General features: G+C 36.1%; 1 long non-coding RNA gene across 1 annotated transcript; it reads left to right on the top strand.

Annotated features, from left to right (window-relative positions):
* The first annotated feature begins 26389 nt into the window (after positions 1-26389).
* Positions 26390-65483, top strand: LOC140605459 (uncharacterized). Its single transcript, XR_012008108.1, has 3 exons — positions 26390-27162; positions 51294-51423; positions 63324-65483. It is a non-coding gene; the product is annotated as an uncharacterized lncRNA (long non-coding RNA).
* Positions 65484-72089: the final 6606 nt, after the last annotated feature.

Raw genomic sequence — 72089 nt, 5'->3', positions numbered from 1 at the left:
ACCTTTTCCAGAATGTCATATAATTGGTATCATACAGGACATAGCCTTTTTGAAGTGGTTTCTTTCCCTTAGTACACCTATTCCCTCCATGTCTTTTCATGGCTTGATAGATTTTTTTTTTCTTTTTAGCATTACATCCTTTTAGCATATCAATTGATCTACCAGAAAAATGCTACCAAGGTGGCCCTGAAGAACACTTTCCAGTCTTAACATCAGAGATGCTTCAACGTTGCCAGGTATCAACCTGACCTGACATCGACTGATTATCAATTGATGAGCTAGGATGGAAGAGTGGATTAGAAGGAGGTCTTTGCAATCTGTTTGCCTGGTTTGGTATCATGGCATGGCATATCAAGCTGTGTGAACTTGAGCAAATTATTTAACTTCCTTTGCCTCAGTTTCTTCATCCGTAAAAGTGGAATTAATAGATACTTCAGCGTGTTATTGTGATTATCAAATGAAGTGTCAAAAAGCATACAGAATAGATCTTAGAAAGGATTAGATATCAGTGAACATTAACCATATTATATTTGGGACAAAGAGATACCTCATCAATATCCCTGAACTCCAATAATATAGATCTCAGAAGAGAAATTCTTAGGATTATTTCTATTATTATCCTATGGCTTCCCAAATTCTTATATCTGTCTGAGTAATATTCTTACAATTCTATTGGTATGAAGAAAGGTCAGGGATCAGATCAAAAAAATGGCTAAGAACTGGGGTTTTGAGCCACAATTCCTGGCAGAAATTCATCGTCATAACCCCCGTTTCCATATTGGCAACATAAAATGAAAAGCTATAGGTCACTAGTGAGCTAAATACAGACTGCGAGGGAAATATTTATATTTCACATATTATACAGATGATATTTGATTAAAAGAACTCCTAATTTGGATAATTCTTCAAGTACAACCATTGAAATGGGTAAAACTAACCAACATAGTAACTTAAAGTCAAGACACAGGGAGTTGGTGACTATCGAAGGAAAAATAAGTTTCACTGAAGAATGTTGTGGGATTCTGTTAATGTACTTGGTTCTCTGTTTTAGTTACAAGGAGTCTAAAGTTGAGATGACAAGAGTTCCTCCAAATGTCTACCTTAAACCATGGTGTTTCAGTGAATCACAAACTATGTTGGTCTATTTGAATTTTTGATGAAAAGTTCCAAAACAAGATGAAAAATCTCAAAATAAAGTTTTAGTATGATCTTCAGCTTTAATTTTTTAACATAGAAAAAAGGTCATGGTAAGGTTAAATCAAGAGCAACATTGTAAGGACTTTAGTTGAAACAGCAAACCCTTAAAGATAGGAAATTTGCCTTAACCTTTAAGGGAGAAATGATGCTAATAAAATGAGGTACAAAATACAGACTTAAAATGAGATCGACAATAATATTAGGAAAGCAGAAGGAAAAATTATAAAATGATGAAAATATAAGAATGCTTCTAAATTAGTAACAAAAGACCACTGAGACTTTTAATGGATTGCAGTTTTAAAAACGTACAAATTGACTACTACAAAATAAAACACATTTATTTAAATGTCATTTGGGTGTTCTTTTTGTTGTGAATGGCTGCTGGGTGGTATTCACGAATACTTGATCTCTCTCTAAGCTGTGTCTCTCATGGAAAATGTTTAATTTATTTTCAAATCAACTCCCTTCAGGATGGCTGTTTATCTCCTATTTCCTTTCCCCAAAAGATAACTTAGCTTGGGTGGCTATTTTTTTCGAAATTACACATCTCCTTAGGTATTGTTTGTTTATTTCTAAATGGTCTTTCTCTAGGGTAATGTATGGAACATTTGTTTTGTATATAATAAAGAATGACTATGTTTTATTAATGAATAATTCATGCTAGCATGTAAGAGCTAGACACATAAAGTGATTCTGAAATTTGTATATTTGAAAATATCTTTAATTTTTTTGTGAATTAATTAGAATCTAAAGCATGTACTTTTCAAACTTTGTCATATCTTACATTACCAAAACAAAGAAAGGAACACAATCTTAACTTTTAAGCTCCTGAAGTTGCCTCTTTTTTTTATCAAAGTTATTTTTATACTAGAGCAAACAGTACTCTAAAGAGATAATAGTTCTTTCTACAGAGACCATTTAAAATGCTGGTGGAATGGGATCCAACATAGTTTAACATTTGCACTACCCCTAAAAATATTCAAATAATTCCTATGAGACTATTTCATTTCATATAGAATTTGTCATAACAAATCTGCCATGAAAATCAGTTGAAGTAATCAAAAAAGTATGGACAACAATTTTAAAAGACATGAACATATAATCTACAATTAAGATGACGACTCAGTCAACCTCCTGCTCTCACTGCATAAGCTAACACTACTTTTCTTTCATAATAAGATAGAATGAAATGATCTGGACTCTACCACCCACCAGGGTTCTTTCTAAGATGGCTTCGGTATCTGGATGATTGACTTTAAAAGATGCGAGGCACTTGCTCAACTATCCCAGCATTCACTTAACTCAAAGTTATAACTGCTATTGACATTTCCTAGGTTCCTCTAATCAATTTGAAATCAACACTTCCAGTTATCTTATCATATTAAAGTCTAGCATTATCACTTTGTTTACATTTATGAGTCATCTCATCTTTTGGCTACTCTTCTACTGGCCCTCCCTGATTGAACTCCTATAACAACCTTCCAGAAAATTGTTATCTTTTCTACACATAGTCATCTTTAAATGAGCCACCTTCAGATACAGATCTCAAAAAATTCGTATTATAAGAATTGAAGAAAATATTTATTGAACACTTACACAATAGGAATTTTTCTAAATATTGTTTCATTCTATATTGAAGAGATTCTTTAACTAATGAGTTAACTGGAAATTCAAAGATATCATATAGCTTCCTTTATATAATGTGGCTAATTAAACAGAGGCACTAACACTGAAAATCTATCTTGAATCTGTGTATTCAATGCCACACATGCTGCTGCATATCAAAACATATACCCCTACTCATCATTTAAAATTACAAGGTTTACTGTTGATTATCACAAAGCTATGAAAGAAAGCAGAGGTTTTTATTTATTTTATTTATTTATTTTTTTACTGGTGTTTGAGGTGGCAGGGAGAGAGGAGGGAGGAGAGGAGGGAGGAGAGTTTAGGATCAGAAGCAGGGGAACTTTGCTATTTCCACCATGAGATAATCACAAGCTTGATAAACCTCAGTTGACCACTCTATACAGGTTCACCTAAATTTTCAACTGATTATGTGCAGTGCCACTTTTATTAAAATACTAACAGATTGGAAGACTTCCAGATTCTTATGTGGCATGTAAGGAGCTCAAAAGCTGTCACTCTGTTCTAAAAACAAGTAAAAAGCTGAAGAAACTAAAAAATCTACACTTTTTTCTTAGATCCATCAGAGAAGTGAGGTCACAGGGCAAATCACTGTCCCCCAAAGTGAATAGACAGGCAGGCAAATTCAGAGAAACACAGCTTACCTGAACAGATACCTCCATGGGAACCAAAACCAGTAGGAAAACCAAGAATATAACTAATTGGCCACAGTCTCATATAGACAAGTCTAAGGTTTCCCAACTCCATGGAATCTGATCACAGGGAATCCCCACACTTTCAGGACTTTGGTCTCTAGGAGCCCAACCTGGTTATCACAGTGAATGGAGAAAAATGCCCTCAGCCTCCTCCTGGGGTAGGGTGAAATTAATCATGTTGAAATACACCATATCATTATGTTCTTCTGAACCAGGCCTGCCTTTAAAATAAACTCTTTTATCAGAGCTTAAACTACTGAACTTTTTCCAGATCCTAACAGGCCTGGGGAAAGGGAGATACCTAACTCCAGCACAATCTAGTCATCCTATCTCACCTGGGTAGGAAGGTGACTTCAGAAACACTTGCAGATCATAGTACAGAGGCATAGGCTCTTTGAAAGATTAAAGGACCATCAAATATTCCCTTCCCTCTACAACTTATCACCACATTATGAAAAGAATTTTGAAAACAGTTCCTTTCACCCACTACATTATGTCTGGTCCTCCACACAAACTAGTAGGAAAGCAACAACAACAACACTGTTTTAAGAGACAGAGCATCAGAACCAGACTCGGATAAGGCAGAGATGTTGGAGTTATCATACTGGAAATTTAAAACAATTATGATTAATATCCTAAGGGATCTAATGGATGTAGTAGATAGCAGGCAAGAAGAGATAAGCCATATAAGTAGAGAAATGAAACTGACAGAAAATTAAAAAGAAATTCTAGAGATCAAGAGCACTGTCCCCCAAAATAATGCTTTTGATAGTAGACTGGACATGACTAAAAAAAATAATCTCTAAACTAGAGGATATTTCAGTAAAACTGCCAAAACTATAAAGAATGAAACAAACAAACAAACAAACCCAGAATTCCTAAGAAGTTTGGGACAACTACAAAAGGTCTAGCATATGTATAATAGGAATACCGGAAGGAGGAGAAAGAAAAGAAAGGAAGCAATACTTAACAGCAATAACAATTATGAATTTCCCTAAATTAATGACAAACACAAAGCCACAGATCCAAGAAAACTAGAAAAAAACAAGAAAGATAAATGCCAAAAAAAAACAAAAAAAAAAAAAACAAAAAACCTATCCCTGCATATCACATGCAATCTACAGAAAGACAAAGATTTAAAACAGATACAACAACAAACCCTACTCTTAAAAGCAGCCGGAGGGGGGGAAAGCATACCTTACCAAAGAAAAAGCAAAGTATTTCATCTGATTTTTCCTGAAAACCTTGCAAGCAAGAATAGAGTAGAATGAAATTCTTGAAGTGTTGAGAGAAGGAAAAAAAAAAAGACACCAAGCTAGAATTCTGTACACTGAAAAACATACTTCACAAGTAAAGGAGAAATAAAAGATTGTCTCAAACAAAACAAAACAAAAAAGAAAAAGAAAGAATGAATGAATGAAAAGAAAAAGAAAAGGAAAAGCACAGAGGATTGCAAAGGCAATGAAATTTACTCTATAATGGTGACTACATGTCATCATATGTGAGGTTACATGTCCAAACCTACAGAATGCATAACTCTAATAGAAAATACTGATGTAAACCATGGACTTTGGGTGATGATGATGTGTTAATGTAGTTTCACAATTGTAGCAAATGTGGTGTGGGATTTTCACAGTGAGGGAGGGCTGTTTATTTTTAGGAACAGGGGACGTACAAGAAACCTCTGTGTCTTTCTCTTAATTTTGCTGTAAACCCAAAAGTGCTATAAAAAATAAAGTCTATTTAAGCATTACACAAATCACTAACAGAACAAAACATAATACCAATAGAAACATATTTTGACATCTCTACCTCATAGTTAAACAGATTCTTTTAATTTCTTTGCAAGACTCTTTTCTCTCCAGATACTGACTATTAAATGTCTGATATGTAATAATGGAAACAATACTCTAAAATGAGCCAAAACAATTTTGTAAAAAGAAACAAAGTTGGAGAATTTACACTCCAGACAGACAAAAATAGTATGATATTGATGTGAAGAGAGATATATAAACAAATGAAACTAAAGAGAGAGCCTAGAAATAGATTCATGAACATGTATTGATTAATATTTGATCAAGAAACCTAGGTATTTTAGTGAAGGAAGGAAGCTCTTTTCAGAAAAATGTATTGGAACAATCAACAATCCCTAAAAAAAGTCAACCTCACTCCTTACCTCACACCATTTATGAAAAGTAATGAATTCACCTAACACATTGAACTAAAAGTATTACTTTTCTAGAAGAAAACATAGGAAAAATCTTACGACCTCAGGTTAAGACAATATTTCATAGAAAATATTGTTTTAAAAAATATATTCAAAAAGGAAAGATTGTTAAAAATGTGACACATCAAAATTTAAATTTTCCATTCAAAAGACCCAGTTTTGGGATGCCTGGGTGACTCCGTCAGTTCAGTGTCTGCCTTCTGCTCAGGTCATGATCTTGGGGTCCTGGGATTGAGCTACACTTCAGGCGCTCTGCTCAGTGAGGAGTCTGCTTCCCACTCCTGCTTTGCTCCTCCCCCTGACTCACACTTGTGCTCTCTCTCAAATAAAACCTTAAAAAAAGAAAAAAGATCCAGTTTTAAGTAATAATAAAAATACAAGCCACAGACTAACAAGAAAATATTTTCAAAATACAGATCTGATAAAGGATTTTATACAGAATACGTAAAGAACTTTGCTTCATAGTAAGGTCAATTTCACTGATTAGAAGTAAGAGACAGCTAAACCCTCACGTAGCCAGTACTAACATAAATATCCTCATTTTAAACTAGACAAATTATTTAAATAGAGAATTTACCAAAGGAAATATACAAAAATCCAATTAGCATGTGGAATGATGATCAACATCATTAGGGAAATGCCGACTGAAATCACAAGATACTATCACATTACCCAGTGGCTTAAAATCTACAGTGCTAAAGATTGGCAAAATGGCAAAGGAATTGGAGGATTTACTAGTAAAAATGCAAAATGGCAAAGTCACTTTGGAAGATATTTTGGTGGTTGCTTATGAAATTAAACATATAATTACTACATGGCCCAGCAATTCCACTACTACATATTTACTGAGACAATGTATTCACACACAAAGACTTGTACCAGAATATTGAAACAGCTTTCTTTGTAATAGCCAAAAACTAGAACTCAACCAAATGTTATCAACTGGTAAATAAACAAGCAAACTATGGTACACCCATACAATGGAATTTTATTTAGCAAGAAATAAATAGCATCATGGATGAATTTTAAAACATCATACTAAGTAAAAGAAGGTAGACACAAAAGAATTTTATGATTCTACTCAGATGAAATTCTAGAAAAGGCAATACTTTGGTAAGTAGCCAGAAAAAGATCAGGATTGAAGGGTGAGAGAAAGGGAATGACTACAAAGGAAATTTGGGGAGTAAAGAAGAAATTCCGTATCATAACTGTGGTGTTGGTTACTTGACAGTACACATTTGTTGAAATGTATCAAATTATACATGTAAATCTGGTGAATTTTATTTTCTGTAAATTATATCCCAATATCATTGACTAAAATTAAAACAAAAAGCTTTTTTTTTGAAAAATAGCATTCATTATAAATGGTATGATTCTAATGAATCATTTATTGTAATATTGTCTAGAAAAGGATGCATCAAGGTGAGGGATTGAGTGTCAGGCCGAGGAGCTAGGTGTAGGACTGAGTTCAGACAGAACTGCAAGGTCTGCAGGGATACAGGCAGACGGCAGGTGCACAGAGCCTCAGCCGGAAGCTAGGGGACACTCTGCTGCTGGAGGCTCAAGGTCATCACCATCTGTTCATCAGTCGTTATGACACCCATGCCAGGCTGTTCTCCAGGGATTATTTCCTATGTCCCTAGATTATGAACCATAAATCCAGGTTTCTCCATGTTCCCTCCATTGCTGAAGGCTTCCACTCGCCACGTACCTTTTACCTTTTCTTCCTCCTCAAATCAAGGCCTCCAGATCCACATGGGTAACTGAGATCTTTTCTTGGAGAAAGACATTGCTCCTGACACTAGTCCCCCACTCTCCCACCCGACCCCCCCCTCCTCCTTCTGCTGCCCTGCCTTTCCTTCTGCCTTTTTATTGAATTTCTTGCTTATGCGCCCATCTGGGGCCATCTTGTTCACTTCCTCTAAATACATCCATCTTTTCTACATTAACAACAGTGGACTATTGCACTTATTCTGCTTCTAGTATTTGTCTTTTGTTTCAAAAATAGTCTCTTTTAGGGGCTCCTGGGTGGCTCAGTTAAACACCCGACTCTTGATTTTGGCTCAGGTCATGATCTGAAGGTTGTGAGATGGAGCCCCACATCAAGCTCTGTGCTAGGCATGGAGCCTGCTTAAGATTCTCTCCCTCTCCCTGTCTCACGTGCCCCTCCCGACCCTGCTTTCACTCTCTAAAAAATAAAATAAAAATAAAAAATAAAAATTGTATCTTTTTTCTAACTTCAAGATTTCAGCAAAGCACGAATGAAAACATGAGAATTGCCTGTAAGTCCTGTATTAAGGACATTTTAGGGCAAATAATATGTGACTTTTTCTCAAAGGGACCAACCAAGAAACGTCTTTCAGCACAAACATACAGTATTAAATAGTACTGATTATGAACCGGGCCACACTTCTTCTGTTATCCTCTTACCCTCAGTAGGCTCTGGCCACCCTCCCTCGCTCCTGTTTTTCATCTTCTCCATTCTGTTCCCGGGTCCCCTTCCCACAGGACTGCTCCTAACTAGGCTCCCGCTCTTCCAGTCTGACCAAGTTTCAGGACAATAGCCTCTCTAGTAGGAGATACATATAATGAAGGATCCAAAGAAATGAATCTGAAAAATTGCTTTTCATGCACATGACAATAAAGATTTTGGGTTATGATTTCTGCCTGGCATTCTTCACATACATCCTGGGTTTTATCCAGTTTCAAAACTGACCCTGACTTAGAATCAAGCTGTCACCTTTAAAATAACTACAGCACCCACCCTTTGATCATTTATGGGTGAGGAATAGGGACTTCTGGGTAACAGAATCCTCTCTTTCCAAAAGGTTTACTATAACATGAACTTATTCTATGAACTGAAATATGGTTAACTACCTGATTTCATGTCGTGAAATAAAATCCAACAGATCTTTCACTACGCTAGGAGAATTTTGTAATCTCGAACCCCCTATTGTACCACTTTGTGATTTTTATGGTTTCTAGTGGTAGGTACTGTTTAGTGTTATCTTTCCTTGTTACCATAGATACTCTTGCTCAGAAAGCTATGTGAATTGCACCCAGTGTTACTGTTAAATAGAAGAGCCTGAATCTAATCCTAGCTTTCTTTTTAAATCACTTGAAACCTATCCTCTTGCCAATCAAGCACTCTGAGTATCAGTTATCATTGAGCCTCACGTGTACATTTACAAATTAATACAACTTAATGCCATACTTTTAATCCTACGTACTTCTGAATACAAGCTCCCCTTCAAGTCATTTATTTTGTATTTGATAAAGTTCATATTAATACTACAGAATAACTCCATGTGTCTCACAATTCCTTCATTCTTTCTTGCTTCCTTTTTAAAAAGATTTTAATTATTTATTCATGAGAGACCAACAGAGAGAGGCAGATACCCAGGCAGAGGGAGAAGCAGGCTTCTCGCAGGGAACCTAATGGGGGACCTGATTCCAGGACCTCAGGATCACTCTCTGAGCTGAAGGCAAATGTTCAACCACTGAGCCACCCAGGCATCCCATCTTTCTTGCTCCTTTTGGCATTTTTGTGTGTGTATTATGTAATGTTTGGAGCATTTCAAAACAGTGAGTCTTATTGGGAGGATACTTTAGAATTTTTTTTTCAGGTTGCTGGGGTGGCTCAGTGGTTGAGCATCTGCCTTTGGCTCAGGGTGTGATCCTGGGGTCTTGGAATCAAGTTCCACATCAGGATCCCTACTGGGAGCTTGCTTCTCCCTCTATGTCTCTGACTCTCTCTCTGCGTATCTCATGAATAAATAAAATCTTAAAAAAAAAGAAAAAAAATTTTTTTCAAAACACAGAATAAAAATATACTTCTTTAGGGATGCCCAGTGGCTCAGCAGTTGGGCACCTGCCTTTGGCCCAGGGCGTGATCTTGGAGACCCGGGATCGAGTCCCACATCAGGCTCCCTGCATGGAGCCTGCTTCTCCCTCTACCTGTGTCTCTGCCTCTCTCTCTCTCTCTCTCCTTGTGTCTTTCATGAATAAATAAATAAAATCTTTAAAAAAGGCACTGTAGAATAAGTACCTCTAAAAGATGTGATTTAGCCCTACATTGTAGACTTGGAAGTATGGATATTGAAAAACTGCTTTGCAAGACTAAAGCATGAATTCAATCATGACTTTGGCAGTTCATATCCAAAAGAAAGTATTTGAAAAGGGAATTAGTGATCTCCTGCCTCTTGCTAATAGTGGAGTGTCCACTTCAAATATCTAAGTTGACTTTCTTCTCAGTCTGTAGCCCAAGCAGAAAATCATAGTACTGTACTTAGTATGTATGAGTAAACTATGCTTTCCACCCACTACATAGCTCCACTGGATCAATTTTAAAGTTATTACTTAACTCATCTGAGTATTTCCAGGTTCTGTTAAATTATTTCAGTAACTGAAATTTGGTATTTCTTAAGTTTGTACAAGCCATCTTCCTCTTAAATCAGCTGCCCAGAGCTATTTAGTGCAATATTAATTCAGGTCATTTTGAAAATGTAATATAAAATTACATTTATCTCAACTTGTGGGGATGCTGTCCTGGGTCCTTTTCCCAGAAAAGAGAATCTGACACAGTAGTGGAGTCACACAGTGGATTATTAGGCAATGCTTTCAGGGACAACATTTGTAAGGAGGTGATGGAAGCAAGACCATACAGAAGAAGTTGAACAGCAGTGTATTTGTGACAGAGGCCTCATCTGACATCCTGACAGGCTGCGACAACCTTTTAGAGATGTCTTCAACAGAAGCCAGGGTGCTGTGCCCCTGTATTGCTACCAAGGTAGACACCATAACCCTATGGGCAAAGAAGCTCCCTTCAGCCAGGGAAAATTAATAGGAGGGATCCACTGTTAGCCCTCAGAAGTCAAACTCACAGCAACTGGAACATCAGTACTTTGATCCCACAGAGAACATCTCCATAATGTCCTGCAGCTTTCCTTACATATCCTAACAGGATGCTTAACTAAATTTATTCCCTTTTCATGTGCCCGTATGGTGTCTGGGATTCCAATTTTAGATCAATTTCCCTGAATAAGACTGTGGGTCTCAATCTGTTTTCTGCACAATCACTTGTCTCAGAGATAGTTCTGGAGTGCTTATCTCAAGGGCAAGAAGCCACTACCTGTTAGTACTTCATTTTTCTGGATTGGATGATGTGCTGATATCCTTTCAAATTATTTGGCCAGAACAACTAGACCTTTGTCTTAACAATGTTTATTTGAGTATGGTTTCTTTTGAAAAATAAAAACAAACTTCTACTCCAGAAAAAATGCCAAAAGTATTGGACTAAGATAAAGCCATTAAAAAAAAAAAACAAAACATGGAAGTGCATTTATGATTCAAGAAAGTTCTGTGAAAGAAACTGTCTTACTCTTCCATAGGCAGCTTGGTATCTAAACAAATCCCAGACAGATTTCCAGAGCTATTTGTGTACCACCCTAATTTCAGTTGGCCTCCATTTCCCCAAGCTTTGATCATCTCTTCAATTCATTGAGATCACTATGTTCTAATTATGTTTACCCTCTGTGACCAGGAAAATAGTTCCAGTCTCCAAGTAGGGGTGGTCCTATGGCATATTTGTTACCCATTTTTTTTCAGAGATCTTAGTTCTACACTACCTTTTAATTTCTGAAAACAATTGTTTCATATATTTGGTTATTTGCTCCATATATCTTTTTTTTTTTTTTTAAGTTGCAGGAGGGCAGGCCTTGAGGCAGTTAATACTATATGAGCATGAGTGACAGCTCTAAAATCTTTTTTTGAATCAAGTCCAAAATTTACAACAAATCCCAAAATACATGTATTTAAAACAACATAGATCAGTTATGTTAATAATGTACAAATATTTAAATAAATAAAAAAATAAAATCAGTAAGAAATAATATGAAGCATAGCTCATACATAAAAAATAGATCTAAATTAGGAAATCTATTAACATATTTCAGTATTAATAACAACAAAATGAAAATTGTGTGATTATACCCATAGATACTGAGATACATATTATGCATAGATACATATTATATTATTCAATAGCTTGGTTTTTGATTTTTTAAAAGTTGCTTCAAGTAGACATATTTTCCTTAAGACAGTTTTTAAAAATCTATTTAGCCAACAAGTTTTTATTCATATTCACCACCTACTATAACTACTTTTATTTAAGGTTTTCAAGGCATTACAATGATAAAAGGTAGAAAGAAAACTTAAATTTCATTACTTTCATTACTTTAATAGAAAATTCAAGATATTTGACTGAAAAAGACATATTTAGAAATTTTTACAGCAGCTAGATTCAATATTAACATAAATACATCAATACCCCTCTTATGTATAAAAATAACTTATTTAACCAAGGACTGGCTCATTGAAAAAATACAATTTTAAAAACTTTAGCTAGATTCACCAAGAAAAAACAGGACTCGAAATCAGAAATGAAAAAGGAGATATTACAGCTGATACCACAGAAATACAAATGATCATAAGCGATTACTACAATTGTATGTCAATAAATTGGACAACCTATAAAAATGGATAAAGTCCTAGAAACAGTCTTTCAAGACTGAATCATGAAGAAATAGGAAATATGAACGAAGTAATTATTTAATAGATTAAATCAGTAATCCAAAACCTCCTGAAGTCCAGAACCAGAGAGCTTCAATGCTGAATTCTACCAAACTTTCTAACAGTTCATACCAATCTTTCTCAAACTCAAAAGAGGAAAAAACTCTTTAAACTCTCTTTATGAAACAAGCACTACCCTGATACCAAAACCAGACAAGAATACCACAAGAAAAGAGAATTATAGGCCAAAAACCCTAATGAACATACATGTAAAAATCCTCCAGGTATTAGCAAACTGAATTCAATCATACATTAAGAAGATCATACACTATGTACCAGTGGTATTTATTTCAGGGGTGCAGCAATGGTTCAACATCTACAAATCAATCAATGTGATACACCATATTAATAAAGGATAAAAATCATATAATCATCATGAGATACAGAATAAGCTTCTGCCAAAATTCAACATCTGTTTATGACACAAATTCTCAGAAAGTGGATATAAGGGAAGATAACTACCTCATAATAAAGGCCATATATGACAAGCCCCAACAAACATCATACTCAACTGTGAAAAGCTGAAGGCTTTTTCTCTAAGAACAGGAAAAAAAACAAGGATGTCTACTCTTATCACTCCTATTCAACATAGTCCCGGAAGTCCTAGCACAAAGTAATCACGCAAGAAAAAGAAATAAAAGGCATTGAATCAAAAAGGAAAAAGGAAAATGGTCTCTGTTTGCAAATAATAATATATTACATGCAGAAAATCTTACACTTCCCCCCAAAATAAATAAATTCAGTAACATTGCAAGATACAAAATCAATATACAGAAATGCTATAGACTAAAAATGAACTATCAGAAAGAAAATCTCATTTACAATGACATCAAAAAGAATAAAATACATAGGAATAAATTTAACAAAAGAGGTGAAAGACCTGTATACTGAAAATGGTAAGACACTGATGAAAGAAAATAAAGAAGACACAAGTAAATGGAAAGACCTGTGCTCATGGATTGGAAGAACTAATATTTTTAAAATATTCATATTACCTAAGCAATCTACAGATTTAGTGCAAAACCTATCAAAATCCCATGGTAGTTTTAACAGAAATACACCAATCCTAAAATTTGTACGGAACCACAAAATACCACAAATTGCCAAAGTAATCTTGGAAAGAAAAACAAAGCTTGAGGGATCATACTCCCTGATTCCAAACTATATTACAAGGCTTTAATAATCAAAACAGTAGGAATTGGCATAAAAACATATGTATAAATCAATGGAATAAAGAGCCCAGAAATAAATCCATGCATATGCAGTTGATTAATTTATGACAATGGAGCCAAGAATAGACAAAGGGGAAAGGATAGTCTCTTTAATAAACAGTATTGGTAAAATAGAATATTCATATGCAAAATAATGAAAGTGGACCCCAATGTTACACCAAAACCAAAAATTAATTGAAATGGATTAAAGAACTGAATGCAATAAATGCAACCATAAAACTAAAAGAAAACATAGAAGGTAAAGGGCTAAGCTCCTTGTCACTACTTATGGCAGTCATTTTTTGTATTTGACACCAAAAATAAAGGCAAAACAAACAAACAAACAAACAAACAAACAAACAAAGTGAGAGACTGTATCAAACTAAAAAGCTTCCACACAGCAAACTATAAAAAAATGAAAAGGCAACCTATGCATAGAAAGAAAATATTTACAAATCATTTAACTAATAAAGGGTTAATTCCCAAAATAAGTAAAGAATTCACATAACTCAGTAGGAAAAAACAAATAATATAATTTAAAAAGGAGGGAGGATCTAAACACACTTTTCTGAATAAGACATAGATGGCCAATGGGCACATGAAAAGATGCTCAACATCAGTAACCATTGGGGGAAAGCGAATCAAAACTACAAAGAAATACCACCTCATTCCTGTTAGGATGGCTATTATCAAAAAGATGAGAAATAGCCAGTGTTGGAAAGGATGTGTAGAAAAGAAAACCCTTCTGTAGTGTTGGTGCAGCCAGTAAGGAAAACAGTACAGAGGTTCCTCCAAAAATTAAAAATATAATTACCATATGATCCAGCAATTCCTCGAGTATTTATTCAAAGAAGACAAAAACACTAATTTGAAACGATACATGAACTCCTATGTTTACTACACTATTATTCACTATGTCAAAGACATGGAAACAACTTCAGTGTAGATGGACCTTAAGGGCATTATTCTAAGTGAAATAAGACAGAAAAAAATAAATATTGTATGATCTCACTAAAATGTTTTTTAGGGTTTTTGTTGTGTGTGTGTTTTCTGTTTGTTTTTTTAGATTTCACAAAAAAAACGAGGTAGTGGACATAGAGAACAGATTAAAAATTCCTTGAGGTGAGGAGTAGGGGGTTGGCAAATTTGGTTAAGGGGATCAAAGGGTAGAAATTTTCAATTACAAAATGAATAATTCAAAGGAATAGGATATATAGCATGGTGACCATAATTATTAATATTGCATATTTGAAAGTAGCTAGGAGAGTGGGTCTTGAAGGTTCTTCTCAGAATTAATATTTTAACTATAAATGGAAACTGATGTTAACTATTGCTTTGCAATATATGCAAATATCAATTCAATGCTGTATATCCTAAATAATTGTTATTATGCCAATTCTACCTCAATTTTAAAAAAATGAAAATTTTTTAGAAGAAGTTGAAAAAGTTCATGAGTCCATGTGAGATATAGTGGTTTCTCAATGAAAGATTAGGATCATGAGTAAGGGGAGAGGCATAGACATATTTATTTGTTTATTATTCAATCAAGTCATGTGAAGATACTTTTTAGTATACGTGTGTCATCGATTCCTATTCAGACCCAAGTACAATTTCTTTTTGGTTTTTTATTGATAAATCCTAGCTAATTTCATGTCTAATAAATTACAATGCTATTATTACTCATAATGCCATGACTCTTCAGAACCTGATTGTATTGAAAAAATATAGACTATCTTTATTCTGGGGGAAAAAAAACACACAAAAAACTCATGAATGATATAATGGGGAAAAAAGACTAAATTTATAAAAATAGATAAATTTTAAAGCCAGCTAGAATATACATAAAACGTTTTTGTTATTTCTGAGAGACATAAGATGACTTAAAATAAGGGCAAGAAAAGTCAGTATCATAAAATATTCAATTCTCCCAAAGTGAGTTTATGTGCCAGCCATGCTTGGACATGATTCATGAGATACCGTTTTCAACAATCTTTACTGTTTGTTTCCACTCTGACTTTGAATATATTTTCTGGGACCAGTTCTTTCCTTGCTTTTGGATGAAATTAGAAGTTTTGTTAGTTTCCTTGTTACTTCTGGTAACAAATTATCCTTGGGTTAGTAATCAGTAAATTCTATCTAGCACAACAACTGTATTAGTTTGCTAGGGCTGCCATAACAAAATACCCCTCTCCCCTCTAAGTGGCTTAAGTAGCAAATTTTCTCACAGTTCTGGAATCTAGAAGTCTAAATATAGGTGTCAGCAGTATTATTTCTTCTGGAGTCTTTCTCCTTGGCTTGCTGATGGCCATCTTCCCTGGTCCTCACATGGTTTTCTCCCCATGCTTGTCCATGTACTAATATCTTACAAGAACACTAGTCGTATTGAATAAGGGCCCACCATTGTGACCTCAGGTAGCCTTAAATGCTTCTTCAAAGGCCTCATCTTCAACTATGGTGGTATTGTGAGGTGCTGGGGGTTAGGAGTTCCACATATGAATTTAGGGGTGGGGGACACAAATCAAATCATAGCAATAACCAAACTTTAAACTGTTCAGCATTATAGGTATTATCCCTTCTTGGAGCTTTAGCTTATTGACTGCTAAGCATTTGGAAGATAGGGTTTCACTGACTTGTTTGGTTGCCACTCTTTTTTATGTCTTGTGGTTGGGCTCATTTCCAGTCTGGCTAACCACGATTTTTTACTTCTCCAGGATCAAAGCAGATGAAAGGAATGAGAAGAAAAAGAATTTTTATTTGACCAATTGGCACCATCCTCTTTGCACCAGGCAGATGTTTGTCTCTAGCTTTTTCTTAGAGTCTTCCTGTGAGCTCTTTGAGGAATTCATTGTTATCTCTCACTTGTAGTTCTCTTGGTGAAAAGCACACACTCTTTGGCGAGTCACTGGAGATTGTCTCCTGGCCCCTGCTTTTTTTTTCCCCCCTGGCCCCTGCTTTATCTCAATACAAATTTTCTATTTAGAGGAAAAAACTAAGCATCTCTTTGTGTATTTATGAAGATTTAATCTCAAATACATGCTAGGATTAAAAAAAGTAAGGCGCACAAGTATATTTTGTATGCTACTATTTTTGAAAGGCAGAGAATCTTGCTGCCTACATAGCAAAACACTACATGGTTAAATCTGGGGAGGTTAACTGGGAGGCTATAAAACAGGATCTTTTGTAATTCAACTATTTGTACCATTTTCTTTTATACATGTACCTGTATTACCTATTCAAAAATAAATTATTTTGGTAGATAAATAAAATTTTGCATTTTATTTGTTAAAATGGTATCATTTAGCATGTGCATATAGATGTTTTCTTTAGTTTCAACAAAATAAAATGAAGACATGGAGCAATTTTCTTCAAGAAATAAAGCTACCATTTAATGAGTACTTAATGTTTGTCAGGTGTTTAAATTTGTTATTTATACTCTTAGAAGATATAAATCATTATTTGAATTAAGTTAATGAAATTCAAAAAGTTGTATAATTTTTACAAGGTCACAAATAGCATAGGAAAACAGAGGTGGGAATATTTTAATCCAAATATATCTCTAAAGTGTGTAGTTATCAAATTAGATACATCTGCCATCAAGAAAGCAATGAGCAGAATAAAGTATACAATGCAAGGTCTTTCAGCAACAGGAATTGCTTTTTTCTTTGGAAAGGATTCAGAAGCTCTTAGTGCAGGGGATGATGGGGGAATTTAATCAGAAAGAGAATCACATTTTTTTAAAATCATCTGTGAATAAGTTAACTGTTTATATATTGTATATCAGATACCCAAAACACATCCTAAAAATGATCAAAATACATACTCCACATTTCCTATCATCAACCTCCCAACACATAGAAATACCTATATAATTTGTGTGGCTCTGTGTAAAATGCAAGTGGAGGGATGATTGTTAAAAATCTATAATTTCGATGGGACACCTCAGTGGCCCAATCAGTTAAGCATCTGACTTCCACTCAGGTCATGATCTTGGGGTCCTGGGATGGAGCCACACATCAGGCTCCCCGTTCAGTGGGGAGTCTGTTTGTCCATCTGCCCCTCCCCCTACTCATGCTGTTTCTCTCTCAAATAAATAAATAAAATCTTTAAAAAAATCAACTCTCAAGATGGTAACAGCGGAGCATGAAACCAAGCACAAGGACCTTCTGAGTGGACCCACGTGGAGCCCGCCCGACCTTTGCAACCCCCCCACCCCAGGGGGCTCCCAGCAAGAGGTTTTTGTTCTTCCTACGACTTCACTGGGTTCCATGTCTGCTCCCCTGCGTTTCCTGGAATCTGCCTTTTCTTCTCTCTTCCTAAGAAGTTTTGCGGATCCTGGCGCCTCTCCCATGCTATTTGCTTTCTCCTTTGAGTTGGTTAAAAAAAAAGAAAAAAAAAAAGGTGGGGCCTTGAGCAACCGTGGAGGTCACATACCCACAAAGCCTGCCCCACCTCCCCAGCTCCATCCCATCAGCCCCATATACACTTAGCATAGTCATCATTTCCTATTTGTCAACAGGAATCATGCGGTCATCGAATGCATGAGAGTATTTACAACACCACATTCTCTTGCTTTTCCTCCTACCCTTTTTCTTTATGATCTTTACTATGTCTCCTCTTTGTCTTAAACCCCATTTATGTTGCACCTTAGGGCTCTATCCTCACTTTCTTCTCTAAGTGTAGTCATTTGTTGATATTCTCATCCAGTTTCCTCATTTTAAATGCCATCTATAAGCTGATAACTCCAAAACTTCCATCTCTTGTTCAGAACTTTCTCCCAAACTATGGCCATGAATATCTACCTACTAGGTATTTTTTGGACAAATGTCCAAGAAGTGTCTTAAAGAAATAAAAAACTGAACTTTTTATTTCCTCCACTAAAAACAAAAACTACTCCATATACTGCTTTCCATCTCAGTAGATATCAACTCAAATCTTCCAAATTATGTAAGCCAAATGCAATCTTTGTATTTATCTAATAATCTGCATCCAGTCTAATAGGTAATCAGTTGCCTTAATCTTCATAAGATATTCAGAAACCAACTGTAGTCACCAAATCCACTATCAATACCTGGCCCATCCTCATTATTTCCAATCCTTGGATAACATACTGCTTTATTTCTTCCTTCATCCCTATAGTTATCACAGCTAAAGTCACCATTTTTATGTGACTTAGAGTGTGTGCTTCTCTGCTCTATACTGGGGGTGTCCTTATTGTACTGAGAACAATAGGCCAAGTCTTTACAATTACCTAATGACTGATAAGCCCATAAGTAGCCTGGCTCTCTGCTCCATTCTCACCTTCTCTCCTCTATTAATACTCTCTTCACAGCTCATTCCACTTCAACAATCCATGTAGTACCTCAAACATACTTATCAGGTTACCTACCCCAGGGCCTTTGTTCTAGCCCTCCACTCAGCACACTCATTGTCAAATATCCCACTCCAGTTTTATTCAACTCCTCCCTTGAATCCTACTTAACCTGATCACCCTACTTAATCCTGCTGTCAAGCACCTCAGCTTGTGAACATTTTATCTCCCTCACTACACTATTATTATAACTCCTTAACATCATCATTTATGATTTTTATTATCTCTCTCCCCATGCCAAGATATATATGTAAGATTCACAAGGCACATTTTGTTCACTGTTGTACCACAAGTATTGCAGATGTCTGGAGCAGTACCTAGAATCCAGCAGGTGCTACATAAACAATTACTGATTAAATAAATTAATAAAACATTTTCTAAAACAATGTTATTCACGTTGTTGCTTCTTCCAGTATTTTAATATTACATATAAAAAAACCTTTAATCTTGTCAGTGATAGAACAATGTTTTTACAACCTCTTTCACCTTGGCATCAAAAAGTCTGAATTCTTAGAGTTCTACTAGTAGGCTAGTTTATGCTTCTGAGTTGAACTTCTAGTTATGCATAATACGTGCTTTCTGGGAATACCAGAGGATGTTGAACAGCAGTTTATTTACTTACAAAATTTATTTTTATCAGAGAAAAAGAGCCTTTGTGATATTTCATGAAAGCGTTTAATTACCCAGTAAGTGGCCTAGTACAGGGCACCCTCCTGGCCACATCTACCCTAGCTGTGATTAACGGTTAATCAACAAGTGGTAAATGTATGGAATGCATTGCCTTTCATTACAGAATCACACTTGAAAATGTAAGAGGCAAATAAATTCTAATTTTATCAAATAACTTCACAAAGAAAATAAATTACTTATATATCCCAGTGTTGTATTTATCAAGCTGCATTCCAAGGAAAAACTAGTATTCTTCTCAGCATACAGCACTTCCTTAATAAATATTTTGTTATTAATAACAAATTGAAACGTTAATAAGCCCAGGAAAAATAATAAAAACAAGATTGTCCTATGTTCAAATAGACTCTATGAATAGATGGCCATGTTAAGAAGAGGAATACATGAATCTTCTTCCTTTAGAAGAAAACCAGTCTTGTTGTGGAGTGAAGAATGGTTCAGAGAGGGGCAAAAATGGACAAAGATAATCTGGGCAATATGGCAATGTTCCTTTGAAAAATTATAGTACCTTAAACTATTAAGATTCAGAAAAGGGAACAGAAGCAAGGTCTGCATTGGAATTATATTGGTCTTTTTTTTTTTTTTTCTTTTTTGGAATTATGTTGGTCTTAACTGGCAATATCATCAAGAGATTTTGCTGAACCACTTGAACCCCCCCCCCACACACACACAGATTGCTGATTAAATAAGAAAATAATATAGGACAACATATTTTTAGCAGGAACTATTATATAGTTGCACCATACACTGATAAGACAAAATCAGAACAATAACAAAATCAGTTGAGAATAAGGTTTAGAAGCAGACATTGATAATTGGTTCGTTTTTTGAAACTGAAGTATCTGTGAGTGGAAATTTAGAGAATCTGTAACTAAGAAAAGAGACCTTGGCCAGAGATAAAGTTTGGAATCCATCATAATTAAGAATATGGATGAGATGTTGGGGAACCATATTTAATAACAAAATGCACTCCTACCCAGAAAACCTCTCCACAAAAGTAGAAGTCCTCTGGACCCTTCTTGGGTCCTCTGGAAAAACATTCTTGGGATTGATTGATTGATTGATTATTTTTTAATCCTCTATCTTGTTTCTAGATCAATACTCTACCACTCCTGGAAAAACCCTTATGCTGCACCAGCTAAGTCACCTTATTCATGCCATTATGATCAGATCATTCCACCACATTGAATGAGATCATAATCACAGGTGAGAGCAGTATGCATGTGGATGAACTATCCCATACTGTAGCCTTTTCATTTTTTGACTTCACTTTCAGAAAACATTTTCTCTACCCCACTTAACTCCTCACTCCTCTGGTAACATCCTTGCATTAATTTTCTAGGACTACAGGAACAAAGTGCAGGGTTGAGATCCTGATTCCTACCTCCTGACCTTGAAACAAGTAGTGAACCATGACTGGTTTACTTCCATAGTCTCTAAGTTGAAAAGTCAAACCTACTGCTCTAGTCCTATCTGTTGCACTCTGTTGTATGATGGCCTTCACAATGCTAGTATTTGGTGCTGGACAACTATCACTATGGACCTGAATTGTGAGTCCCCCACTCCTGAAAAAAAAAAAAAAAATAATATTTTGAAGCCCTAACTCCCAAGGTAATGGTATCTGGAGATGGAACCTTTGAAAGGTAATTAGGGTTAGATTATCATTAGAGGAATAATTAGAATAGATTTGTCCAGGACTGTCTGTATGTCTGGGTTTAGGCCCAGAAATTCATATACACATGAAAATTGCTCACATAAGTTCCCTCTGAATATACATATGAACTTATATTTAGATACAGATACATACATGTGTCTGAGTGTGTGGTGTGTATCTTTTCTTTTCCAATAATTTGTCAGGTTTGAATTCAAATCTTGTCACTCAAAATATACTGTGTTTGAGCTAGAAGCCATGAGAAGTTCAGAACATTAACCCAAGCCAGAGCTACTGAGTCAGAATGTTTAATTTAGCAAGATCCAAAGGTGGGTCATACTAACATTAATGTTTGAGAAGCACTGTCCACAGATACCTGAGATATCTTGTGGCTGAGAGATAGTCAGAGATGGTAGACCATGTATCAGGAGAGCATGGCAATAGCAAATATATGAACATCAGGTGAAAGCCAGGAACTGAAAAGGACCAAGAAGGTACCAATAAGCAGATAAACCCAGGATCAGGCAATTTCAAATATCAACGAGATGTGCAATGCCAACCAAGTTCTTCCAAGCTGTGGGAAGCCAAGAGTCACACAAATGGGAAAACTCAGGAACTCTTGGAAAACTCAGAAACTCTTTTATAACGTAGGGAATATATGTATTGAAAAAAACATTAAGAAACACTCACAGATTGTCTATAATGCATTTTGGTTGAAGGTGTAGCCTGGAAGAGATAAAAAAAAAAACCTACACAAACAAGCTCTCATTCTGCTCCAATTTGGATTATGGGAATACAATATTCCAAGAAGAGTAAAAGGTTAAAGGGGTGGGGGGAGGCATAGCCTTCATGTTAAAAATCCTACATGGTTGGTTTGGAGAGCCTATTTAGCATTCTCTAGTTGAACCCGAGTTAAAAGCAAGGACAACAAATGAAGAAGCTGGCAATTAATGACCACGGGCTGATGGCTCTGGGCAGAGTACTGTAGCCATGGGGGCTTGTTTTCCCAGGGTACGTGCTGCAGAGGTTGTAGGTGAGCGTGTGTGTTCTGGCCATAGGCCCTGTGAATATTCAGTCTTTCAGGGCAGAGTGTGCTCCAAGTACAGTATATCTGTGGCTATATATCTGAGGATAACTGGTTAGAGTCAAGGATAAAATGGCAAAGTCGGGTGGTTCAGATTATAAAGGCCTTTAGGAGTACACTTAAGAATGGGAACTACTTATTTAAACTTCTTGTTTAAATTTGATTGTTTAGAACAATTTTTTTTTCTGTGCCAAATTAGCTGCCAAATCAGCCTCCTTGTCCGAGTTCAAATGATAATTGCCATCTTGCCAACACCTTTGTATTTAAATTTAATCTCTTACAGGTTTAAAAGCATTACCTAAAGCATACACATCCCCATTTCATGCTCAAAGCATGTGTTTCATCCAAAAAATTATGTCAATATTCTGAATTTTAAAAGTGTCAGAGGTTGTGTTATAAAAAGATGGGAAATGAGGATGGGACTATCATCAGGGAGTTTTACATCCAACACTCGCCATGACCTACAGATCTAAAGAAGAATCAAAATACATTTTGCCTAATTTCCATTCAAAAAGAGCCCAGGAGCTTGCAGGAGCTCTTGATTGCATGAGAAATTTATTCCAAGGAAGAGAAGCTACAGGTGGCATCAGGGAACCGGGTTCTCAACTCTTTTGTTATTCATTGGAAGGAGCAATATGGAAAGAGGGATGCTCTGAAATGAGAACCCCTTGCTCTGAGCACTTTGTAAGTAAGCATCACTGCAGCTATGATAATAACGTAAGCTGCGAAGCAGGGATGTTTGCAAGAGCATATTGACATGCTAGGATTTTGGAAGGAGTTCTGGCCCAGCATGCAGCTTTCAGGAGGCCTAGATTGGATACCCCAGGCTTCCAACACAGAAAAGATCCTGCTGAGGAACACGGCAGATGAGAACTATCACATCGGGATGGCGCCAATGCTCAAAGCCAGAGCAAAGCAGCCAAAAATGTTAAATTTTAATAAAACTCCAGATGTAACACCCGTGTATCTGAGTGACTCTCATGGCGTTCTTTCATACTTTGAAACATTAGTTTATATATAGCTCAACACTTAGATATTGTGAATCTCATTTAAATACCAGTGGACTCTGGACAACATAATCCACAGTGTGCAAAGCAATGTAGAAAATCTTATTTTGGAGCTCTTCCTTAGTTTGTTGACTATATGTTAGCATTTCCACAGTGCATCAAGCAGAGGCCCACACAAGCTGCCTCCTCGACTCGCAGAGTTGAAGGAAGTGATTAGTGATTGAAATCATGTTCCTGAAAAAAGCCTCTTTCCCCCCAGGCTACCCCCTACCCCACGCCCCAGGGTTAGGTGAAAAAGCCTGAAGTGGGCAATTTCCACCCTGGGTGAATATGCATTTTTTTTTTCATAGCCTAAAGGCAACATAATATCTTTGCTATTTTAGACCATTTGAAACTCTTTATGTGGCACCAAAACATATTTAAGATTATCTGACTAAAGAACACATTTAGAGAAAGGATTTTAGAAGTAGAGTACAAAGAGGCTCTTGAAATTGTGCGACACTGGGTTCATTTCTGCTCACTGCCATCTTCTGAAGAAAGGGTACAAGCTCTCTTCATAGAGTCAAAGCAACTATGTAACCCAGTGGTTTGGAGGCACTAATCTAAAGGGTAAGTAATGGCTAGTGGCCTTTACAACAAAGCTTTAAGAGCACTGTGCTGGAGATCAAAAGACCTACTTCTAACCAAGACCCATCTACGACTATTCTAAAGATCCTTCTTGGCCAAATCTTTTCTGCCTTCATGACCTCAATTTTATCGTCATTAAAACACAGACGGTGGAAATGATCTCTAAGAGACATGCAATCAATTTTATTGCTTGACTCACTCCTTGGTCTACTGCACCCGTAGGACTTGATCTGTGTCCATCGCCCGCCGCCCCCCCCCCCACCAAGATATGCTCAAGTCCTCAGCCCTGTGTCTTAGAATGTGACTTTATTTGGAAACAGCATATTATCTACATTTTTTCAAGTTAAAATGAGGTCTTTAGATTAGGCTCAAATCCAGGATGCTTGATGTCATTATAAAAGGGGAAATTTGAGCAGAGAGATGTACACAGCGAACACAACGTGAAGAGGAAGGCAGAGACAGGAGTGACGTTATCTACAAGCCGAGGAATGTCCAATGTGGCCAGCAGAGCATTAGAAGCTAGGAATGGGATGGGTTCTCCCTCAGAATCCCCAGAAGGAAACAACCCTGCTGGCACCTTGATCTCTGACATCTCACCCAGGACCACGAAGGAGCATCTGTGATTTGAGCAGCCCAGTTGATTTGACGTTGTCCCGCAGCCCTAACAAGCTAATACATGCCTTAAACCAGATAAATAGCTCTGATATAACCCAGATTATAGTTCTGATAAGGACAAGCGGTGAGAACACTGAGTATCTCCCTCCCACCCCAGTCCACCTCATGTGTGTCGGCTTCCCTTACACCGTCTCAGGGCTTTCTATCTTCATTTCTGAGGATGCTTATTCTGGCCAGTGGTGGGCCACTCACGAGTGCTTTAACAGCCAAAGGTCCTCAGGGAAAATAACATGCTTTAACGTTTCAGTTGAAAACCTGATCAATTGAAGAGCTGTATTGACAACAGTTTAACAGAGCTCGGGTATAAATATCTTAGAAAGGGTAAATATCTTTAAGAATTCCCACTGCCAGTGTATACCATTGCCTGCCCCTTCTCTGTGTACAAGAGAAGCAGAGAATTCACCCCCACAAAGCAGGGTAAAAATGCCCTGATGAAAACAGAAAACAACATTCCCTTCTTCCAGCCTCTAAAGTGTCACTTGTGACCCGAAAGCAGGATGTGTGATTCTGGCCTCTTGGCTAAATTGATATTACTCAGTTATGAAAGTTTGCTTTAGCTTGACCCTCTCTGGTGGCGGGGCCCTACTAATCAAGCTTCTGGAGGACTGGCCTGCCATTCCACATGGTGATTGCTGGCCAGAGCTTTAGCTCTCGCACACATCCTTTATTGTTTCTTTTTTTCCTCAAGGACTCTATCTAGCAATCCCCTCACACTAATAATTTCACAGATTTCTTCTTGATTATTGGACATCCCATCCATCTGCCTCTCCCTGGTAATTTTCTGTGTGCTGTCCTTTTGCCATTTTCATAGGCTGCTCCATAAAACCATCTTCCTTATGTCCCACCCTGGTGCCTCCAGCACGGCTCATGCTTCCCTGGGCTGCGGTTCACCACGGGCAACACTGCCTGTCCAGCCCGTGCTCGGGGCTCGGGGCCCATGTGCAATGAGGACAGAGGCAGACCCAATCGATCTGCTGATTAAAAGAATACAGCTGGAAAAAAATCCCTTCCTTATCTCTATGATTGGAGGGATGGATATTTTTTTAAAAGACTTATTATGAACAACACTTTTAAGATGTAGGAGACAAATTTAAAGGATGAAGTCGACTTATGTCTGAGCAAGGACACTAATAACCAAACATATTCTCAATGTTCTGTGTCCTAAGAGATCATTTCTTTTGTCATATGATCGAATCAGGAAAACAACCAGCAGTGAGTCACTAGTATCCAAAAATTCATTTTTTTTTTTCCCATCTCTGGTAAAGTCTGTCAAAAGCAGGGAGAAATTAGGGTGTTTCAAACAGCATTATGCATAAGACAAAAATTGGCACAGCTTTTAAGTAAGAATAATGACAATGATAAGAGGACAGAGGAGTCTCTAGGTCATGGTGAGTGGAAAAGATTTAAGTTGCTGTTTCTCACTGATGAGAACAAGAGAGAAGAGTGTGGCTGACCCTTGTTTCCAGAAGAAACAACAATAAAACCAGTGCAGAGCTCTGTGAGCTTTCTTACCACTAAGAAAGTGTTATTTAGCACAGAGAATATTTTATATCTACTTTCCTTCTCTAAAGCCAGTTACATTTGTGATAGCTTTAAAGCCACCCCCTTGTGTTTTCTCAGTTTATGGGAAATAATAGCACATAGAACACTGTGCCTGGAAGAAAAAAGAAGCAACTATTCTTTGATTATTTTTAATAATAGAACCCTTATTTTGTGTTCATATGAAGGAGTGATAACAGTTCTGGGAGTTTGACCTTCCACCCAATTCAAAGGTTAAACATTGTTGATCTGAGCTACTGATGAAGACTGGATGATTATTCTCAATTCTTGACCTTATTCCAATACGAGAGTTACACAACCATACCCTTTACTGTGGGACTTTACAGTAGTAGGAGGAGATTGCTTCCCACCAAGCTGACCTTAATCTGCTCTGTGTGACTTGTCTTGCTAATGAGGGCAAAAGGCATCATGCATGCCAGGTATTATCAGGAGGCTTAAATGAGCCTGCCTGTGTGGTTTGGGCTGCCCTTCCTGGGGACTCCACCTGCCACCGTTAGAAAAGCAGATGCCCATCAACCAGTAGCTCCAAAATGCCATAAATGTGCGGAGGACCTTTGCCTGACCTGCAATGACTCTGAAGGAAAAGCCACATCATCTGACCTGTGGTCCTGTGAATGAGAAAGACCTCAGAGCAGAAGTCACTGAAATATTGGGGTTGTTTGTTTCCCACCATTACTGCGGCAGAAATCTGACTTCTTCATTCATCATGGCAACGTTATCCTCCTAGCCAGCGGTTGGTGTAAGCCTGAACACATAATGCTATTCTCCACCTGCTGGGAAGTGTGCAGGGAAATTGGCTTGGGGGAACCTTTCCCCATGAAGAAGATTAACATCAAGAAATGATGATTTCTTATCCCGTCTGTGTGGTCATCTAGCCACCATCTCACTACCGTGAACAGGTAATGCAGAGCCCCAAAGCTAGCACCCTGGGGATGATTTGGGCAGGGGGGTGGAGGGATGGAAAGAACCTGTGTCTTTAATAATACTGAAGCATTAGTGAAATGATCAGTTTTGTTAAGTCTGGGAATATCATGAAGTGAGGATCTGATGCTTGCTACCAAGAATATCTTAAATGAAGCGAGTATTAGGTACACATAATTTTGTGTTTAGTCCTACAGAGCTAAGGGAGTGACAAAAAAGCTTTCTGTAAAGGGTCAAATATTAAATATTTAAATATTTCAGGCTGTATGGGACGCATGTTTTCTGTTGCGGTTACTCAACTCCACCACTGTAGTCCATCAATAGTATATAATATATATAATCATAATAATAATATGGACCATTGTAGTCCACAAATATATAAATAATGTATAAATGGTGTGCATGTTTTACAATAAAACTTTATTCACCAAAACAGACGGTAGCAGCTGGATGTAGCCTATGGGATATAGTTTGCTGGCCACTATGAACTTAGAGATAATGTAAACTGCAATGATAATCTGTTACTTGGCACGTATTACAGAGAGATTTATTTGGATGAAGAATAGTAGGCTCAATGGGACGATATACACTCAGCTTTCCTCAGGGAAGAGTATACCCAATTATCCAAAACTGACATTAAAAAAACAACACTAGTTCAATTACTGGTTGTCTTTTTAGGGTAGTAGTTTTGTTAGAGAGGACATCTGCTTCTGGCGATATGGAGATGTAGAAACTCTCAGATCATTTAAAATACTGAACAACTAGATCTTACATTAATAAGCAACATTAATACTTCTTGTTATAGTCATGTTGGAAGGAAATAAAAAATACTCTAGGGAAAAACAAATAAAAAAATACCCCAAGCTACCAAAAATGAGTAAATGGATGAATGCATCAAAACATGCAAACAACACACTGAGACCAGAGCTGGTGCGATGAGGACAGAAGGAGACACAGAAGCCCTGTGATCAATGGTTATCCTGACCCAGTGACAAGGTGGGGAAGCTGAGCCTCATAACCCTGAGTGTTACTCTCAAGGTGGTCTACTTTGCTTCAAGCCTTGCTTCTCCTGAATCCAACTGGAAGCAGACAAAATTTCTTCCCTTTTAGGCTGAAAACAAAAATCATTACTTAAAAATCATCAACTTTGGGGCACCTGGGTGGCTCAGTCGGTTGAGCATCTGCCTTCAGCTCAGGTCATGATGCCTCGGTCTTCGGATACAGTTCCACATTAGGCTCCCTGCTCAGCAGGGTGTTTGCTTCTCTCTCTCCCTCAGCCCTTCTCTCCCCTTATTCTCTCTCTCTTTCTCTCTCTTTCAAATGAATAAATAAAATCTTTTGAAAAATAAAAAATAAAATCACCAACTTCCCAACACCAAAGTTTAAAGCAAGAAGGAAGTGAAACTTCATCTTTAAAATGATTTGTAAAAAATGACAGTCTGATCAGAAATTATTTTTCATGAATGATAATAAAATGAGCTTGTTTTCAGAATAAAGTCAAGATGCTTGACAGCAGATGGACCTTCTAAGGTATATGCCTCAAGAGGGAAAGACATCATTATACCAGGAGTGTATGATAAGATAAAAGAAACAGGAGCAAATGACATATTAACATTCTTACAAATTAAACATTGTATCTAATGCATTTAATGTATAAAGTCTAGAAACTAAAGAACTATACTATTAGATGAAAGTGTAGGTTAGAAGAGAAATAAAATAAGTAAACTTTTTAAAAGTTGGAGGGAGAAAAAAACAAAGAACAATGACATAGGTCAGTGTAGAGTATACATCCCCAAAACAGAAAATAAATATTAAAAATGGAAAGGAATCATGAAAACAAATTTTTAAAGCCTAAGATAATAGATCAAGAAAAAAATGTCACAAATAAATTAGACATAAAAACAGACCGAACTATAGCAGAAATTTAAAAGATAGAGAATATTATGAGCTGCTTTTTGTCAATAAATATGAAATTTTAATGAAAATAACCTTTCTAGAAAAATAAACTACTATTTAACCTCTCTAAAAATTATAGGTCAAATCTGACTTTCATTTTTGGTTAACTTGAGTTTACTCATAACTTTAAAGAAACTTAACTTTTTTTAAAGCCTATGGAAGTACAACTGACAAAACTATAATATATTAAAGGTCTACAACCTGATGGTTTGATGTACATATACATTATGAAATGATGTAGTCAGTTTGTATACAAAAAGGGAAATAAAGGGACACCTGGGTGGCTCAGCGGTTGAGCATCTGCCTTTGGCTCAGGGCATGATCTTGGAGTCCTGGGATCGAGTCCTACATCGGGCTCCCTGCATGGAGCCTGCTTCTCCCTCTGCTTGTGTCTCTGCCTTTCTCTCTCTGTGTCTCTCATGAATAAATAAATAAAATCTTTAAAAAATGGAAATAAAGTTTATCTAAAACCCTTAAAATACATAGATGGAGAACACCGCAACATTATTGGATAGGATATTTTACAGCTGTACTTATGTCAGTTTCTCTAAAACTGATTCACAGATTTAATGCAATTTCTTTAAAAAAAAAAAAAAAAACACTTCTTTTTGTGCAACTTTTAACACACTGATTTTAAAATGTGTATGAAAGAGTAAGGACAAGTGGTGAGATATGAATGAAGAAGGAAAACTGTGAGAGGAAACTTGCCTTACCCATTAGCAGCATTTACTGTTATTCACAGAGTAATAAATACTATGGGAACACATAGAGACACTCTGACCAATGGGAAAAATGGAGCTACGTAGACAGCCCCAGCCTTCCAGAACTGTGAAATAGGAGATGGCATCCAGGAACGTAGGAAAGGAAGCTATCTATGATGAGCACGGACACCGGTTGCCCACCATATGGACTCATGAAGTGGGGTCCTGTCCTGATGACCTATAATATGAATCTGACTCCATATTTGATGTTTCCCTGCTGACAGTTTTCACCCCGACCCTCCTATTCCTCTTGCCCCACATGTGGGTGGGATGTTCACACACACAGAGCCTGGGCAGGGAGAAAGTTCAGCGTGGCTCACACTCTAACCAACTTAAGACACCCCAAACCATTGCCTTTCTGGTCCTGTCAAGACACAGTTTGGGCCTGCTCAGGAACCACCCCGCTCATTATGCAAGTATAATAAGCCAAGCCGTATGAGAAAAATATTAAAATCAAACTTATGTAAAATTTTCAAAAGATATGAATAAACAGGCATAAAAGAGAAACCACAAAGGATATATGTTTTATATTTAAAATTATATATACCAATTAGGTAAATTTTTGCTCACTTTTATCAGTAATCAGAAAATACAAATTTGGGATCCCTGGGTGGCTCAGTGGTTTAGCGCCTGCCTTTGGCCCAGGGCATGATCCTGGAGGCCCGGGATCAAGCCCCACATCAGGCTCCCTGCACGGAGCCTGCTTCTCCCTCTGTCTGTGTCTCTGCCTCTCTCTGTGTTTCTCATGAAAAAAAAAAAAAAATCTTAAAAAAAAAGAAAATACAAATTAAAGTAACCTTGAGGTACAATTTTATATCTATTAAATATCCAAAATTAAGAAAACTGAAAATACTGGGGTTCCTGGGTGTCTTAGTTAAGTATCTGCTGTTTACTCAGGTCATGATCTCAGGGTCCTGGGATCCAGCCCTGCTTTGGACTCCCTGCTCAGCGGAGAGCCTGCTTCTCCCTTTGCCTCTGCCCCTGCCCCCTGCCCACGCACACTCTCTCTCTCTCTCTCAAATAAATAAATAAAAATTTTAATTAAAAAAAAAAACTGAAAAAAAACAAGTGTTGAAGGTACATAAATGAACCAGAAGTCCTAAATCCTCTTAAGAAAGGCCTAAGTAGATACAGCCACATTGGAAAGCAAAACGGAATTATCCTTAAAGTCAGATATTCATGCACACCAGAATAACAAATTTCCAACGCTAGGTTTATCCCCTAAGAAACATTAGTAATGTGTGAAATACAAGATCTACACAAAAATGTTTTGAGCAGAATCGTTCATAATGAAAAACAAAATCAACTGAGAACAAAAATATTATTCAACAGAAAAATGTATACACTATGGTCCATGCCCGGGGTTAAATTTTACAGTATTGAAAAGGAATGTCCCACAGCTACACACAACATAGGCGACTCTCCAAGATGTAATATGCAGTGAAAAAATTCTAATCTAGGAAATTATCCAGATAGAGTATGATTCAATTATTATATAGATTAAAAGTAAAACTAATAACATTTTATGTAGGAATACGTACATATGCAATAAAATTGTGTTTTTCATTGACACTACAAATTAAACACAAATTTCAGGACAGTGGTTATCTTTTGAGGGAGTCAGAGAATGAAGAACACAGAGGAAATGCAATAATTCTGGCTCTGAGGTTGAGCATTGATTTTTATCACTCATTTTTAGATTGTGTTCTATTACATATAAAACATTCTCATTAGCATGTATCAGATAACATTGAAAATAAAAAATGAGTGCAAAAAATAAGAAAACTAAAAGATTTTATTGGGAAGAATGGGTGGGGTGTAGATTTATTGGTTCTAACAAAAAAGATTAAAATTATGAGAGATTAGAAAATGAACCAATTCTCTAGTTTCAACATCTAGTAAATTTTTAAAATGTGGAACATCTTATGGTTTTGTACATTAACTTCTATCTTTGTTTTTAAAATATATGTATATATGTATTATTTAGAAGCTAAGACACAAATTATATATATATATATAAACTATACATAGAATTTTTTTGCTTTTATATACATATAAAAGCGAAGTGTAAGATAGTAAACTTAATTTCTGTTTTTGTCCTTTTCCCCCAATGCTACTCAAAACACCCAGCTTCTGTTCACTTCTCTAGGCAACATACACCCAGGTTGGGGCTTAATCTTCGGTCATTGACATGTCATATATAAACAGATTACTTCTATCTCACTTAAAGGCAAACAAAATAAGCTTGGAAGCATGTCGTGACAGGGAGCAAAATGAAAATTTTAAGTAGAGGTCACCTTATCCATGACTAATCCCCAAGGATGACAGACCATCTGAAGATGGTGTGCTGTGGCATCTTGTACACAATTTAATGAGTGGATTTTTTTTTTTTTTTTCCTCATTGGAAATGGAGTTTCTAGGCAGGTGTTCATCCTGAAGATACTATAGTCTTCACGGTTGTGTTGCTTTTCGTTATTGCTGGGTACCTGTTGTCCTGTGGGTGTTGTTGTCCTGTGGGTGTTATGTTCCTACAACTTCTTCCTTTCTTTTTGGCCTTCTGCTTCAGGATCACAATGGAGAAATTCTTTTAGAAGTCTCAATAAAGTCTATTTTTTTTTCTTACTCTGAATCACCAACCAAGGTATACTCAAAAGGAGAGACTTTCTTCTATTTGAGCTTCTGCCCACCAGAGGAAAAATATCCTAAATTGTTTTCCTCTTTCAGTTTTCATATTGTGGTTCTCTTTCTTTCGATTGAGTAATTAGACTTTTTTTTTCTTCAGTTGGCTCTACCATCAGCCACCGGTGTCTATTCTCTTCTCTCATTCCCACTGGGCCTATCACTTTCCTCCACAAGTCCATCGTCAAGAAACTGCTGGATTACCATACTTTTCCAGCACTCCAACTAAGTCCTTCACGCAGACCTGCTCTTATTTTCTGCTTCAGTGGCCTTTGTTCAGCATTAATTTAGGAGACTTCAGGGAGAAGTTACCTGTTTGTTCACTTTGCTGCTTGAGTTTACAATATTGTGAGCCACTGAGAAAACCCCACATTTTAGCCATAAAAAGCTGAAACTCAGAATTCTAGCAGCAACCTGATCATCAGCAGGCTAATCATCAACTTGAATTGCATGTCTATTTAAAGCTTACCTAGACCCCATATGGTTTTCTGGGAAAAGAAATGGTAACTAGCAGATTCACTTATTCCTATCTGCCCCTGATGCGTTGTTTGAGCAAAGGATTGGCAAAATTCTGAAATTTCTTTTAGGGTTTGTTTTTCCATCAGCTCCCTTTGAAACTTGGTGTTCGTACTGAATGGTCTTCACAGATCATAATTGGAATCATCGTTGTAATAATAATAACAACCATAGTGAGCACCGTTATCAGCATCTAATCTTTATCATACTTACGGCCCCTGAAACTACAAAGCACTGTGGAAATTAAACATATTAAACATATTAAGAAATCAGTCCTTCCCTATTTCTCTACATCTTTATCATTATTAGACTATTATTCCCCCTCTTTCCTCAGTCTTCCCATCTTCTTTTTTTAAGTCTCCCCATCTTCAAGCCTAGAGTGACCTTATACACTGGGTTACCAAAGGCAGTCTTGGCGCAATGTACAAACATAATTATGAATAGAGCTTCCTTTTATGTTCACACAATTTCCAGTTTGGGAACACTATGTGATTTCTTTCCTTAAGCCCCAGGGAAGGCCATTCTACCTTTATAAAAGTGCCCTGAAATACTACCAAACTCAAGTTCCATTAAGACAAAATATCCATGGAAGAGGATAAAGATAAATAGGGAAAGAGGATGTTAGGCAGCCAAATAAAACCCTATAACAGAATACTCAAAGTATAACTGGTTTATTTTTTTTAAGATTTTATTTATTTATTCATGAGAGAGAGAGAGAGAGGGGAGAGAGAGAGAGAGAGAGAGAGAGAGAGACAGGCAGAGGGAGAAGCAGGCCCCACAGAGGGAGTCCGACATAGGATTTGATTGCTGGTCTCTAGGATCACGCCCTAGGCGCCAAACCACTGAGCCACTCAGGCATCCCTACAACTGGTTTAAATACACCAAGGTTTATTCTATCAAGGAAAAAGAGGCCCAGTGAAACATATCTGGGTTTGATACTGAAGTTTCTATTCCTCAGAGATCAAGCTCTGTCTAAATAACCATACCAGCATGACTGTCACCCTTGAGGTCACCTTGAGATCCAAAATGACTGCTGAAGCTTCCACCTTCCCACTTGAATTTCAGCCAAAAGGAAAAAAAGATGAAGGGCAGTGAAAGACATATGTTCATAGGAGCACACGTACAATTATTTGACCAAGTACCTATCTGCCTTTTAACGTGCTATTCTTGAATGTCAACCATTGAATGTCTTGCTACCATTGGTCAGAATGTAGTCACACCCAGGGAGAAAGATCACAGCTAAGCACAGAGTTCTCTTTTAGCTGGGCATATTGCATTCTCAATAATGCAGATGTCCTATTGGCATGAAGAGTTGGGAGGTAGATGTAAAATCCAGCTCTAATCTCTGAAAATCCCCTAACGTCCCACAGTACTCTGGAGTGCTTGTAGCACAGCGTCTCTACCACACTCCTTGCTAAACATTTGTGTGAATTATTTTAACCTTACCGTGGCTTACTTCCCTACCGGGGAGACTATGACAACTCACTTCACATGATTGCTTTGAGGGTTGAATTAATATATGTAAAGTAGCCTGAATAGTTCCTGACACGTGCCATCCTATTCCATAAATATGGTTACCACTTCACGGATTCACTTGGAGAGTCCTTCTGTAACTGCCCTTATTACAGTGCCCCATTCAACAATCTGTCTCAGATACAATAGAATACTTAAATTCAGAAGTCTCTATTTAACAATATTTGTTAAGTTTAATAAAGAATGCCCACTAAGTCTCACTTGATTCATTAACATTGTCTCTAAGTCTCGAACCAACACAGGTAGATTAAGAGTTTTCAGAATTTCAGAACGTGGGAAAGCTGGTGTCCAGGGGTATTCCCTTCAAAAGAAGCTGGCAAGCTATCTCCCAAAGGGCCTCAGAGGGTAAAACGTGTCATGCGGGCGAATTTATGCAAGGTTTGGCTCTCATCCTTGCAGGCTCAGACATCTTAATAGCACACAGCAAGATGAGTCTCTCAGGTTGCCTTTCATTAGCCAAATCCACTAGTTCTCATTTAAAATGATAATTGTAACCATAACAGGGACTAATAGTCTCAGATACCCAGACCTACACAGGAAATAACACTTGTCATCAAATGGTATTTGCTGAAGGTTGAATTGAAACAAAATACTGTTAATGTTTAGAACCATGTCCACAAAAGCCTTTGGTTTAAAATGGAAAAATGGTAGTTGATGGTAATTGCACTTCACTCCCAGTTCCATAAACAAAACCTGGGTACAAATCTTCCTGGGCTTCCCTTGCGTACCTAGTCTTTTGGCAGACACGCTCTTTCTGTAGACGCCCAATGCATTCAATCAGGCTTCAAGCAAATCTTGTGTATCTAGAAGCCATTCTGCTATTTACTGCTTTTACCTGCCAAGTATTTTTGTGTGTGGGAGGGGATGTAAAAGTCTACCTGTCAAAGGGGGCACCTCATTCCCTAGCTCATGGAGATTTTTTCACCTAGAACATACAAAACACCATCAGCTCAGGGCACACTTCACCACTATTATAGGGGCAGGAAACCAAGGATAGGGATCTTCCATGGTCCAAACAATAAATAAAAGAACAGACACTAAACTACATCTACCTGATTCCATGCCCTTTTCTCTGATGCTAATGTATTCCTTGAGATTCTTTTCAATACTTGCCTTCACTGCTTATTGCTTAACATCTACCCATGCCGTGTAGCACGCAAAGTTTTACCATTTAACGTACAATCATTTGTCTAGAGGCAAACAGAAAATATGAGCGTTATTTGGCAAGAGTGTGAAATACACTGAATGAATTCTGCACCAAACATTCATCGATCGATGGTTCACAGAGGAAAAACGTACTTTTAATAGCAATGTTTGGTGAGAGGGAGTATTCCTCAAGGAGAGTCACCTCCATAATCATTAGTCCTTGCTTCTCCCCTCACCGTCTGTTTCAGAAAAGCCTATTCACCAGCCGGCCTTCGTCTTGTCTTTGCTGTAACAGCAGCTTTGCATTGTGGCGAGCCAGGTGGTGGCACTAAGATAATGCAGTCCATGTTCACACAACAATAGTACAATCAGGAGTGATTGAAAATTATGGACAGTCCAATTTGTCACAGCTCAGTACAATAGTCCCAGACTGGTATTCAAGCAGCAGGACTGACATAATCAGGATTCCATTTCTTGTGGGCCATGTAGACAAATTTTCTTGAATAAAATCAACAAATATTGTTGGCATATCTAACTCCATCATAATCACCTAGACTTCAAATATAGCCTTTCATATGGAATCATCATCTATGGGGCCAAAGGTAACAGCAAGTTCGTAGGACCAAGGAATCAGTGTTTTAGAGACACAAAGACCCCAAAAGATTGCCTAACCCAGCCTTTTATGTGACATAGCACATTCTTCTCCAGGGTTTTTAATAAAGAGTCCCTCATTTCCTTTTTTGACACCAACAAGAAATTTATAATAACAGAGAGTAATGAACACTTTCATAAAAGTATAGTTGATAAAATGTTATTTAAAAGCAAAATTTGGAATATACAGAAGAGAATATCTCTGAAAAAAAAAAAAGAGAATATCTACGTTCTGTGTTGTTTGGTTTCTCTAACACAGGGTGTCTCCAGTATGGATTCCCCTCTCTAGCAATGCCTCCAACCACCCCTCATGCGACATTTTAAATCCCTTCACTCTCCCTGAATGCGTACCAGTTTATCAAAGTCTTCTTAAAATATTTTTGCTAAAGGTAAATACAGTTGCCTTTGAACGACACAGAGTTCACTGATATGTGGATTTTTTTTCAGTACTGTAAATGTATTCTTTTTCTTATGACTTTCTTAATAATGTTTTATTTTCCTATGGCTTACTTTAAGAATATGGCATATCATACATATAAGATACAAAATATGTATTCATTACTGTTTATGTCAATTCAGTCAACAGCAGGATTTTAGTAGTTAAGTTTGGGGGAGTCAAAAGTTACAGATGGATTGTCAGATGCTTGGGGTGGGGCTGGTACCTTTAAATCCCCCATTGTTCAAGGGTCAACCGTACATATATCCAGATGTCATCTCCCTCATATTCAGTGGACTCATCGTGAGCATTGTATATCGATTAATAAAATAGAAAATAGCATTTTCTCTCTCTTGAGGAGAGAGTCAAATGGATCTGTGAAAATAATTAGAATAAGTAATGTATTAGTCGTTTCCTCTGTTTCTACCACTATCTTACGATAGTTCTATGAGATAGGTACTAGTGTTAGACCCACAGTGCAGATCAGGAAACTAATCCCTAATCCACAAGAAGACTCAAGAGATTCGCTGAAGGTAAACCAGCTATCAAGTGATAGAATTCAATCTGGATTTAGACAGGTTCGTGCTAGAGACCCTGCTGGTCACTATTACTCTATAGCAGTAATTATCAAAGGGTGGGCTCTAGACCAGAATCATTAAAACCCTCTAGGAAGTTTTTATTAACCACAGCTGCCACCTCATCATCTAAATTTGGGAGGATAATTGGGAATAATTGGGATTATTATTAGTGTAGACGTGTATACCACCAGGCCCCATTCCCAATCTAAAACAAAACCTCTTGGAGTCTATGGAAATAAGCCTGTCCAGTCATTCTGATATATGACCCAGGTTGAGAGCCACTGATCTGTATAACATGCATAAAGGTTCTTGATGATGCGAGGTGCATATGATCCTAAAAAAAAAAAAAAAAAAAAAAAAAAAAAAAAAAAAAAAAAGACTAGAAACAAAGAAACAGGGCTTTTGAACAAAGAGAGTCTGTTCTTATCAGCCATGGACCAGAGAAGATCAGAAAGCCACATACAGTAATGCTGACAACAGATTTTTAAAGAACTAGCTCACCTGCTAGGCCTCTAACATTACCACTTATTCTTAAATAAGAGTTTTTCTCTTGTTGCTAACAGTCATTATCTTTGAAAAACTATCAGGGCCTCTTAAACTGGAAGACTGAACCCTTCCCCCAGTCTCTCTTGATACTAAGATTTGTCTGCTTATACGGAGTTAACAGATTTTTTGTTTCTCTTTTAATGCCTATTTTCTCTGTGGTCATAAAAATTCAGTCTGCAGTTCCACAACTGATTTTGTATCTCCGAAAACTCATGAATGGAAAATGGATTATTTGTCTTAGGCACGGTGTGGATAATAAAAATGAATGCGTTTTCTTGAACTATTTAAATATCTTATTAAATGAAGTCAAGGTCATTATAATCTCTTGGGAAAAATATCTATGGTACTTCTAAAAGACTATTGCTGAATCAATCACCTTGATTATTGGGTTATAATTATTTTATTGTTTATATGAAATTACAATGTGTGGTTATCAGTCCCAGACACAGTAAGTAATAACCATCAACAGCCAATTACAATTTATAGTTTCCATAGGTGCAAAACCAGTCAAAATATATCTAGGTGCACTAATTGGCCCTATAATTTAATAAGACAGTCTCATCAAGACTTTTGTGCACCTGCCAAACTGCTGCCTGTAGCAAGAGTAAAAGTCAACCAGCAATTCCTATTATCATACTTTTCAAGTTACTTGTTTGCTTAAAATTCCCAAATCCAAAAATATCCCTGGGAAGGATGAACATATTTTACTGTTTGGTTTTAATGGTGGGGAAACACACAGAATTAGAGTTCCATGTATATGTAAGATATACTAACAATAATCTCAATTATTCTCAATTATTCCCCCAAATTTAGATGGTGAGGTGGCAGCTGTAGTTAATAAAAATAGCACTTGGTTTTGGAACCAGAAGACCTAGATTGTTTGCCACACACCATCTGTGTGACCTTGGGCAACTTATCCCAACATCTCTGGACTTTATTCCTTCTACATAAATAGTACTACACTTTACCTGTTTACCTCACAAGTATGTGTATGAGAATTCCTTGACATTTATAGGGAACAGGCTATATAAAAGGTAAAATTCAGCTTAAGTCATTTCAACTTAGTTTAATAAAATTACTAACTTATTCACCTTTCTTCTTATGCATCCATTTTCATTCTCCCTTAAATACTGGGAGAATATTTTAAGTTTTAGCTTTCTTTCCTTAGTATGTCATGTTTTCTTTTTAATAGTGCAAAAAGTGAAAGAAAAATCAAACCCAGTCAGGTGACCAAATATAATCACACCTTTCATTTATGTTGTACATTTCTTCTACAATATCTTAGAGATTAGGAAAAAGAAAATTAATACTCAATTAAGGAAATTTTATGAGTAGTTTTTAGTGAAAGAGTATGTTTTTGCCAGTAACACAATCAAAAGATTCTAGATTCTGGTAATAGATTCAAGATCAAAGACTAAAAAATATGTTGCTAAAAGTATTTGCAAGTCAGTGTCAAGCTGCATGGGCCAAAGTGTGCTTTATGATGATTTTGACACAGAATTCAAAGCAAGAGAAAGTCTATTTCCTTTTCTTATATGAAATTATGCTTTATCTGTGTGTTTATAGAAAATATAAGAAAAGTGAAAGAAAATGTAAATTTCCCATCATTCTTTATTGTCTCCATCACTAGATCTTGCACTTAACTGAATTTCTAAGTAGCAATATAAAAAATGAACCTCCAACTTAAACAGACTCTTATCCGACAGATAAATATCTCCATGCACCTTTCTTCCTACCGGAGTGCTCCAAAGCCATAGTTGGGCTGAACAAGAAATAATGAAATAACCTTCATACATTCAAAACCAGCTCCTTCTAGCATCAGAGACTGGGACTTTTCATTCTCCCCAAATCGTACACTTCTCAAAACATTTTTACATAGATACAGGCATTAACCTTTCCTTTATGACACTCTTACTATCATTATCTAAAATTCTTTTTTGAACATCAATTGTGTAAATGGAAAAGGTACTTCCAGTTAATAAAGGGTAACTCTCCTTAGGGAACTGACAACATAATAGAATGTTGTTTGTATTGAAAGTGCAATTCTAGCTGAGGTTTTATTTTTTAAATACCTAATAATCCAAATTATCACAAAGTCGAATCTACTCCCTGGTGGTGTATTAGAAAGCTGTATTCACAAGGGCACTAAGTAAGTTACTATTAGATAAGTTTCTACTCAGCACAGGGCCAAATCTTGTTTTTAATTGACTTGAATTAATATTTTCTTGTGGTGAAAAAGAAACAGAATTCAAACATTTGGAAATTAAAAATACAAACAACATACATTATGTTATTTCATTTTAAAAGAGGATCATGACCTATACATCCACATGGTAAAGGGGCTCACGTGACTAGGAATGGAGACAAACTTGTTCATTACATAACATAATAATTTTGAATCAGTGTACATACAAAGGCAAATGCATATTTTCTAGAAGTAAAAAAGTAGGAATATTGAATGTGTTTTCCGTGGGGAAGTCAAGGATGAGGCTGAAAGAGAAGTGACACCTTCTGCACAGAAAACAAGTAATATGTTGGCTAAAGAGAACTGACTCTGAAATATGAGTTCAGGGATACCTGGGTGGCTCAGTGATTAGTGATTCAGTGTCTGCCTTTGGCTTGGGTTGTGATCCTGGGGTCCTGAGATCAAGTCCTGCATGGGGCTTCCCACGGGGAGCCTGCTTCTCCCTCTGCCTGTGTCTCTGTGTGTCTCTGTGCCTTTCTCCGTGTGTCTCACATGAATGAATGAATCAAATCTTGAAAAGAGTTCAGCTTCATAATCAGAAAATTATTTTTTGTACCTATCACTTATGATTTGTTTACTCCCTCACCAAAAGCAATTATTTCAGGTCTCTGACTAAAAGTTTGGGAAAGAAGAGTCTCTCATTTGAGGATCAGTGGTAGTAGTACTGAGTAGGATCAATGAGTTTCAGCTTCTGAAATGTTATTCTTTCAATATCCAACTGCCATTTCCCAATCCCCCAAATCCCATTTTACCTCCTGGAAGACTAAGGCTGCTCACTGTGTACTGCTGAACTAGGATCTCCTTAAAAACATGGAGTTCATCAAATGTACTGGTTAAAATCCTGTGCTTGGAAACTGATAGATAAAGGTTTAAATTTCTAATACTTACTACCACAATTGATTGAAGATACAGTTGACTGTTGAACAATGCAGGGATTGGGAGTGCCGACCCCCCAAAGTCACCCATGTATATCTTCTGACTCCATCAAAATTTAACTATTTATACCCTACTATTTACCAGAAGCCCTACCAATGACATAAATGGTGAATGAACACACAGTTGCATGTAATGGGCATTATATACTGTATTCTTACAATAGAGTAAATATTAAGAAAATCATAAGGAAGAGAAAGATACATTTATAGGACTGGATATACATTTACTGAAAAAAAAATCTGTGTATAAGTGGATGCACATAATTCAAACCTGTGTTATTTAAGGGTCAAGTGTAGCTAGTTTGGCATTCTAGTTAGAGCAGAGCACTATAGGTGCATCCCTCATAGATGCTCCCTCTGTCCAAAAACGAGGATGCTGTGACATCAATGCAGGGGAGATTAACTAGGTCAGAAAAACAAGTGGGGGTAATATTCAGTGTGGTGTCAAGGATCACAAGGAATAAGGGCAACAGTATCAACAATAAGCTGACCCAGTAACCTGCCCACTCAGGAGCAGGTTTTGGTTTTCAGAAAACTCACAGGATGATCCAATAGAGTAAAGTACTCCAAAGGAGAAATAGATTTTGTGCCATCTTCAAGTCAAGGTATTGGGGTCTTAAGCAAATTTCAAAATAACTTGGGGATCCCTGGGTGGCGCAGCGGTTTGGCGCCTGCCTTTGGCCCAGGGCGTGATCCTGGAGACCCGGGATCGAATCCCACATTGGGCTCCCGGTGCATGGAGCCTGCTTCTCCCTCTGCCTGTCTCTGCCTCTCTCTCCTTCTCTCTCTGTGACTATCATAAATAAATAAAAATTAAAAAAAAAAGATTTAAAAAAAAATAATAACTTGAAAGAAATTATTTTGGGCGAAGTTATCCTGGGTTACTTTTTAATAAAAACCTAAATAGGGTATCCAATGCTAACTGAGACAATGAAACAAATGTTAATTCAATGGGTGAAATTTTTGTAATAGAAAAAGAATTGTTAGAGAAAAACATATCAAGGAAGTCTTTAGTGATGACAAATAGAGATTGATATCACGAAGGTAGTGATGTGGTTGTTCCTGACTTAGCTCCCACCTCACAAGAAGAATGACTAACAACTATTCAAGAATAAGACAACACTGAGAGAATCCTACAACCAGGGGTGAGGCTGAAGCACCCCCTTACACTACAGAGACCAAGACAGATTGCATTAGAAGGAAATAGAAGGGGCTATGCTTTGACCTCATTGCCCTTCCCCCAGGCCAGCAGAGCACCACATGGAGATGTCTCCCCTGAGACTCTTGTTCTTCCAACTGGAAAGGAAAATCCAGGAGGGACAGGCAGGTCTCTCCACTATTGTGGAGCACTTCACAGCAGCCACTACCTATCTGAAGCTTTGCTCATCTACAGAACCAAGCTGGGGGTATATTTTGATCTGGGCACTCAAAGTTCAGGAAATAATAGAGGTTGGAGCAGAAATAAATGATATAGAGAACAGAAAAACAATAGAAAAGATAAATCAAACTAATAGTTGGTTCTTCGAAAAGATAAACAAGCTTGACAAACCCTTAGCTAGAATAACCAAACTGAAAAAGAAGGATCTAACACAAGAAAAATATGAGAACAGAGATTTACAGTGATTACTAAAGAAATTCAAAGGATTATAAGAAGTAATAATACTGAACACAAACTAGACATCATAGAAGAAATGAAAAAACTGTTAGAAACTTACAATTTATCAAATTAGATAGGAAGAAATAGAAAAATCTGAATAGGCCAATTACTACTAAGGACATTGAATCAGTAATCAAAGATTTCCTATCAAAGGAAAGCTCAGGACTAGGTGGCTTCACTGGTGAACTTTACCAAACATATAAGGAAGAATTGACACTATTCTCAAAGTCTTCCAAAAAAACCCAAAGAAACTCATTTTACAAGGCCAGTATTATCCTGATATCAAAAGGAAAAACCCACTACTAGAAAACTATAGGCCAATATCCTTGATGAATAATTCTCAAAATAGTGGCAAACCAAATTCAGTAGCATATTAAAAAGACCATTCATCATGATCAAGTGGGGTTTATCTCTGAGATGCACGGATATTTCAACATATGCAAATAAATCAATGTGATACATCACATGAACAGAATCGAAGAATCATATGCTTATCTCAGTAGATGCAGTAAAAGCATTTGACAAATCCATTAATGATGAAAATTCTTAAATTAGGCAGAGAAGAAACATATCTCAACATAATAAAAATGACATAGGATAAGCCTACAGCTAACATCATACTCAATGTTCAAAGTTTAAAAGCTTTTCTTCTAAGATCCAGGAAGAAAAACAAAACAAAACAATGGTGTTCACTTTCAGCATTCCTATTCAAGATGGTACTGTGAGTGCAATTGCCTTTTAATAGGTCACATCAAAGAATAGCATTTTACTCTACAATAACAAAGAAAGTCTACCTTTGAGATACCAAGAAATATTCCCCCCCCTCAGGTCTTTCTGCAGGTAACAGTTCATTCACTGTGGACAATTTGACATGGGCTTCTTGAGAGGACATTTTAAATGGTCTTAAATAAAGTTTCAAAGTTTAAGCTAGAATTAATGGGAGAGTTATTAGAATAGACTTAGAGGTCACTGATTGGTAAGTATACTATCCTTTCTACCCAGCAAAGTAGGGTCTTTACAAACATTTGGTAGCAGATATTGAAAAACAAAATTCTTCATGCATGTAAAAAAACAAAAAAAGATGGTACTCTGTAGATCCTAGGTAGAGTGATCAGGCAAGGAAAATAAAAATGCATCAGAATTGGAAAGAAACGGGATCCCTGGGTGGCGCAGCGGTTTGGCACCTGCCTTCGGCCCAGGGCACGATCCTGGAGACCCGGGATCGAATCCCACATCAGGCTCCCGGGTGCATGGAGCCTGCTTCTCCCTCTGCCTATGTCTCTGCCTCTCTCTCTCTCTCTCTCTGTGACTATCATAAAAAAAAAAAATTGGAAAGAAAGAAGTAAAATTGCCTCTATTTGCAGAGAACCATTTGATATGTAGAAAATCCTGAAGATTTGACATTAAAACTGTTAGATCTAAATCAATACATCTAGTAAAGTTGCAGAATACAAAATTAACACATAAAAGTCAGTAGTATTTCTATACACTGACAATTTTCCCCCCCAAAAAGGAAAAAACTGATCCCATTTATAATAGCATCAAAAAAACAATTAAGTGATTAGAGATAAATTTAAGAGAGTGAAAGAGATTTACTCTGAAAGCTATAAGACATTGGTATAAAGAAATTAAGAAAGACACAAATAATTGGAAATGTATTATGTGTGCACAGACTGAAAGAATTAATATTATGAAAATGTCAATAGTACCAAAATTTATCTATAGACTCAATGTAATCCCTATCAAGTTTCAAGTTTCCAATGGCATTTTTTTACAGAAGTAAGAAAAAAACCCCACTCCTATAGGTTGTATAGAGCTACGGAAGAATACAAATAACCAAAGAAATCCTGACAAAGAACAAAGCAGGCTTCATTCATCCTGATTTAAAGCTACACTACAAAGCTATAGCCGTCAAAATACTATGGTACTGGCATAAAAACAGAAAATATACCAACAGTTTGAAAAAATATTGAGATCTCAGGAATAAACCTAAACATATATGGACAAATAATATCTGACAAGACAGTGAAGCATATGCAATGAAGAAAAGATAATCTTTTCAATGAGTGCTGCTAGGATAATTGGATAATCACATGCAAAAGAATGTAACTGAACCCGTATCTTATACCACTCACAAAAACTAACTCAAAATGAATTAAAGACTTAAATGTAACCCTAATTCCTACAAAAAAAAGCAAACAAAACACACATACACAGGAAGAAAGCTCCTTGACATGGGTCTTAGTAATGATTTTTTGAACATGACATCTCAAGCATCAGCAACACAATCAAAAATAAACAAGTGGAACCTTATCAAAATAAAAGCCTCTGCATAGCAAAAGAAACCATCAACAAAGTAAAAAGACAATCTATGGAATTGTAGAAAATACTTGCAAACCATATACCTGGAAAGGGGTTAATACCCAACATACATAAAGAACTCATACAACTCAAAAGGAAAAAAAAAACAAAAACCAAAACCAACAACCCAATTTAAAAAAATGTGTAAAGGAGGTAAACATATATTTCTCCAAAGAAGGTATACAAAGCCACCAGATATATAAAAAGATGCTCAACATCACTAGTCAATATGGAAATGAAAATTAAGACCACAATGAAATATCACCTCATGCCTGTTAGAATGGTCATTATCAAAAAGGCAAGAGAAAACAAATGCTGATTTGGGAATGGAAGAAAGAGAAACATTAGTGGATAAATGGTAAAGAAGTTGTGGTGTACACACACATACATACATACATATATATACTATGCACACATTCACACAGGAATATTATTCAGCCATAAAAAAGGAAAATCCTACCATTTGCAACAGCATGGAGGATCCTTGAAGGTCTTATGCTATGTGAAATCAGCCTGAGAAAGACAAATACTATGTAATCTCACTTATATGTGGAATCTATAAAAACAAACAAAATACAAATTCATAGCAAAAATTATCAGACTTGTGGTTATAAACAAAAGGTGGAGACTGGGGAGGAAGATAGTCAAAAAGTACAAGCTTCTAATTATAAGAGAGATAAATACTAGGGATGTAATCACAACATGATGACTACAAATCACACTGTTCTATGATATCTAAGAAAGTTGTTGAAAGTAGGCCTATGAATTCTCATTACAGGAGAATTATTTTTCTTTTTATTGTATCTATATGAGAAAATGAATGTTAGCTGAATCTATTATGTAACCATTTCACAACATAGGAAAATCAATCAGACAAACAAGAATACTTTTTCATATTAAAAAAATTACTCCTTCAGTTTATTCCAAAAATATTCATTTGGCCCTATAGTAGAGACTATTTTTAGAGAATGAGTTTAAAAATTGCACAACTGTGCAATATGAACAACAAATAAAACCCATAACCATCAACGTTCCCTAACTATAAACTGTGTTCACAAATTTCTATTTATTTATGTCACATTGAATTTATTACTGGAACTTAGAAAGGTTTTTCCAATATGGGAAAGCATTTTCAAGAGTGAGGACTACATATTCAAACAGTCAAGAATTCCAGTTAATTCTACCACTTTATTGAGCAGAATTTCCCAGTAATTTATTGGATGATATAAGGCAAGATACTTCACTTCTTTAAGTACCATTTCCCTCAGCTGTAAAATACAAAAACTGAGTGTTCACCTCATGGGACTGCTGTGGGCAGTGAATGAGATGATGCATGGAAAGTTCTTGGCATAGTCAATATTAGCCATTATAACTATCCTGTAATCCTGCTTTGCTTTTAATTGCTTAAGAGACTTTTTGTTAGTCATGAAACAGAAAGTCAACTACCTTAGCTTGCCCAATTAACTAGTAATTCTGAGAAATTTCCTTCACTGATGAGAAGTTCACTGCATCAAATTAGATCCAAGGGACACGAATAGGAATGAAGGTAGACAGTGATAGCAACATCTATACCATCCTGTTCAGAAACAACAGTGCCAAAAGCAAGGAATGGACAAATGCAATGCTCCAAAACTTGAGTATTTCTCTTCTAATGGTTTAAATTACTCAGTACATTCCATGAAAAAAAAAATAAGGCAAAAAGCTCTATAATTTCAAAAAAAAAATGATATATAGAGCTTCATAATATTGCTTAAAGTCAAACACCAAATTCAGACTATTGTAGAGTTCTATGAAAAAGATGAACATTGTATATATCACTAGCTGTAGTGTCCCATCTCAGCCTCCAAACTCTATAAATTAATATAAACAATGATATTTCCTTTTTCCTAAGCCAAATTTCATTTTCTTTATCTATCAGCACTTTCAGTGTGTCACCATCATTATCAACCATCATCTTCTCTCAGCCTAGACTACTTGGCCTCTTTAGCTATTCACTATTATACTATAAAGGTGTAGCCATACATTAGAGACATTTTCTGTTTTTTAGCATTCTTAAAGCCTTAAAAAAATTAAAATAAAGTATGGTTACTTAATCTTAGAACTTCTGGTCTTTTTATAATAAATTAAACTATATATATTTATATATACCTCCCAAAATGTCAAACATTCCTGATCTGTTTAAGGGCAATAAAGAAAATAGTAATTAAAAAACCTGTGGCAATAAGATATTTTGTGCCCTAAAGAGAACAATTTCAACAGGCCAATTAGAGATACTTGTCAAATTATCAAAGGAGATGTTAGTGAAAAATAAAAACAACCTCCTTTAAAATCATCATGATGGCATAAAGTTTAAAAAATATGTTAGTAGCCTCAGGGAAGGATATGATAAATTTAATAAACATAAGCCTGTTTTTTTCAATCTCACCAACAAAAATGTGGTTTGTAATTACTATATCCAATTTCCCAACTCCTATTCACTCTACAATCCACATCAATCATGCTCCTCTCGTCACAGTGTAACTGAGACTATCTTGTCAAGATCATAAATGACTTCTCTAGTCCATTCTCCATTCTTTGACCTCTCAGTTGTATTTAATGCCACTGACCACTCTGCCTTCTTGGAATACTTTCATTACATAGACCTCAGGAAATGTTTTTTCTCTGATCTTACCAGCTGCCTTCTCCACAATCTCCTTCACTGAGTCTCCCTTGTCTGCTTGGCCTCTAAATAGAAACAACTTCAAAATTTGTGGGTTTTTTTTTTTTTTTTACTACTTTCCAGAACTCCACACTGATAAATTTTATTTCATACTGACATATTTCAATTATCATCCAATACAGCTCTGAAAATGAATATACTGAAAAAAGAAAACGAATATACCATCACGCAAAACTCTTAAATCTCCTTTCCCATGTATTCCTCAACCTATAAATGGTACCAGCATAGAGTAGTTTAAATAAAAAAACAAAACCTCTGAGTATCCTTGACTTTACATTCCTCCCTTTCCACCCATGACATAATCATCAATGAAAGCCTATCAATTCCACCCCCAGCTCTGCTGGAAAAAAAAAAAAAATCTTCATTCAATTAATTGCTTTTACATCCATACCTTCCACTTTAGTGCAAAATACCATGATCTTTAGTCTGGATTAATATTATAACTTTTTGCATGCTCTCTCTTCTCTCTCACTAGACTTCTTAAAATTAGTTAATACCTAATCTCATGAAGTACTTGATTTGCACAATACACTGCTTAAGATGCTTTTATATACACATGAATTCATTTTTTAAAAATCATCTAAGTACTAACAGTACTCTCATTTAGAGATGAACTGAAGTATGCAGTCACACAGCTAGGAATTATTTCTATTCTGTATAGAACAATCAAATGAATCCTCTTAAATTTTAAGACTAATACTATCAAAAGCCTGTTTAGATCTTCCAGTACATTGTCATTGACTTAGAATAAAATCCAAACTCTGTGCTCTGCCTCACAAAGCTCTGTGTGATCTTGCTTCCTCTTTCCTTTCATTTAGTCCTGTACACTTCTCCCCTACCCTGATTCTGCCAAACAGAACTTCATGAATCCACCCTGCTTATGACTGCACTCAAAGCCTTTCCATAGTTTTCAGTTCTGCTTGGAACATCGTATTCTTAATTTTTCATGACTGGTGCTACTATCATCAGAACATGCTTTATTTTCACCTAAAATAAAGACTTGCATTCTGCTGAGACCCACTCTGTCCCTCTCTACATGTGACTTGAACATAAGCCGTAACAGGGAGAGCATTTTTGTTTATCCTATTTATTAGTGAATCTGTTCCTAGAAAAATATCCTAGAAGAATACCTGGCACACAGTAAACCCTCAATATATCTTTTCTGAAGAACTGAATGAATTGCTCCAGCTGCTTTCTCATAAACCCTCTATATTTTCTTGTTTTTCTCCTCCCAACTATGTCCCCAATTAGAATGTGCGTATAATGGAAATAAGTCTACATCTCTCTTCTCTTTTTATTACCAATAACTAATAATTTTCTAAATATGAAAATCATTAAGAAGACTAGAAACACTTTTGAACAACTAATGTATTAAAATGTGGCAAAGGAAAGGAAGATTTGCTAATCCTCAGGGAGGACCCAGATGATAATTGATTAACATGATTAACATGAAAAATAACATGAACTCAATCAAAGATTTGATGACTTTCTCCCACCATGTTTGGCAATCAATGAATAGTCATAAGGAAATTGGATTATGAATATCATCCAGGTTTGATGGAATTGTACAGTATCTAAATGGAAGAAAAAATTAAAGTACTGGTGAATAGTTTGATGAGATGTCTGACCATGACATTCAGATGAAATCAAAGTTTCATTCATTGATAATGTTATGTCAAATGGAGGCCTGTGAGAAATGGATTTAATTAGAACAAATTTTTAGGAAAGCTGTAATAGTGTTTTAGAGATGTAGTCTTAAAGAAGGATGTCATTAAACTTCAATCTCTGAACCCTAAGTAGTATGTGGATAGAATTCATAAGTACTTGTAAACTTGCTGTAATTGTGTTATTGGCAATTTAGATGCAAGCTTAGTCGTTTAAAAGGGCCTGGAGATTACGTTAGACTCTCCTAAGGGTCCATGGCATAAAAGATGTTAAATACAATTACCTTAGGATTCAAAAACATAAATGTCCAATTATGAGTAACAGATAATGGCTAAACATGAAACAACTGAGAAACTCTATTGAAGGAAAGTAGAAGCTTAGGTACTGAATAAAAAATACTGGAGTTTATTTGAGCTGATTTTGTTTCATGAGCAAAGTGATACACATAAAAATAAGTTTGTTGGGCAAATATTTCAAGTTGATGTTGCATATGATGTTATGTGTGAACTAATGTTTTTGACAAAATGAATATGTCTATTCCAATAGTCATAATATATAAATCAATAAAATTTACAAAAGTGTTGTCTTCATTGTAATCAGAATCAGATACTATGAGAATCTGTCTAGTTTTTGCTTGCAAGAATTTGGAAATATTCTTAAAAATATTTGAATAATTAAGATACTAAAAAAAAGTCATGAGGTGGACAAGCTGTCCAGACTTTGAATGAAAGAATAAAAATGTTCAAATATCCTAGCAAACTTAATGAATGTGAGAAACAATAAATTTTAGGGAAGTCTCAGGCAAAAGGTTAATAAAGACACTAAAGATTTTTAAAACATATTTAATAGCTATAAGTGCTAACAAGTTGACCATTAGTTAGCAATGTTTAAATCATTAACATTTCTAAGTATTATTTGTGGAATAAATAAAGTCTTATCTAGTGTACTAGTATACTATTATTAGTATATTATTAGTATAGTATAATGTATTTTTAATAGTGATCAATTTCATACCTTTTAAAAACAAAGAACAGAAGTTCCATAAAACAGGAGAAAAATATTAGTATCTCAGATAATATATATTGTCTACCATGTACCAGGCATTATTCTAAGCCAGAGATTGGCAAAGTATCATCCGTGGTAAAATCTAGCCGAAAGTCTGTTTTCATATAATCCTTGAGCTAAGAATGTTTTTTGCATGTTTAAAGGGTTGAAAAGGAAAAGAAGAGAAATAGGAATAAAAGGTGAGGAAAAATGAGGGGGAAGAGGAAGAGAAGGGAAGTAGAAAGAATATGCAACACAAATTATATGTGGATACTAAAACCTACATATTTACTCCATGGCCTTTCCACAAAAAACTATGCCTGTGCATCTTGTAGGCATTCAATTAAAGAATCATTTAGGTTTACTGAGAAGTCTGGAAAGGGGTAAATGTACTGCATTTTTGTATACGTAATAGGGTTTGCACAAGTAATTGCAAAAAGTTGTTTTAGAACTGTAGGAATTTAGACTGCATCATGAAGAAAAATGTAAAAATTGCTTTACATTGAAATAGTTTCATAGCCCATTAATATTCCTATTCATCACTGAAGATTTTAATTAGGAATGTTACGTTATTTTGAGCAGGAAAATTTAAGGGATGAAAAAGTAATCTATTTACATTGGGGATAAATACACTTGTTTGAATTCAAACCCTATGAACTTATAAAAATGGACTTTCTATAGAGCCTGGCCACTGCATGAACATATCCTCATCAACCAATCTAAGTGGAGAATGATCAGAGAAAGAAAAGGGGCAACTGCACTGAGCCAAAGGCTGATCAAGCACAGGGAGACTTGAATACACTGAAACTAGGTAAGTAGGAAAAGCCAACTCACAGAAAGTCCTTACATCAAGAAATTTCAATTTGATTCTACAGATGTAAGAGATTAATCAAGGATTTCACTTTTTTTTTGTCTTGAGTATATCTTATTTACATAGTGTTAAAACAGGTAAGTTTATAATTTACTAAATTCTATAAAGGAAAGAAAACTGTAGTCACATGGATTTTCTGAGGTCTACATAGCTTGAAAAGATAATTCAGGTAATCTAAGCACTGACTCCACAATAAAATCACTTGGAGAGCTTTTAAACTTGTATCTTTTGGGCTAGACCATCAGAGATTCATTTTTCTGGTGGTTGGAGCCCAGGAAATATGTTTTAACTCTGCATGTAATTCTAACATGAAGTCAAAGTTGAAGATTAAATGAATAATAACCGTTCAAATCCTACGTGTATTATAATCATACCTATGTCAGTATATAGAAACCACTGCATATGCTTTGTTTTCTAAAAATAAAAAAAAAATTGTGTTAGCTACTAATGAGCTTAAGTTGATAAGACATGTGAAAAGTGTGAAATTCAAAACAAGACTTAGAGACAAAATACAGAATAGCTAAGGTGACTACAAAGTCTAAAAATCAGAGGTGATAATCCATAAAGACACAGAATCTTACATAAGAGAGTATTAGTTAGGACTTGCAAGTTGTAGAATTGAGTTTGCTGCTCTGGTTTGTAAAAACTCCATGTTTTATTATTTTTTAAATACAGTGAAGAGGCTTACCTAAAGCCTTTTTGTTTCCTTCCTACTACCATTTTCCTAGTAAGCAACATGAGTTCCTAATAAGACTTCCTTTAGCTTTGACTTATCTCTGGCCCTTCTGTTAGGAAAAGAGGTAGCTCAAGAAAAAAAAATCTGTAATACCAAATGATTTTTTCATATTCCCCCCAAAATCCTAACACTCCCAGTCTTCTGTACCTCAATCACCATTAGAAACTCATGACTCCAAGGCCTTGCCTCAAAGCCTCCTTTCTGGTTCCCATATCCCTCCTTCTGTGTGTCCTCTCCTTCACCCAGTGCCAAAGCCCTCATCTTTCTACAGGGCCCAGAGAAGACCATGGTCCCCCATGAGCACCATGTTGTCTCTGAAAGTATCCCCCATGTTCTTGCTCCACTCAAAACAAACTAGAGGGGTTCTAGTCCAAGGTGGCAATATTGGAGGCTTCCAAACTCTGTTCTACCCATGGACACACCAAATCTACAGCTATGGGACATTTCCCTGTTAATGAAACCCAGGAACTAAATGAGCAATTCCTATATACCATGCAAATAAGAATAATTTCATATCATAGCAGGTAAAAAAAAAAAAAAAAAAAAAAAACTTAGCCACACTCTCACCATCAACCCCAATCCTGACACACTAACAAACAATCAAGATGGTACTCAATACCCACCTTCCGCATGAGGAATGAGGGCTTTAAACCTAACATATAGCACCCCAACTTTTAAGACTTCCATCTGAGGGAAGACCTTCAAAACACCTTAGGGTTTATGTCCATGAGCCCATAAGATAATAGCAAACAAAGAAATAATTCATTCATAACAGGCTCCAGGACTGCCATGCCCATCCCCCAGGGCCTGCTATAAAGGTGGCAGGCAGAAAGGCTCATATCCCAGTCCTTCCCTGAAAGAGACCTGTTTGTGTACTCTATAAGCTACAGTCTAAAGGTCAGGATTATAATTTAACATACATCTAGAAGCCCTCAACAATCTTCTCCAGAGGCAAGGGAGGGTTACAAGTGCCATATTCATGGTTTTCCTCTGCCCCATTCCAGGTAATAGAGGTCTCCCTGATAAGAGCTTGTGCACATGCCTCACATTTATGACTGCCAGTCAGAGGATACAGCCCTTGAAATCCTAGCTCTGGTGGCCAATGGGGCTTACATTCCTGAGTTTAACAACACTGCAGCCAAGAAACAAGTTTTAATCAGCTGGTATCCACCAGGACTCAGCACAGAAGCAGTAGACAGAAATACCTATCTTCCAGTATTTCCCTGAAAATGGTTATTTGCATACTTTAAAAGCTACTGCCTGAGGGTCAGGCTTCTAATTTGGCATACAACTAGGGACAGACTGTGATCTTCCCCTGAGACAATGACAGCCAGACACCATCTCCTCATTCTCCCTGCAGCCTGCTCCAAATCACCAATAGTTCCCTGGAACTTATACACATATCTAGCACCCCAGCTTTTGAAACTGCCACTCAGAGGCACAAACATTGATTGTCTGGCTTTGGTAGGAAACAAGAATTGTATTAATAGGGCCCAATGGAATGTAGCAAGCAAAAAAAACAAAAAGCAGTTCTTAATTAGCTATCCCCAATGGCTCAGTGCAGAGGAAACAGAGAAACATATATTTTTTTCATTCTTTGTCTGAAAAAGTTCTATGTGCATATGTTAAATGCTTCTAGCTTAGAGGCCAGCTTCCAGTCAGCCCAAGCACCTAAGTGTTGAACAAAATCACCCCTTTTGACTCAGTTATGTGTCTGAGCATGTCCTCAACTAGCATGAGCCACTAAGAACAAAGGAGCAGCTTGGACATTCAATGGCTTGAAAAATAACCAAGAGCTAGGGCTAGGCTGAGCAGTAAAGTTTTTCTGAGACACCAGACCATTCTATGAAGACCGGGAAAGATGGCAGTTTTATCTAATGCACAGAAATAAATACAAATAGCCAATGAAAATGAAGAACAGAGAAGTATGTATCAAACAAAAGAACAAGATAAAAGACAGAAAAAATACCTGAATGGAAAGGAGTTCAGTGATTTGCCTGATAAAGAGTTAATAATAATGGTCATATGGATTCTCACTAAAGTCAGAATAACACAGATGAACAAAGTGAGAATTCAACAAAGACATAGAAAATATAATGAAGTACAAAACAAACCACATAGATGAAGGATACACTGATTAAACTGAAAAATTCAGTAGATAGGTTCAACAGCAGCCTAGAAGAAACAGAAGAAAATATCAATGAACTCAACTACAGGGCAGTAGAATTCACCCAGAAAAACAAAAGTTTTTAAAAAGTTAAGATAGATTAAAGGATTATGGGACCATATCAATATACACATTATAAGGAGCCCCAGAAGAGAAAAAGAAAGGGACAAAAAATGTATTCAAAGAAATAATTGCTGAAAGTTTCCTTAACCTGGAGAAAGACATCCAGATTCAGGAAGCCCAAAAAATTCCAAACAAAATGAATCCAAAGACAGCCACACTGAGGCACTTTATAAGTAAGCTATCTACACTTAAATACAAAAAGAGAATCTTAAAAGCGGCAAGAAAGAAACTTGTTTCATACAAGGAAACCCCCATAAGACTCTCAGCAAATTTTTCAGTAAAAACTTCGTGGGCCAGAAGGGATTTGCATGATATATTAAAGTGTAGAGGGATGGGCACCTGGGTGGCTCAGTGGTTGAGCATCTGCCTTTGATCCACGTCATGATCCCGGGATCCTGGTATTGAGTCCCACATCAGGCTGCCTGTGGGAAGACTGCTTCTCCCTCTGCCTATGTCTCTGCTTTTCTCTGGGTGTCTTTCATGAATAAATAAATAACATCTCTAAAAATAAATAAAAAAGAAAATGCGGCAGGGGTGGAGGGGAGCCAACCAGGAATGTTCCACTGGGTAAAATGGTCCTTCAGAATTGAAGAAGAGATGATTTTCCAGACAAACAAAACCTGGAGTTCACCACCACTAGACCAGCCTTACAAATGTTAAAGGAACTTCCTCAAGTTGAAACAAAAGAATGCTAATGAGTAACAGGAAGGCATATAAAACTTAATCTCACTGGTAAAGGCAAATATATGTTTCACAATACCTTAATATTGTATAGATGGTAGGGAAATTATTTATAAATCTAGTATGATGGCTAAAAGCCAGAAGCAATAAATATAACTACAATAATTTGTTACTGGATACATTAGGTAAAAAGATGTAATTTTACCATTCAAAACATACAACATGTGGGTGGGAGAGGATAATATAAAGCTTTAGTATGTGTTCAAACTTACAATGTTTAGATCTTAGACTAATAAAAACAGGATGTTTTATATATAGGTCTCATCACAACAACAATCAAAACCCTATAACAGATACACAAAATTAAAGAGAAAAGAATTCAAACCTGCCAGTACTGAAAATGAGCAAATTATGAAAAGAAAAAGAAAAGAAGAAAAAGGAACAGAGGAATTAACAAATCACCAGACCCAAATAGCCAAAGCAAACTTGACAAAGAGGAACAAGCTGGAGGTATAACGATTCCATATTGCAATATATACTATAAAGCTATAGTAATCAAAACAGTAGGATATTTGGGGACACCTGAGTGGCTCAATGGTTGAGCATCTGCCTTTGGTTCAAGGCATGATCCCGGGGTCCTGGAATCAAGTCCCACATCAGATTCCCTGCAGGGAGCCTGCTTCTCCCTCTGCCTGTGTCTCTGCCTGTTTCTCTTATGAATAAATAAAACCTTTAAAAAATAAACACAGTAGGATATTGGCACAAAATAGACAATAGATCAATAGAACAGAGAACCCAGGAAATAAGCCCATTCTTATATGGTCAATTAACATATAACAAGGCAAGATACCACAATGAGGAAAAGTTAGTCTCTATAATAAATAGTCCTGGGAAAACTGGACAGCTACATGCCAAAGACTGAAACTGGACCACTTTTTAACACCATACACAGAAATAAACTTAAAGTGGATTAAAGACCCTAATGTGAGTCCTGAAACCATAAAAATTATAGAAAAGAAGATAGGCAGTAACTTCTTTGATACTGGCCTTAGCAGGAAAAAAAAACGTTTTTTTAGATATGTCTCTTGACAAAGGGAAACAAAAGCAAAAATAAACTACTGGGACTACATCAAAATAAAATCTTTTATACAGTAAATGAAATCATTGACAAACACAAGGCAACCTACTGAATGGTAGAAGATATTTGCAAATAACATATCTGATAAGGAATTAATATTCAAAATATATAAAGTAATAAAAACAAGAAAACAATTTGATTTAAAGATGGGCAGAGGATATGAATAGACATTTGTCCAACAAAAACATACAGGTAGTCAGCAAAAACAGTCACATGAAAAAAATATTCAACATCACTAATCATCAGGGAAATTCAAATCAAAACCACAGTGAGATACTACTCCACATGTCTTCAAATGGCTAGGGTCAAAAAGACAAGAAATAACAAGTATTACTACCCAGTATACAGAGAAAAAGGTCCTTTTGTGCACTGATGGTAGGAATGTAAATTGGTATAGTGCTGCAGAAAACTGTATGGAGTTTCTTAAAAAAAATAAAAATAAAAATAGAAACTACGTTCCAATCATTCCACTACTGGATTTTTATCCAAAGGAAATGAAAACACTAATTCAAAAAGACATATGCACCCCTATGCCTATTGCAGTATTATTTAAAATAGCCAAGATACGGAAGCAACATAAGTATACATCAAATGGATAATGAAGATGTGGCATGTGTATGTATATATGTGCATGTATATACATATACATATGATGAAATATTATGCCACCATAAAAAAGGATGAGATCTTGCCATTTGTGACAACATGAACGGTCCTAGGGGTATTATGTTAAGTGGAATAAATCAGATTGAGAAAGACAAACACCATATTTTCATCTACATGTGGAATCTTAAAAACAAATGAATAAACAAAAAGCAGAATCAGACATATAAAGAACAAACTGATTGCTGCCAGAGGGAAGGGGGTGGAGGGATGGGCAAAATGGGTGAAGGGGAGAGGGAGATATAGGCTTCTAGTTATGGAATGAATATATCATGGGACTACCAGGTACAGTATGGGGAGTACAGTTAATTATATCATAATAGGTTGTATAGTGACAGATGGTAACTACACTTGTGGTGAGCATGGCATAATGTGTACAGATGTTGAATCACTATGTTGTACATCTAAAACTAACATAACAATGTGTGTCAACTATATTCAAATTTAAAAATTAAAATACACAGAGTGCGTGAATGAAGAGAAACAACAAGACTCAACTATATACTACCTATAAACTATTTCACTTCAGCTTTAAGTACATATAGAGTATAGTAAAATTATGGAAAAATACTCTATGTAAACAAAATTTTTAAAAAGAAGGATTAGTTATACTATATCAAACTAGAGTTTAAGACAAAAATTGTAATGAGACAAAGATCATTTATAGTGATAAAAGGGCCAATCCTTCAAGAAGTTTTGACACTTGTAAATATTAATGCATCCAACATAGGAGCACCTAAATGTACAAAACAAATATTAACAGACAGAAAAGGAGAGGTAGACAGCAATAGAGTAATAGTAGGAAACCTTTATACACCACTTTCATCAATGGAAAAATCATCCAGGGAGAAAAATCAATAATGAAACATCCTTCTTTAATCACATGTTAAACCAGAAGGACTTGATATATAGAGAACATTACATCCAAAAGCAACAGAATACATATTCTTCTCAAGTGAAAATGAAACACTCTCCAGGATAGATTATGTGTTAGGTCACAAAACAAGTCTTAATAAATTTTAAAAGACTGGAATCATATAAAGCATTTCTGGTCACAATGATATGAAACTAGAAAGTAATTATATGAAGGAAAGTGAAAAATTTCCAAATATATGGAGATTAAACAGCATGACTGATGAGACAATGAAGAAATCAATAGGGAAATAATAATAATGGGAAATACAACATATACCAAATGGGATGCAAGATGAAGAGTTCTAAAAGAAAAGTTCATAGCCTACATTACACAAAAACAAAGAACTCAAACAACCTATCTTTCTATCTCAAGGACTTAGATCAAAGAAAAAAAAAAAACTACAGAAGGAAAAAAGAAAAGATTAGAAGGGAAATAAACCAATGGAGACTGGAAAGAAAAGATCAATGAAACTAAAGTTAGAAGTTTTTATTTAACAATGAACAAAATAAATATTTAGCCAGATTCGAGAAAAAAGAGTATTTAAAACTAGAAATGAGACTTTAGAATTGATATACAATTAGAAAGATTTATAAAAGACTACTATTAACAATCATATAACACCAAATCGAAAACCTAGATATGGATAAAGTATTAGAAACAAACAAGGTACTAAGACCGACCCATGAAGGAAGAGAAAATCTGAACAGAGTAATTACTAGTTAAGAGATCAAATCAGTAGTCAAAAACCTACCCAAAAAAAGTTCAGGACCAGACCAATTCACTGGTGAATTCTACAAAACATTAGAAGAAATAATACCAATTCTTCTCAAACTGTTACCATAAATCAAATAATAAAATAAAATAAGAGGGAGAGAGAGAAAGGAAAACTTTCAAACTCTTTATGAGTCTAAAATTATCACATACCAAAGCCAAAAAAGGATAACACAAAAAGTAAAAATGTGTAAGACAATGTCTTTGATTAACATGGAGGCAAATCATCAACAAAATATTAGCAAACCAAGTTCAACAATATTTTTAAAGGATCACACACACTTATCATTTAAGGCTTATTCCAAGAATGTTAGGATGGTTCAACATTTGCATAACAATGTGGTACCTTGCATTAACAAAATGAAGGTAAAAATCCTGTAAACTCAATAAATGCAGAAAAAGCATTTGACAAAATTCAACATTCATTCAAGATTAAAAAAAAAAGTACAGCAAAAATGAACCTCAACAAAATAAAGGCCATATGTGACAAGCTCACAACTAACATCATACTTCACAATGAGAATTCGAAAGCTTTTGCTGTAAGATGAGGAACAAGACAAGGATTACCAATCTTAACCACTTTTATTCAACATATACAAGAAGTCCTACCCAGAACAATTAGTCAAGAAAAATGTCATTCAGATATGAAGGAAAGAAGGAAAACTTTTTATTTGCAGATGACATATTATATATAGAAAATCCTAAAAGCTCTGCCAAAAGTTTTACAATAAGTGAATCCAGTAAATTTGTAGGATACAGAAGTAATAGACAAAAAATGTTTTCATACTAACAATAAGTTCCAAAAAATAAATCTAGAAAACAATCTCATTTACCATTGCATCAAAATATCATGGAATGAATTTAACCAAGGAGTGAAAAATCTGTACACTGAACACTTAAAACATTGAAAGAAGTGAAGACACAATTAAATGGACAGATATTCCATGCTCATGAATTTTGAGGATATTGCTAAAATGTCCATATGACCCAAAGCAGTCTACAGATTCACTGTCATCCTTATCAAAATTCCAATGGCATTTTTTTCAAAGAAATAGAACAAACAATCTTAAAATTTCTATGGAATCACAAAAGACTGCAAATAGCCAAAGCTATCCTAAAAAAAACAAAGCTGGAGGGCAGCCCTGGTGGTTTAGCAGTTTACCACTGCCTTCAGCCCGGGGTGTGATCCTGGAGTCCCAGGATCGAGTCCCACGTCGGGCTCCCTGCATGGTGCCTGCTTCTCCCTCTGCCTGTGTCTCTGCCTCTCTCTCTCTCTCTCTCATAAATAAAATCTACCAAAAAAAAAAAAATGAAACTGGAGATAGCATATGTTTTGTATTTCAAACTATAGTACAAAGCTATAGTAATCAAACAGTCTGTTACTGGCATAAAAACAGACATACAGATCAACAGAAAAAATGGAGGGTCCAGAAATAAACTTTTGTATATATTGTTAATTAACTTATGACAAAGGCAATGATATACAACAGGGAAAGTATAGTCTCTTCAATAAATAGTGTTGGGAAAACTGGACAGCAACTTGCAAAAAAAATGAAACCAGACCACTTTCTTACACCATAAACAAAAATAAACTCAAGATGGATGGAAGACCTAAATTAAGAGGGGAAACCATTAAAATCCTAAAGAATATAGGCAATAATATCTTTGACATATATGCGGCAAGAGAAACGAAAGCAAAAGTAAACTATTGGGATTTCATCAAAATAAAAGGCTTCTAAGGACACCTGGGTGGCTCAGTGGTTGAGCGCCTGCCTTTGGTCCAGAGCATGATCCTGAAGTCCCAGGATCGAGTCCCACATCAGGCTCCCTGCATGGAGCCTGCTTCTCTGCCTATGTCTCTGCCTCTCTTTCTCTTTGTGTCTCTCATGAGTAAATAAATAAAATCTTAAAAAAAAAAGATAAATAAATACAATTAAAAGCTTCTACACAATGAAGGAAATAATCAACAAAACTAAAAAGCAATCTATGGAATGAAAGACATTTACAAATGACATGTCTCATAAAGGGTTAGTATTCAAAGTATATAGAACATATAAAACTCAACACCCAAAACAAATAATCCAGTTAAGAAATGGGCAGAAAATGTTTTCAAAAGAAGATATACAGATGGCTAGCAGACATGAAAAAATGCTCAATATCACTCATCAGCAAAAAGTACAAAATAAAATTACAAGGAGATAATCATCTCACACCCATCAGAATAGCTAAAATCAACAACACAAGAAATAACAGGTATTGGCAAGGAAGTGGAAAAAGGGGAACCCTCTTACACTGTTGTTGGGAATGAAGACTGGCGCAGCCACTCTGGAAAGCAGTATGGTTCCTCAAAGAGTTAAAAATAGAACCATCTCCAATCCAGCAATTGTACTACTAGCTATTTACCCAAAGAATACAAAACTACTGATTGGAAGGGATACATGGACCCTGATGTTTATAGTAGTATGATCTACAATAGCCAAATTATGGAAAGAGCCCAAATGTCCATTGACTGATGAATGGATAAAGAAGCAGCAGTGTGTATGTATGTAAACAGCACACACAGTGGAATATTACTCAGCCATAGAAGGAAGGAAATCTTGCCATCTGTAAAAACGTGGATGGAGCTAGAGAGTAGTATGCTAAGTGAAATAAGTCAGTCAAAGACAAATACAATATGATTTCACTCATATATGGAATTTAATAAAACAAATGAATACAGGGGAAAAAAGAGGCAAACCAAGAAACAGACACTTCATTCTAGAGAAGAAACTGATGGTTACCAGAGGGGAGGTGGGTAGGGGATGAGTTAAAGAGATGGTAGGGATCAAGTAGTGCACTTGTGACGAGCACCAGGTATTTTATTTAAGTGTTAAATCACTAAACTGTACTCCTCAAACTAATATTCCACTGTATGTTAACTAACTGGAAATTATTTTTTTAAAGAAAAGGCATCCTGCAAAATAGTTAAAAATATTCGAAAATCATATAATACGTTTTAAAAGTAAAAAAAAGACAACAACAACAACAACAAAAAACTCACACAACTCCGTAATAAGAAAGCAAATAATCTGATTATAAGTGGGCAGTGGTCCAGAATGAACATTTTTCTGAAAAAGATGTACAAATGACCAGCAGGTATATAAAAAGGTGTTCAACCTCACTAACCATCAGGGAAGTACAAATGAAATCCAGTGTGATATCCTCTTATACCTCTTAGGATGTCTACCATCAAAAAGACAAAAGCCAACAAACACTGGCACTGGAGAAGAAGGAACCCTCGTACACCGTTGGCCGTGTAAACTGATCCAGCCACTATGGAAGACAATATGCAGGCTCCTCAAAAAAAAAAAAAAAAAAAAAAATCACATGAGAACTACCATATGTAGTAATTTCACTTCAGGGCATATATTCTAAGGAAACAAGTTCTCTAGGACCTATCTGTACTCTCACGTTCATTGCAGCATTATCCACAAAAGCCACCATAAGGAAACAACCTAAGTGTTCACCGATAGATGAATTTATAAAGTGTGTTTACACACACACACACACACATATACTCTATCTCCATATATATGAACACACATGCATACACATGCGTGCACACACACGCTACAGTGGAATTAGTCATATGTGAGTAAGAAAGAAATTCTCCAAGTTGCCACAACATGGAAAAACCTTGAGATCATATGCTAAGTGAAATCAGCCAAACAGGGGATTCCTGGGTGGCTGGGTGGTTTGGCACCTGCCTTCGGCCCAGGGCATGATCCTGGAGTCCCGGGATCGAGTCCCGCATCCGGCTCCCTGCATGGAGCCTGCTTTTCCCTCTGCCTGTGTCTCTGCCTCTCTCTCTCTCAGTCTGTGTCTCTCATGAATAAATAAAATATACTAAAAAAAAAAAAATCAGCCAAACAGAGGAAAAAAATACTGCATGGCCTCTTGTATACATGGAATCAGAAAAACAAACAAGTAAATTCATTGAAATAACAGAAAAGTGGTTGCCATGGGTTGGCACAAAACAGAGACACTTTAGTAAAAATGTACAAACTTTCAGTCATGAAACAAATAAGATCTGAGGGTCTAATGGAAAACCTTGTGACTATCATTGATAAGTGTACACCGTAACTGAAATTTGCTGAGAACTTAAATGCTCTCACAAGAGAAATAAAGAGGTGATGGATTTTTTTTTTTTTATCTAGTACTAGATGGTGGGAATCATTTCACCATCTATATCAAATCACCAATATATGCACTTAAATACCTTACAATTTTATCAATTAAACCTGTAAAGGTGGGAAAAAATCAATCCAAGTGGATTTCCCGGGGGGGGGGGGGCGGGTACTAGTTCTCCAGAGTTTATTTTATTTGAGGATTGGCTTCTTTTGCTTCTCTGGTTTCTCTCCTAAACTCCATTTATGGAAAGGCCTAGAGGTAGAAGGTGTCCCAGTTTCCCCTTGTTCTGTACAGAGCCTCTCTGTCTCCTCTTCCAAAGGCATACAGGACAAAAGGAAGGAAGGAGGATGCCTCTTCCACACGGTACCAAACCAAACCTGTTCTTGTGCAATAACTTACAGACCCTTCATCCTGGGAATGTACCAGCACGTAGATCACCACCATGCTTCTGGCTCTATTTTTTTTTTTTTTTCAGCACTCCTGGAGGTGTCCACATCTGGAAGAATCTACCCAACACTCCAGCCACTAAGTTCCCCTAAGTCTCCTCCAGAGAATTTCCTTTTTCCTTCAGTCTCAAGTCAGTCACGAAATGTTCTGCTCACATCTCTATCAACATGTAAATTTTGGCATTATCGATAAGTCATGTAATTCACAACTGTGTGATTCTCAAATTTTTCAGTTCACTTACGACAGGAACCCCAAAATCCCAATTTTACCTTCAAAATTTACCTTCCTCAAGTTAACTCCATCTCTCTTTTACACTGTCGATACCTTCCTCTTGAAATCGCTTCACTTATTTGTTCACATTTTGTGGTGTTTAACGTGCAGCTTTAACTTTTTTCGGCCTTTCTGCCCCTATCTTTCTCATCTAGCAACACTTAACCCTACTTTGTGCCACACAGCCAAATGTGAGTGGAGAAAAAGGAGGAGTCATACTGGAGGATTTTAATACAGATATTCAGTGTTGGGATCCCTGGGTGGCTCAATGATTTAGTGCCTGCCTTCGGCCCAGGGTGTGATCCTGGAATCCCAGAATCGAGTCCCACGTTGGGTTGCCTGCATGGAGCCTGCTTCTCCCTCTGCCTTTCTCTCTCTCTCTCTCTCTCTCTCTCTCTCTCTGTGTGTCTCATGAATAAATAAATAAAATCTTTAAAAAAAAATATTCAGTGTCGATGGGAACACTGAAGCAGAAAAAGAAAATGTTGACAATGTGGGGCAAAACATAAATGTTAAATCTCCCATTAAAGAAAAAACGATCCTTGGCCTCTTAATTTTCTGCAGATGCTGGCTGAAGCCTGATTTCATTTGCATTAAGAGTAATACTCCTTAAAAAAATGTGTCTATAATAGTAATCTCTATAGCCTCACCGCCCACCGTCTGCATGACTCACCCCAATTAAGACTATTCCACTGAAACTGATCTTGTCAACATCACCAGTGGCCACCATTAGATAATCACTTGACACAGTTAATCACCATGTCTTCTTGAAATATTTTCTACCTTATTCAGGTTTTCTGCCTAAAACACTGGCTTATCCTTTCCAGTCTTCTCTGTTGACTCATCCCCCGATTTGGACCTTTAAATGTCAGAGTCCTCTAGGGTTTAGGGCTCTTCTCTCTCTCCTCTCATTTTCAGTTTATCTCTTCACACATTTAAAAATATCATTTCAATACATATTTGATGCACGAATGAATGAGTGGACAGATTAATAAGAAATTAAGGTAGAATTAATCAAAAAGTCACTTTTGTGCCATTGCCGTAGGTTAAGATAGTAGGAAGAAAGGCTACTTTAAGAAGTTCTGGATGAATAATTCAGAAACAAAAGTTTGAAACTTGGGAACCAAATGATCGTATGCATATAATCTTGACTCTCAAATTTGAAATCATCTCTACTCGTGTACGAAACTGTCTAGTTGACATCTCTACTTACAAGTCTCAGTGACATCTCCAACTTCCCAAGTTTAAAATAGAACTCTTGACTCCATGTCTTTTCTTCATCACGTAATATTAAAAAACTAAAACCTTTCGCTTCTCTGTCTTAATAAATTGTGCCACCATTTAATCAGGTCAATATATACATGAAACACTCTTGTCTTCTATCCTCCCCTCTCATCCCAAATCAAGCTCCACCCACACAAGAGATGTCAAATCTGAGCACTTCTCCCAACTTCTAGGGCTTCAACGTGACATTTTTCCCACCTCATTCTAGAGCATTTTCTACTCACTCTTGGATAGTTTATACACTCTTTATTAGTCTTCCTGTTTTAACACTTGCTCTTCCATGGTCTGTTCCTCCCATCTTCATGAAGATCATTCGAATACACAGAGCACAATCCTAGAATGTTCAAAGTCTCCAAAATCTTTCCAAGTTAGAGCAAACTGTACTTGCTGTGGGTTCTGTCTATGTTTTTATCTGCCCTAAATAAATCATCCTTACTTCAAACTTGACATTTGTATGTATGGTTTCTTGTGTATGATATTATATTTTCACCTTAATATTATCTTTGTAGAGACACAGACAGTATCCTATCTAAAATTCTTGTCCACAAGCAATGAGTAATGTATAGAATTGTCTAGTCACTGTAGTGTATACTCGAAACTAATATAACACTGTGCGCTAATTTTACCAGACTTTAAAAACTAAATATTTTAAAAATAAAATACTTGCCATTTCTATTACCTTGCTTTGTAGCATATTTATGTATTACCTTTATTTTTTATATCACTATACATATCAGGATTAGTTTGGTTGGTGTTATTTATTGCCTGTCTTCTTCACTAGACTATAAATTCAATAAAGACAAGGATTTATTTACAGCTATACTCTCAGTATCTAAAGTAGTACCTGAAAAGAATATTTTCAATCGATATTTTTCAAAGGAACATTGATACAAACCCGGGGTTTACTCCAGCCATCCTGCTAGAGCCTCAGGTAGCAAGATTTAGAGATCTAGCCTGCCTGGTTTTAAAACCTGAAGTACTTAAGATTACAGCACAGGGTAGAGCTAAGAACATGATTGATATGTTATGTAAAACTAGATGCATTTCTGATACTATGGATAAATAATCCTGATAATGCTAATATATTATGTAGACCAATATCTTCTGAAGACACTGAACTGCTGGTTGAGTATATAACACAAGGATGTATCATTTGTAGTAAATCACTAGTTCTCTAATTCTTGTTCTATTCCATATGCAGAGATATATTTTATCAGTACATGATCATTTATGCAAAAGTCTGCATCAACACACATAACTGAATTGTTCACCAAATATTTATTCTATGTTTCATGTATTCCCACTCTTTGTACTGTATTTTATTCTATTCTACTCTATTTGGGTTTCACTCTGTTTCATTTTTAAAATGTCCTGCCGGTCTAGTGGATTGATTTTATAATGCCCAAATGTTTCTCAAACCACCATTCACAATGTGTTATGGTAAATCACATGAAAGTTTAAAAAAACAATAAAGGAAACAAGAATATAAATTTTGTCTCTAGTTTTAAAGAAAGAATTCTAAAGATGCGAACTTTTCCACACCTCCACCATCCTTAATCTTTTAAGTAAATAAGTAATAAGCAAGGGATGATGCCTTTCATGTTGCTGGTTATATAAATCTTTCAACTACACATTTTGTGTGGTCAACTTAAACATAAGTTCAGGTCAAGGAATCACAGAATCCAATATGTTCATGTTTTTTAGTCCATTATGTTCAGTGTAATTACCTCTGAATTATGTAAACACATTTCCAACTTTATTTTAGTTCAGGTTTCTATGAAACAAAGCAATGGAAGCAGCGTTTTAGAAGCTATGAGTGCTATAGGGCAAGGACTAAGCACGGGTTTGATGACTGGACAAAGCCTCCCCCCTGCTTTAATTCAAAAGCTCAGAGAAGGATTCTCTGCACATATCTATGTACTGTACTAGGAAATGTTAAAGTGGTTACTGAGGCCTTAAAAATTGCACTGAGGTCAAAACAGTCATCATATGAATTTACCCAGAGTATCTAATGAAAAAATGAAAAACAAAGGCAAAAATTACTCAGAAAGTTAAAAGCATTTTATCACATATGTAGGAAAGAACAAGTCATTTGAGATATAGAAATTGTTTTGATTTTTGAAATAAGCTATAGGACAAAGGGTAAATTTTTCAGAGGGAATGTGTAGTATTTTTTAAATTGAATTTATGGCATATTATAAAATCAGGTAGGCTTTTAATCCAGGGACAAAGAGTCATTTTGAAAGGCTACATATAATAATCTCTGAGAGACATTCATTTAAGTCTGATAGTTTCAAGGTTTAGTAGTGTAAAAATGAACTGATTCTTATCTAATAACTCACAAGTTAGAAATTTTGTAAATACAGAATAAGTTTTAGAAATTAAATTTTTGTAATTTTTGCCTTATTTTATCATTTTACTTAATTTGTACCCTTTTGTCTTCCAAAAAGGTGGAAGGTAGTATACAGATTAAAACAATGTAGGAATGTATGCAGGTGTAAATAGGTAAAATAGAATAAAGCCTATTTAATGGACCCACAAACACATTCTCACAGATACACACACAAAGTATATTTGCTTAAACACCAGAGATTACTGGAATTTGTAGATCTAAATTTTCTGGGGTACCTGACTGGCTTAGTCAGTAGAGCATGTAACTCTTGATCTTGGGGTTGTAAATTTGAGTCCCATGTTGGGTGTGGAGATTATTTTTTAAAAATAAAATTAAAAATCTTACATTTTCTGACATTATAAAAGAGAGACATTGAATTATATTACATATTATTTTCCATAGATAAATCATATCCATTGATCTGTCAAAAAAAAAAAAAAAGCTTAGCTACAATTCAATTCAACAAGAAATTATCCCATGGAAAGTTAGAGAGAGAGAGAGAGAGAGAGAGAGGACCCTACCACAAATATTTTTACAAAAGATTTATAACAACATAGCAATAAAAACAAAACACTGTTCATCCAGACAGCTCTTACACTAATCATCTATAAAGAAAATACTAAGTGGAGCAATCACTCTTTTTAGCTATTTGTACCTTGAATTATAGCTTTAAAAAATTAAGTAGGATTTGTTATATATTAGATTATTGTATCCAAATATGTGATATCTTAAAATTTAACACATAATTAATAGTCTAATCTGCTAATAGTTACCCAAGTAATACTCCATAAAACGTTTTGTAAGATCTAAACTTTAGACTTCTGAGTTAAAAGTGTAAAGCTTCTATGGCTTTTATTAAAATAGCAAAGCAAAAACCGTAAGAGGACTGAGGAGAGGATTCAGATTTAATGGAGATCAAGAAAACCAAAGTTTTGTCCTTTTATGGCTGCATGATATTCCATTATATATCTCACACATATCTTCCTTATCCATTAATCTGACGGACATTTAGATTATTTCCATATCTTAGGATGTTTGGCAAAGGGGAGGGGAGTAGGAGAATGGGTAAAATGGGTGAAGAGAGTGGGAGATAAGGAATTCCAGTTATGGAATATTTAAGTCATGGGTGGAAGGTACAGCATAGGTAACACAGTCAATAATATGGTAATGGTGTTGTATGCTGACAGATGGCAGCTATACTTGTGAGCATAACATAATGTGTGGAAATGTTGAATCACTATGTTGTACACCCGAGATGAATGTAACACTGTGCATCAGTTATACTTAAAAATAAGTTAAGAAGACAATCCCATTCTCATTTACTGTCGATGCCTGAAAACTCCCAATTAATGCCATTTTCTATCAATCTCTTCTTTTAAATTCAAATAAATCTAAGAAGATTAACACTTTCAGATGGCATTAGACATTAAGCCTAATATGATTTTTTATCCTTTCCTAAAAGGAAATAATTGGGATAATAATCTGGATATATACAGTTCCAAGTGTTCAAACCAGAAAATCTGCAAATATTCACCATGAAATTCAGTGCTTGGCAACTTTTCTTAGAATCCCTGGGGTCAAGTGTGTAACAAAGTAGGAATTGAAAAGATTAGGATCTTAAAGAATTAAAAAAAGAAAGAAAGAAAGAATGAAAATCTTCTAAATTCTTAAATAGGACATCAATTCCCACACATTATGTATTTTATATGTGTTCTAACGATGTCCTTGGATTATACCAGTGGAATAAGTTAATATATTTTTTAAAGCTTTTCCAAAAGAAACTTTCTGAGAATCAAGCAGGCCAAATGTGAAACAGATGTAAGATTATTGTGAATTATGCTTAACTCTCACTGTTTTTAGGTGGAGGAGTTCCATTGGAATGACACACCTACTCTTCCTGACCCTGATTCTTCTTTTCTCACAAGAGGAAGAGTTACTTATGTAATCTCATCTTTTCCTATCTTTATTTGGGATGACCCTGCTAAGGTCGTAGACACTCCACACTGCTGTTGTGTGCATGCTTTTCAGAGCCAGCCTTTGTATAACACAAGTTGGGTGAGGATCCCTGTCATTTCCCAGGCTTTCCTGACACTGGAGGGCCATTCCCTGTATTCCTGTGATTACAAAGTAGGAGACCCATTAATCTAAATGCATAAAGATCATCTTTCAACCCAGACTTTAACAGTAATAATGGTAATTTGTTGGATTCTTATCCATTTCTTAGTTGATCCAAATTTGTGTAGGAAATATGGGCATCAAACCCACACACCTTAGGCATAGGGTGGACCCTTTAGTATCACAGTGAGTGAAAGTGGGAATCAAAATAAGGGAGAGGCCTTGAGTAGTTCCAGGACCAATCGCCATAAGCATTAACTTTAACAGCAGACATTTTAACTTGCAGTTATTGTACAATGCGGTTCACCTTTTTCAAGGTAAAATCTTGTGTTTTTACAGGTGGAATGGCTATTTTATATAAGCAGGAATAAATATTTTGACTCCCAATGAGAGATGGCCTTTGGTAATACAAGTACAAGCTGGTTTTATACTACAAACTCTGGAGCTTATCTTGAAATTCTTGGGCAGAGCTTTACTAAAATCTGAAGCTTCAGGAAGATTACATTTAAATGGAAATAAACATTTCAGTCTCATTAAAGTGTCTCCTTAAAAAGCAGATAATGATGAGGCTTACTTATTTACTGTGTTTCTCAGTCTTGTGGGTAAATTCTGGAAGTGGAGTTCTTTAAATAACAGCCTCTGGAGAGAGACAGCCTGAGTTCAAATTCTAGTTCTGTCATTTTGAACTGTGACCTTGGGCAAATTATGAAGACATGTTATTTTCCTCATCTTTAAAATAGAAATGATGATAACAATATTAAATACCTTTAGGGCTGCTTGGAGAGGAGTTAAGCCACAGATGCACTTTAAAAAGTCATAAATAGATAAGCACTAGCTATTACCATTTTACTTAAACTAGAGAAAAATAGATAAGTTTTATTTTAACAGTTCAAGAAAACATTAAGAAAAACTATACAGGGATTTGGTTCAAAATGGAGGCATAGGGAAATCCCAAACTCACCTCCTCCCATGAACACAAAAAATCTACAGCTATATATGGAATATCTTCCACTATAAAAGTCCTAAAAAAAACTAAATTAGCACCTCTGCAGCAAAGGGCAAAAGATTTCATTGAGACCAAGTAGACGAGGCACAGACAGGCTCTTGCCAAAAACCTCATTCCAGGCATGGTGGTTCACAATCAGAAGCAATGTCAGCAGCACTCTGAGGAGTGAGGGGTTTATTCCCCCACATTATGAACAATAACCCTTGGATTTCACACCAGGGAGGAGTCCCCAAAATGTTCGGCATTGGCTTTGGTCCCCAAAAACTGAGTAGTACTTCCAGGAGAATGAGACAACTATAGGTTACAGAGAACCCTCTCTCAAAAGGCTTATGCACAGAGATTTACCCCAGAATTCAGAGCAAGAGCCACAATTTGAAATGCAAGACCATAGATATGTGAGGAAGACCCTCTTATTAATCTAAAAGCAACTGCTGGAGAGGCAAGAAACTCTTGGGACCTTCTCCAAAAACAGAAGTCTTGGTGGGTACCATTTTGGTCATCTCTTTTTAACCTGTAAGGACCACTGGGCATGCTCTGTACCCATCAGCCATAGCCAGAAGGCACATACAATCCACATAGGGGATGCCCCTTGAATAGCTGATAGTGGTGGTGGGATCAGGGGATGAATTGGGTTCTGAGTCACATAGGTCATCATCTTCACAAGGCCACTCCTTCAAGACTGAGAGAGGCAGCTGTGTCACTTACTACATAGAAACAAACACAGACAACCAGGCAAAATGAAGACATAGGGGAGTATATGTTCCAAACTAAAGAATAAGACAAAACCTCAGAAAAAGATCTTAATGAAATGGGACATAAGCATGTGTAAAGATGCTCAATGCCACTCATCAGGGAAATATACATTATTAGGGAAAACCACAATGAAATACGGCCTCACAACTGTCAGAATGGCTAGTACTTTTTGGTACTCAAAAAGCAAGAAATAATGAGTATAGGAGAAGATGTGGAAAAGAGAATCTTTGTACATTGTCAGTGGGAATCTAAATTTGTGTAACTACTATGGAAAATAGCATAGAGATTACTAAGGAAACTGAAAATAAAGCTACCATATGATCCAGTTACTGCACTTCTGGGTATCTATCAAAGAAAACAAGTCACCAATTCAAAAAAATATATGCACCTTTATGTTCTTTGTAGAATTATTTAGAATAGCCAAATATGGAAGCAACCAAAGTGTCCATGAATAGATAAATGGATCAAAAAACATGGTGCATGTGTGTTTATACACACACATTAAACTACTACTCAGCCATAAGAGAAGTGCAATCTTGCCATGTGCATCAACACGGATGGAGCTTGATGTATCATGCTAACTGAAATCAATATTACATGATTTCACTTGTAAGCAGAATCTAAAAAAAAAAACAAAAAACAAAACCCAGACTCATACATACAAATAACAGAGTGGTGATTGCCAGAAGGGAAGAGGTTGCAACAAAACAGCTGAAGGGGGTTCAGGATGAACACACCTCTGTTTACGAAACAGTAAGTCACCACGTATAGCATGGTAAACACAGCATATAGCATTTTATTAACTTTGTATGGTGACAGACGGTAACTAAACTTATGGTGATCAGTTTGCAAAGCATACAAATGTCCAATCACTAGGTTGTACATGGGAAATCAATGGAATATTGTTTGTTAATTATATTCAAATTAAAAGAGTGTACAATTTTTGTGGATATAGGACTACTGTCATTATATTT

Source organism: Canis lupus, chromosome 15 (assembly GCF_048164855.1).
Source record: "Canis lupus baileyi chromosome 15, mCanLup2.hap1, whole genome shotgun sequence".
In the NCBI taxonomy this organism is placed as follows: Eukaryota; Metazoa; Chordata; class Mammalia; order Carnivora; family Canidae; genus Canis; species Canis lupus.
The sequence above is the reverse complement of the archived record's forward strand: the minus strand, read 5'-3'. Positions and strand labels throughout refer to the sequence as shown.